At 41.3% G+C, this 72,089-nt stretch overlaps 1 protein-coding gene and 1 long non-coding RNA gene across 3 annotated transcripts; both read right to left on the reverse strand.

Moving 5' to 3' along the window:
* Window positions 1-31,309: 31,309 nt before the first annotated feature.
* Window positions 31,310-47,105, reverse strand: PABPC1 (poly(A) binding protein cytoplasmic 1). Of its 2 annotated transcripts, XM_040494131.1 has the most exons (16): window positions 46,740-47,105; window positions 46,398-46,626; window positions 43,145-43,338; window positions 42,829-42,944; window positions 40,557-40,696; window positions 38,910-39,004; window positions 38,458-38,595; window positions 38,163-38,258; window positions 35,717-35,989; window positions 35,414-35,504; window positions 34,682-34,792; window positions 34,445-34,599; window positions 33,825-33,909; window positions 33,242-33,372; window positions 32,603-32,696; window positions 31,310-31,766 (listed from the first exon to the last, which is right to left on the reverse strand). In XM_040494131.1, exons 2-15 carry the CDS (start codon window positions 46,588-46,590, stop codon window positions 32,604-32,606), a joined length of 1,911 nt encoding a protein of 636 aa, XP_040350065.1. In that variant the 5' UTR covers window positions 46,591-46,626; window positions 46,740-47,105; the 3' UTR covers window positions 31,310-31,766; window position 32,603. The 2 variants fall into 2 exon arrangements, with proteins under 2 accessions (XP_040350065.1, XP_040350064.1); XM_040494130.1 differs by having other exon boundaries at window positions 46,398-47,105.
* A 16,391-nt stretch (window positions 47,106-63,496) lies between these two features.
* LOC121042782 (uncharacterized) lies at window positions 63,497-71,507 on the reverse strand. Its single transcript, XR_005796437.1, has 3 exons — window positions 71,426-71,507; window positions 67,635-69,633; window positions 63,497-64,046 (listed from the first exon to the last, which is right to left on the reverse strand). It is a non-coding gene; the product is annotated as an uncharacterized LOC121042782 (long non-coding RNA).
* Between the last annotated feature and the right edge of the window lie 582 nt (window positions 71,508-72,089).

Below are 72,089 nucleotides of genomic sequence, written 5' to 3' on the forward strand. Positions count from 1 at the left end.
GGATCACACATGGCCTTAGATGTGTGTTTTAATTACAAGCCTGTCCCTCAGGTCACAGCTGTGAGTAGTCCTCTTTCACAACTGGCTCCTCAGTCTGATGCCTCATGGCTGCTCTGGTCTCCCTGCGGTGGTAGCAGGTTAAGAGCACGTTCTTCATTTTTTTACAGCCCTGTGGGACCTACGAGCATAAGCCCCACTGACCACCAGAGCCAGGTGGTATAGGTGTCCCTTTGATTGCAGCTGCAAAACCTGGGGTGTTCCTTGTATACTGGAGATACTGGTGACCTGGAAGGAGGCAGAGGAAGGGAACCCAAAGATGACATCCACTGTCCTCTGTCCCCAGAGAGCATCTCAGCAGGTCCCTACGTGGGTTGCGTAGTTTTAATACACGCTGACTTGTCCATGACCGCTACCATTGTACAGGGAGGGAAAGTTGTGCTTTCTTTTGTTTGAAATGTTACCAAGTACTGCTCACTGTTTCAGAAATCACCAATGGTTATGTCACTAATGGTATTGGAGGTTCCATACAGCTTACCTGCACACATCTCCATCTGTCACTATCACACTCAAAGTGATTCTACACGTTTGTGGCAAGCATCTGATTATCCTGTCTTCTAGGGTAGGCACACCCTTGAGCTTGCAGATTTATGCATTATTATTTTGTGATAAACTATTTTTATTTTATTCTATGAGCTATTTTTATTTCTCTTTGTATAACTCTTGTATCAGAGTTAGGGCATCGTTGACTTTTCTAAATGACATAGGCATTATCTGAATTTCCTTTTGGTATATTAAAAGGATAATAACAAAATAGTTGCTTCTAAAAAGAAGTATTGATTTTAACAACCACAGAGAAAGAGGAAGAGAGCAACCTGCTCCTTCCTAATGAGCACTGATTTGCCAACTGATAGTAAGGACCCTAATGGTCTAATATGGGTCAGGACCCATCCCTGAACTCGGGGCTCACTGTGACTAATGGAAGGAAGTGTTCTTCTGGGCTAGCCTCGTTAGGTGAGCGCCCTTGGGGGCAGGGACAAGGAGGGAGGCAGGGGAGCCAAGACTCCAAGTTACACAGCCCTACTAGGGCTAATGGAGTTGGGGGAGGGGTAGTCCCCTACAGTAAAAGTGGAGTGCTGTTACTAAATGAAAGTGGAAGGAAAGCTAGACCGGCTAAAGCAACACCTACCCACAAGAACATCACTTAAGCACATAAATACACAACTTAAAATGTAAGTGATGGAAAAATGTTGGTGAACCATTTTGTGCTACCAGGCTTACGAAACAAACCGCACTGCTGAGGATGGAGAGATACTGAAAGTTGTCATTACAACGCGAGAAAAACTGGAAGAAAGAACCACTATCCGCTGTAAACAACACTGATGATGCAATACTAACAAAGCTTCCACCTAAAATTGGCAGGAATTCCAGCAATGCTGTGTATACACACTGGGAAGGGGCAACACTTAAGAACACGGTTTGGCAGCCAGGCTCATCAGTTGAATGTCAAATGAGTCCCTAGGAAACACTAGCAAAGCCCTAATTTTGGTAACCCTTGACTGCATATAAGCAGCTGTATGTAATAATGGCACTCTAGGGAATTGTATCCACTCGTAAGAACCAAGGACTTACATTGTTCTTATCAACTGGTGGCCCATCTGGTGTTCCTTCTCATGGGCTGCTGACTAAATGTCTTATAAAACAAAGCCTTAAATCGCCATAAATGTCACATCTCCCAGTTGGGTTTTGCATGGAACTAGGGAGTGAAAATTGAGCCTAGAATCCTGATATTCTAGTTTGCTGATGGAGGGCAATACAGGGTTAATAATTAAGGTCTTCATTCAGTAAACATTTATAGAACATATTCCACGGCCTGGGACATACAGTAACATAAAGACTTGCAACTCATAGCCTAGTGAGAGATCACAGTCCGTAAACAGATGAGAGACCCAGTGTGCTGTTTCTCCCCCCTTAATCCATGCATGCATGTCAGCCCTTTTATTCTTCCCAGACCTATCCAGCAGTCTTCTGCCACAGGACCTTGTGTTTTTTTGCTGTTGTCTCAAACCCAGCTATTTGGCAAATCTGTCCCTCTCTTCATTCAGGTCTCTATACCAATGTCCCCTTCTTGGAGAGGCCTTTCCTGACTACCTCAACTGAAATGACAATCCTCTCTCTTCCTTCCCCGCCCTTTGTTCTCTCACTCCCACCTCTTCCATCCCCTAACCCAGTGGGATTTGTCTTCACAATATTATCAGTATCTGATGTTAAATAATTGCCAATTCTTATTGAATAGTTGCTCTTCATCTGAAACTGGTCTAAGCATTTTACGTGGATTAACTCTTTTTATTCTAACAACCTATGATTTGGTATTGAGTTTGCTATTATCACCCCTGTTTTATGTGGGAGTAAACTGAGGCGAGAGAGGTCAAGTAACTTGCCCAGAGTCCCACAGAGCGAGGATTTAGACTCTAGCCAGCTCAAGACCGCATTAACCACTATGTTATGTGGCTGCTCTCCACATTGTTGTTGATCTGTTTTGTTCTTTGACTATCAACTGTCTCTTTTTTGGAATGTAAGACCACTGACCACCACTGTACCTCCAGGGCCTAGAGGAATGATTTGCATAAGGTAAGCAGGCCAACAAACACTGGAGGAATGAATGATGCTGCTGAGCATTCCCACCCTGGTCCCTGAGCACTCCACGACTTTAAAGAGTTTTTGAATCATTACAAGATTAGAAGATTTGGGAAGTTGTGGCTAATACCACCCACCTTTGAGAAGTACCACACCTTCCAGCAACAGATCTCAATGCTGGCTGCACAGTGCTGTCACCTGGGAGCTATTAAAACTTGGTTGCCCGGGCCTCATGCCAGAGCAGTTAAATCGGGGTCTCTGCCTTGGACACTGGCCTCGGTGCTGATAAAGCTCTACAGTTGATTCGGCTGTGCAGCCAAGTTTGAGAACCACACCCATAGTTGAATCTGATCAAGTGGTGAAGAAACTAGGGTGGAGGTTCTAAGATTGTCTCATCAATCTGGAGATAAAATAGACGAGATTACAAAGGAATTTGGAATGAGTAACTTGAGTCTAGGGGATATGGGACATTAGACTCTCATCCTATCACAACCTAGCGGGAGGGCAAGGAGTCCTTCGGGCAAGGAGTCCTTCGATGTAAGCTAAACTTGCTCTTTCTTATTTTTAAACACTTACGCACACAACTCTCCCTGGATCTCTGCATCATCAGAACTTGTGTCCTGGCCAACACTATCTAATTGATTAGCAGTCTCAGCCCAGTCAGTGAAAAAGATATCCCCTCCCCAGTTCACTTGGGGTGATAACTGTTGCCTTACTTGGGTGTGCAACTTGATTCTTGGAAAGTCTGGGGCTTAATTTTGGAGATGATGAAGTGTTAAGTATATTGCATTAATATTTCTGTATTAAATTTAGAAATGGCTTATGTAATATATATCAATTGGTACCTACGACATTTGGAAGGTTTGAAAGGATTTGGTATTGTAAGGTGTCCAACATATTAGTCTTTTGAATTCTAACATAAAATGTCATAAATGAATAATCAGTTGTAGACTTTAGATTTTAAGTTGAAAAGTATAGTAGAATGTACCCAAGTTTATAAACAATACTGCAATGTTTAAGATAAGTGGCAAATCACTGCCATTACTCATTTAACTCATTAGATTTTCTATAGTTGTTTGCGTGTTAGAGAAGGTTATGCTCATTAGTCCAGCTTTTGAAATGCTTAAAATTGATTATATGAAACGTATGTGCAAAGCTTAAGGCATTTACAGGAATTAGAACTAAGTTGTAGAAGGGGCTGGTGTTTACTTTGGACATAGTCTCAATTCTCTCACATCCCATTTCTGATCCATTGACAAAGCCTGTTGGCTCTTCCTTTAAAATCTATCCAGAATCCTACCCCTTCTCACCTTCTCTACTACTTCTACCCTAGTCTAACCACCATCCCCTCTCACCTGGATTTAAAATATGTAGCCTCCGGGTGGGGGAGAGGGGCAAATCGGTGATGGGCATTGAGGAGGGCCCCTGTGGGGATGAGCACTGGGTGTTGTATGGAAACCAATTTGACAATAAATTATATAGGAAGGAAGGAAGGAAGGAAGGAAGGAAGGAAGGAAGGAAGGAAGTCTCCAAACTGGTCCCCCTGCTTCTACCTGCCCCTCTCCTGTAAGCCATGTCCTGTCACTCCTCCAAACTTCATTCAGCAGCTTCCTTTCTCAGCACCCTGACTCCCACCCACTGCTCTCTCCTTTTCTTACTCTGGGTTTGTGGCCGAGCCAAGTACCCCCTTCCTAGGCCTTCGCACTTGGCTGTTCCTTTTCCTGGAAGGGCTCTTTTCCAGGATGGCCACCTGGCTCATCCCTTGCTTTCTTCTGCTAAGGTGTCACCTTCTCAGAGATGTCTTTCCTGACCATCCTGTGCAAAACCCTCCATGCCCTCCTCCCACCCTTTCACTCACTGTCCTCCTTGCCCTGCTTCATTTTTCTTCATCGTGCTTCCCACCATCCAACAGATTAGATATTGAATATTACATTAAATAAATATATATATTTTTAATTTGGGGCACAAAAAGTACCTTCAAGGGCAGCAAGAAAAACAAAAACAAAAACAAAACTCAGATGTCAAAGGAAGATTATTTACATTTAGAATGGTTCTGGCTGTTGATTATTTTACATTTTTAACATTGATTATGCTTATGTTTAAAATAGCAGCACTATGTAAATAACAAACACTAAGTGCTTACTACCCACTAGGCATTATGCTAAGCTCTTTAACTCTTTAATTCTGACCATGTGAGTTAGTAACTGTTACTACCTTCATTTTTCGGATAAGAAGGTGACGCACAAAAAGGTTAAGGGTCTTCCCTAAGATCTTACGACCCAAGGTGGAGAGCAGGAAATCCAGGCCAGGCCAGCTGGCTCCAAGGCCCAGGCTCTTAACCACTTTGCTAGATTATTTTATAAACGCTTCTTTTCCCTGTGAGGCACGGAGAGAGGAAAGGTCTAGGCTTGACAGAGTGACCTTGAACAAACAGCTTACCTCCCATCTTATCTGCACAGGAGCTCATTTTCATCTCTAAGCCTTGATTAACTGACTGTTAGATAACAGAATTTTCTGCCTAGGAGGTATTGCAACACCAAACTAAATAGGAGGAAATTGGTTCAGAAGACATTAAGATCTGGCTCATGGGCCCACTTAGAATTGTGACCCTGTCTCCAGATAAATTAGCCTGTGCACACAATTTTGTAGACCAACTAGTCTGTATGAACCCCCACAGCCCCAGATGCCAAGTTAAGCTCCCCTGGTATAGACCAGAAATTTCAGGCCATTCTGAAGGAACATGAGTCCTCTTTCTTTTGAGGGGTTTTAAAAAATAAAGCTGGGGTTTTAGAAGTTTGAAATGGCCCAGATGTGGTTCAACTGGAAGAAAGGAGGAGAATCCTCAGTGCTTCCCAACCTTCTTGGCTGTGCTCGTTACCTCAGGCAGGGAGTTCTCAAGCTGGTCACTGTTGACCCTTTCAGTGGGATGATTCTTCCTTGTGGGGCTGCCCTGTACATTGTAGGATGTTTAGTAGCATCCCTGGCCTCTATCTAGTTGATGCCAGGAGCACGTATCCTCCAGATGTGACCACCAAAACAGTCTCCCCGCATTGCCAAATTTCCTCGGGGTGGCAGGAAGGGGGCAAAATCACCCCTGTTTGAGAACCACCGACCTGATTCAGTTTAAAAAAAAGTCTTGTCCACACGAACACATGAGTGTGCACAGCATTATTCATAACAGTGTAACACTGGAAACAAACCAAACATCCATCAAATGATGAAAGGATAAAGAAAATATGGTATAGCCATACAATGGAATATTATTTGGCCGTAAAAACAATTAGAATAATTGATCCAACATAGATGAACCCTGAAGACCGTATACTAAGTGAAAGAAACCAGTCATAAAGAATGTAAATTATATGATTCCATTTTTATAAAATGTCCAGAATAGGTAAATCCAGAGAGACAGAAAATAGCTTAGTGGTTGCCTAGGGCTGGGGTGATAGGAAGATGAGGGAGTGATGGCTGATGGGCACAGGTTTGTTTTTTTGGGGGGGGTGGGGGAGAGGGGAATGATGAAAATATTCTAAAATTGTGGATATTGTTGCATAACTCTGAATATACTCAAAACCATTGGGTTGTATACTTTAAATGGGTAAATTGTACAGTATGTGAATTATATCTTGACAAAGCTGTTAACAAAAAGAAAGGAAGTCTCTACCACCCCCTTTCTCTCCCCTCGTACCCCAGACCTATTGATTGAATCAGGTTCTCCAAGGGGCAGAGAACTGAGTGTGTCAAAGCTCCCCAGTGGGGGGCGCCTCAGTGGCTCAGTCAGTCACTTAAGCTTCTGACTCTTGATTTTGGCTCAGGTCATGATCTCATGGTTTGTAGGATTGAGCCCTGGGTTGGGCTCTACTCTGATAGCTTGGAGCCTGCTTGGGAGTCTCTCTCTGCCCCTCCCCCACCCGTGTGCATGAGCATGCTAGCTCTTTTAAAATAAACATTAAAAAAAAACTCCCCAGGTGATCTGGTGCAATTGGCCGGCTGCCCAGTGTTTGGGAATCTCCAGCAAACTCGTGGTTCTTTACAAAGCTCAGGTTGAGTGGCTTTTTTTCTTTTTTTTAAGTTAATAATATAGTTTTTATTGAGAGGCCGTTGGCATATGTCTTGTATTAGTTTCAGTTGTACAACATAATGATTCTATATTTGTATATAGTGTGAAACGATCACCACAGTAAGTCTAGTTAATATCCATCACCCTGTGTAGCTATATTTTTTTTTTTCCTGTGAGAGTACTTTTAAGATCTACCCTCTTGGCAACTTTGAAATACACAACACGGTATTACCTCTAGTCACCATGCTGTACATTATATCCCCAGGACGTATTTTATAGCTGGAAGTCTGCACCTTTTTAACCCCCTTTACCCATTTTTCCCAATCACCCCCTTCCCGCCCCCACCCCCCAATCCCCACCTTTGGCAACCACCAGTCTGTTCTCTGTGTGCATGGGCTCAGCTTTTTGTTTTGTTTTTCAGATTCCACAAAATCTGAGTTGTGATTGCCTACTGTGAATCTGATTGTGACTGGGACCTCACTGAAGTTTTGCTTTGCATGTCCTTGATGGTTAGCGAGGTTGAGCACTTTTTCATGTAGCTTTGTCTTCTTTGGAAAAAGGTCTATTCGGATCCTCTGCCCTTTTTTTTTTTTTAACTCGAAATGTTTGGGGTTTTCTTGCTATTGAGTTATTCTGTTTCTTTATGTATCTTGGCTATTAACCCCCTATCAGATATGATTTCAAATATTCCCATTTGGTAGGTTGCCTTTTTCATTTTGTTGGTTTCCTTTGTTGTGCAGAAACTTTTTACTTTGGTGGAGTCCCACTTGCTTGTTTTTGCTTTTGTTGCCTTTGACCCTTTAAAAAAAAAAAATCAACCCTTGCATTCCAATCAGAAGAGGAGTATGAATTCATAAAGACCAGAAAGGATCCCCATTAAGGTAATAACAAAATTGTCATTTGTGTGTAGGAGTTGTTTGTGTTCAAGTGTCTCGTGATGAAACGGGAAATCCCACAAATTGTGAATTGACATGTAGAGACCCCGGAGGACTATTGCAACAAAAAGTCTCCGTGTTTACAGTGCTTTTATATCTTTATCCAAACACCGCTGCGTTCTTGCCTGTCTGCATCATTTTCTCGTCCTTCTGCCTGTCTTAGAATATTAGATGCAGAGTACATCTTAGGCTTTGGAAAGTACAAGAAGAGAGAAAACGCCTTAAAAGTTGGTATTTGCAGAATCGGGGGAAGTTCAGGAACAAACTTCCTCAAGAAAAGTGAGATCTGATCACTCTTTCGCTTTTGGGTTTCCACCACGAAAGGATCTGGCTCCATCCACTCATTCATTTGCAGCGGCTATTTTGAGGTGGTGATAACCGATCTTGGTGAAGGATGGGGGAGAAAAGGGAATCCTTACCCACTCTTGATGGAACTGTAAACTGGTACAGCCATTATGGAAAACTACACGGATGTTCCTCAAAAAATTAAAAGTAGAGCCACTATATGAACCGATCATCTCACTCCTGCTGATACATCTGAAGGAAATGAAATCATTCGCGGGGACAATACGGCGTAGTCACGTTTACAGCATCCTTAACTGCTGCGGGTGATAGATGAACCTGAATACCTCCTCCTTTTGCTGCCCCCTCTTCTTACTAGATGGTCTGGGGCTCCAAGTGCTTCCTAACCACTTCCTCATCACTCAGGCCCGTGCTCTAATTATAGCTTGTCCATGCTCTGGGGCTTGCGCTTTTCCTGCATTATCATCATTATCAGAACAATCCTATGAGAGTGATACTGTTATTATTAGGGTCTTCGGATGAGGAAACTGAGCACCAAGGGCTTAGGTCAGTTGCCCGAGATCAGCTGGGCACGCAGCGCACGTGGCCACGGTGCCTGACGCGGAGCTAGATCATATTATCATTTGCCTTATTCTCCATGGCCTGTTCTGTCTTGCAGTCATTTAATCCCTCCTTGCTAAGTGTTCACATCTTCTAATGACTCTCTGTGTTGGCATTTTCAAGTAACATGTTTGCGTTTTAACGGGGATCTTCTAGCATAGCCCATAACCCATAACCCATAAACCCCAAACCCGAATCCCTAATGCCAGGAATTCGAGTGCTCTCGGCTGATGGGCGAGGGGATAATTTGGGGCAGGGGCACTTTGCAGGTGGCTCTCAACGTACCGTCTGGGCGCATAAAAACATCAACGCCAATTCTCTGGAAGCCTTCCTGCGTCGCACTTCATATATTTCATCTGTCTTCATTCCCTTCATAACCCGCAAGGGTGTTATTAGCCCCACGAACAGCAGAGGAAACTACCTAAGTCTCCGTGTCAGTGGGCAGAAGAGCCAACATTCACAGCCAGGCTTTTCTGGCTCTTAATGGCATGCTGCCCTCTCCCTCATGCAGCCTTCAGAAGTGAGCTACCTGAGAGCCATTCGGAGCACTTTCTATCTTGTTATTTGTGTCTATGCCACCCCCCCCCCCCAACAAACTGGAGGGTCAACTTCCCGCAGGGACTGGATCTTTATTCACTCGGTGTTCCCTGCGATGCACATCGTAGGTGCACGACACGTTTGTTGCAGGAACGGATAGCACTTAGCATGGTAGCTGCTTGCTGCTGCAGAGACGAACTCAGCCTTGAAACACTGGGACTTCTACCCCAAATGTTCGCCGGCAGGTTAGAGCCACTATTCGTATGGCAGATGGCGATGGGGACCTGTGTCCTCTCGTGGTAGTGGGGCAGAGCGTTGCTGCATCAAATACAATTCTAAGTTGCCTTTTGTTTTGTGAAAGCCCCGACCTGATGTCTCTCTAGTTCTGGATCTCTTGGCCCACACCACCCACTTAACCTGCCTTCGCCAAGGGTCTGTCTGTTGCGGGTGACAATACCACAGCTCAGACCACCTTACATAAACTGGGGGTTTACTGGCTTATGCAGCTGGGGACAGCTTGGGAGAACACAGAAGAACTGAGAGCAGAGCTCCTGAGCTCTGGGGCATGGGGGATGGAAGAGGGAGGCCACTCTGACAGGACCTTCTCTTCTTTCCACTTGCCAAGTCTCGTTTTGTAGACGCGTGAGCGCCTTAAGGCAGAGAAGACGGTCGTCTGCAATCCAGAGCCTGACCCCTGGTAGTTAATGAGCCCAAGGGAAAAGAAGGCGATTCTCCTCCACCTTTAACTTGGGAAATTCGGAGGCAAGGCTACAGTGGGCCTCACCTATTGGGTGCCTGCCACGTGGATCAATTCATTCGCTGTCAGTCACTCAACAGATATTGTGAGCAAAAAGACACCGTACTTAGGCTAATGGAGCTCATGATCAGTGGAGGAAATGAAACATCAATCCACCGACCAACAAGTACAAAATCGCGCTGTGTGGCAAGCGCACGGAGGAAAAGGTAGATGGTGCTATGAGGGTGTGCATGAGGATGTGACCTTGGAGGTCAGGGAAAGCATTCCTAAGTAAGAGACGTTTGAGCTAGGATCAAAAGGATGAGTAACGCAGGGGGGAAGAGTTAGGGCAAGGGCAGGCAGGCAGGGTGGAGAGAGCAGTGTGAGGAGAGCAGCCTGTTAACATCAGAGCCTGGGGCTACAAGAAGGCCGGGGCAGTTAGAATGAAAATACCCAGCAGAGAGCACTGCCTGTGAGACTAGAGAAGCGGGGAGGGAACCCTCCATGCAGTGCCTTGTGGGCCACGTTAAGGAATTTCATCTTTGTCCTAAGCCTGCACGAAGCCAGGAGAGACATGGGGAAGGTGTAGGGTGACACGGTCTTATCTGTCCTCTGAAAGAATGACTCCAGCTGCAGTAGGCGAGGCGGAGGCAGCCGGGGGCGGGCTCGAGAACATCGCTCAGGAGGCTGTGCAACTGTTCAGGTGAGAGATGCTCACAGCTGGGATGGGGGTGATAGGAGAGATGGACGGGAAAGAAATCCGGAAGGTATAATTGGCAGGCCTTGACAGCTTGAGCGGGGCAGGTAGAGGACAGATTGGTGTCGAGGATGTCCTCCAGCTCCCTAGCTTGCTCAACAACGTCCAGAGGGGTGCAGGGCTAAGCCTGGCCCGGTTCGATCATAATCTCACCCCTAGACAGGCTCGGCACTGTGGCTCGTCAAACCCGCTAGATTCGCCTGGTGGGGGGAGACGTTTCCTGAAGGAGAGGGGCTACTATTGCCAGGAAAAGAATAATGGAAAACTGCCCTACAGACCCCAGCCATAGCTACCACAGCCCCCTGCAGCGATCACAGGGAGGGGCCAGTCTCTGGCCTCCATGAACTACTGGCAGTTAAGTGCCACACTTAGTCACCATTAATCACCAGAGTGTCACCAGGCCAGATACCAAGGAACGCAATCCTGCGTCTTCAGGAGGACCCTGAGTGAGAATTCCGATGATCAAGTTCGCTGTCCTAGGCACACACCCGTAGGGGTACTATTACCCTTCTCACTTACTTTCCTGGTCCCTGAGGTGGCCAACCAGGTGTCCTTCTGATTCCAGCTCAAATCAGAGGTTAAAAGGGCAGAGGAATTAGTTCCAGCAGCTTCGACCAAACTGGGAAGTGGCAACAGGAGCTGAAGTATGTCTCCCAGGAAGGCTTAGTCCTGGTTTTACTTAAACACAAACAACGCCCACACACCCGCGTGTTCCTTCAGTCTTTTCCCATCATGTCCTGGAAACACGAATCTCTTTAAGAAGATAAAGAGCATTTTGTTTCCTTAGGTATTTCTTTCATTGGTACCAGGAAGCCATGGGCAAATATGTTAGCCTTATAAACCGAAGGGATAAGCCAGTGAGGAGGTTAAAATAACACTGGTCTTTTCAAGGTCTCCTAAGGGACTCCGCAAAACCGGTTGTGTTCATGACAAAGTAAAAGAAGCCAAAGTGCCCAGGATGTTTGTCTAAGAAAATGATAGTGTTGCTTTTGGTGTATCCAGTGAGGGAGGTGGATCAGCCAGCGTTTGCTCAGTCCTTGTAAAAGTGCAGTCGTGGCCGCAGGCTTTATTGTGGAAGGGCTGTGCGCAAAGTCAAACGTTGTGTCTAGTATGTTGGGTTGTCAGTTTTTGGGGGGGGGGGGGGGTTCCCTCTCTTTTTCTTTTCTTTCCTTTTCTTTCTCTCTTTCTCTCTCTCTCTCTTATTAAAAACTGTGTTGGAAGAAGTTCAAGTCGTCCAGAGAGGATAACCAAACTCAAGGAAAGAAAAGATGCTGTCCCATAAAATGACAACAAATGGGAAAGTCCTGGGTATTTGTCATAAGGATGTTAAATAGTAAACAGAGCTGGTGGCGGTCTTCTCTAAACTGGTAGGAATATTGGGCTGAAACTATCCAGTAACATCCAAGTTGGTGGTTTCTGTACTTCTCACGAGACAGGTCTTTGGGCACAAGCTGTCAGGGCTGGTAGCTGTTTCCAGGTTTTCTACATTGAAAATTGGTTGTTTCGTGTAGCTACCATAATAAAGTGTCTTAGATCTTCTGGAGAACTTGCTGCAGCTTCTACATCAACACTTGCTGCTTCACCTTGCACTTTTATTCTGCGGAGATGGCTTCTTTCCTTAAATCTCCCGAATCAACCTCTGCTAGCTTCACACTTTTCGTCAGCTTCCTCACCTCTGTCAGCCTTCATAGAATTGAAGAGAGTTGGGGGTGCTTGGGTGGCTCAGTTGGTTAAGCGTCCGAGTTTGGCTCAGGTCATGATCTCACGGTTTGTGGGTTTGAGCCCCACGTCGGGCTCTGTGCTGATAGCTCAGAGCCTGGAGCCTGCTTCGGACTCTGTGTCTCCTTCTCTCTCTGCCTCTCCCCCACTTGTGCTCTGTCTCTCAAAAATAAATAGATGTAAAAAAATTTTTTTAAAGAATTGAAGAGAATTAGGGCCTTACTTAAATTAAGCTTAAACTAATTTCACTTTGGCATAATGCCCTCAAGGTCCATCTATGTTGCCACAAATGGAAGGATTTCCTACTTTTTTATGGATGAATAATATTCCAGTGTGTGTGTGTGTGTGTGTGTGTGTGTGTGTGTGTGTGTGTGTGTGTGTCTCACATTTCCTTTCTCCATTCATCCACCAATGGACACTTAATTTGTTTCCACATCTTGGCTATTATAAATAATGCTGTAATAAACTTGAAGATGCAAATATCTCTTTGAGATGTTTCATTTTCTCATACCCAGAAGCGGTTGTGCTGGATTAGATGGTAGGTCTATTTTCAGTTTTCTGAGGAAATTCCATGCTGTTTTCCATAGTGGCTACACCAACTTCTACCCCCACCAACAGTGTGCAGGGGTTCCATTTTCTCCACATCCTCACCAGCATTTGCTTGTCATTTCTTATCTTTTTGATAATAGCCATTCTAACAGGCGGGAGGCGAAATCTCACCGTGGTTTTGATTTGCATTTCCCTGATGGTGATGTTGAACATCTTGTCATGTAGCTGTCAGCCATCATATGCCACCTTTGGGAAAATGTCTATTCAGGGAGTCTGCCCATTTTTGGGTTTGATTATTTGTGGGGGTTTTAGGTTTTGTTTTGTTTTGTTTTGTTTTTGCCATTGAGTTACATATTTTGGATATTAAGCCCTTATCAGATATGTGATTTGTAAATATTTTCTCCCATTTCATAGGTTGCCTTTTCATTTCATTGATGATTTTATTGGCTGAAAGAAGCTTTTCAGTTGGATGTAGTCCCAGTTTTTTGTTTTTGCTTTGCTGTTGGTGTCAAATCCAAAAAGTAATTGCCTAGACTGATGTCAAGGAACTGACTGCCTATGTTTTCTTTTATGAGTTTTATGGTTTCAAGTTTTGCATTCAAATCTTTAATCTATCTTGAGTTAATTTTAGTTTGTGATGTAAGATAGGGGTCCAGTTTCATTCTTTTGCATGTGGCTGTCCAGTTATAACACCTTTTATTAAAGAGACTATCCTTTCTCCACTATATAGTCTTAATTCCTTTGTCATAAATGAATCGATCATGTATGACTGGGTTTATTTCTATTTATTCTGTTTCACTGATCTATGAGTCATTTTTATGCTAAAACCATACTATTTTTATTACAGAGCTTTGTAATATATATAGCTGACTTTGGAACCACACAGGATTGAACTGCATGCATCTACTTAATTGGGGATTATCATCATTATTATTATTATTAATGTTTATTTATTTTTGAGAGAGAGAAAACATGAGTTGGGAGGGGCAGAGAGAGGAGGAGACACAGAATCCAAAGCAGTCTCCAAGCTCCGAGCTGTAAGCACAGAGCCCACTGCTGGGCTTGAACTCACGAACCATGAGATCATGACCTGAGCCAAAGTCGGACACTTACCTGACTGAGCCACCCAGGTGCCCCAATTGTGGATTTTTAAAAATAAATACAGGAGTATAAAAATATTTGCTCTTTTTTACGATTTTCTTAACATTTTTTAGCTTACTTTATTGTAAGAATACAGTATATAATACATATAACATTCAAAATATGTGTGAATCAACTGTTATTGAAATAAGACTTCCAGTTGATAGTACACTATTCATAATTACATTGGGGGGGTCAAAGTTATATGTAAATTTTTTACTACATGGGTGGCTCAGAGCCCCTAACTCCCATGCTATTCAGGGTCAACTGTGGTTTGAAATCAGAGTGTGATGCCTCTGGCTTTGTTCTTCTTTCTCAGGCTTGCCTTGGCTATTTGGGGTCATTTCTGGTTCCATACAAATTTTAGAATTGTTTGTTCTGTTGCTGTGAAAAATGCCATTGGAATTGTGATACAGTGACTGCTTTGAATTTGTAGATGGCTTGGGTAGTATGAATATTTTAATGATACAAAATCTCCCAATACAGGAGTTCAGAGTATCTTTCCATTTATTGTCTTCTCTTTCTTCCATCAATGTCTTATAATTTTCAGTGTGCAGGTCTTTTGCCTCCTTGGTTAAATTTACTCCTAGGTATTTTTTTCTTTTTACTAAATTTTTTTCAATTCTAGTATAGTTTACATACAGTGTTATATCGGTTTCAGGTGTATGATATAGTGTTTCAACAATTCTATACATTACTCCGTGCCCATCATGATAAGTGCACTCTTTAATCACTATTTTACCCATCCCCCCACCGACCTCCCCTCTGGTAACCATCAGTTTGTTACAGTTAAGAGCCTGTTTCTTGGTTTCTCTCTCTCTCTCTCTCTCTCTCTCTCTCTCTCTCTCTCTCTCACTCTCTCTCCCCCCATACTTCCCTCCCTCCCTCCCTCTCTCTCTTTTCCTTTGCTAGTTTGTTTTGTTTCTTAATTTCCACATATAAGTAAAATCGTACAGCATTTGTCAATCTCTGGTTTATTTTGCTTAGCATTATACTCTCTAGCTCCGGACATGTTGCAAATGGCAGGATTTCATTCTTTTTTATGGCTGAATAATATCCCATGGTATGTATGCTTCTCCTTTATCCGTTCATCTCTCAGTGGACACTTGGGCTGTTTCCATAGTTTGGCTATTATAAATAATGCTGCAATGAACATAGAGGGGCATGTATGCCCTTGAATTAATATTTTTGTACTTTTTGGGTAAACACCCAATGGTGCAATTACTAGATCGTAGAGTAGTTCCATTTTAACTTTTTGAGTAACCTCCACACTGTTTTTCACAGTGGCTACACTAGTTTGCACTCCCACCAACAGTGCAAGGGGGTTCCTAATCCTCTGTATCCTCTCCAACATTTGTTGTTTCTTGTGTTGTTGATTTTAGCCATTCTCACAGGTGTGAGGTGATATCTCATTGTAGTTTTGATTTGCATTTCCCTGATGATCACTGATATTGAGCACCTTTTCATGTGTGTATTGACCATCTGACTATCTTCTTTGGAGAGAGATTTAGGCCTTCTGCCCATTTTTTAATGGGATTATTTATTTTTTGGGTGTTGAGTTGTATCAATTCTTTATATATTTTGGGTACTAACCCTTTATTGGATATGCCATTTGTAAATATCTTTTCCCCTTGAGTAGGTTGCCTTTTAGTTTTATTGATTGTTTCCTTCACTGGGTAGAAGCTTTTTATTTTGATGTAGTACCAATAGTTTTTTGCTTTTTTTCCCCTTGTCTTAGGAGACATATCTAGAAAAAAAAAGTTGCTACAGTCAATGTCAGGGAAATTACTACCTGTGTTTTCTTCTGGGATTTTTATGTCACATTTAGGTCTTTAATCCATTCTGAGATTATTTTTGTGTATAGTGTAACATGGTGTCATTCTTTTGCATGCTGCTGTCCTGTTTTCCCAACATTTGTTGAAGAGACTATCTTTACCCCATTGCATATGCTTTCCTCCTGTGTCAAAGATTAATTGACCATATAAACATGGCTTTATTTCTGGGCTTTCTATTCTGTCCCATTGATCCGTGTGCCTGTTTTGGGGCCAAAGTCATACTGTTTTCATCACTACACCTTTGTAGTATAACTTGAAATCTGGAATTGTGATGTCTCCAGTTTTGCTCTTTTTCGAGATTGCTTTGGCTATTCAGGGTCCTCTGTGGTTCCATACAAATTTTGGGATTGTTCTAGTTCTATGAAAAACATTATTGGCATTTTGATGGGGATTGCACTAAATCTGTAGATTGCTTCAGGTAGTATGGGTATTTTAACAATATATTTTCTTCCAATCCATGAGCATGGGATATCCTTGTATTTGTTTATGAGGTCTTCAATGTCTTTCATCAGTGTTTTACAGTTTTCAGAGCACAGGTCTTTCATCTCCTTAGTTAAGTTTATTCCTGGGTATTTTATTATTTTTTGGTGCAATTGTAAATGGGACTGCTTTCTTAATGTCTCTTTTGTTGATTCATTATTAGTATATAAAAATGCAACAGATTTCTGAACATTCATTTTGTATCCTGCAACCTTACTGAATTCATTTATCAGTTCTAAATAATAGTTTGACAGAGTCTTTAGGGTTTTCTATATATAGTATCATGTCATCTGCAAATAGTGAAAGTCTCCCTTCTTCCTTACCAATTTGGATGGCTTTTATTCCTTCTTCTTGTCTGATTGTTGAGGTTAGGACTTCCGGTACTAGGTTAAATAATAGTGGTGAGAATAGATATCCCTGTCTTGTTCCTGACCTTAGGATCAAGAAAATTGAGAAACACTCTCAATTTTTCACCATTGAGTATGATGTTAGCTGTGGGGTTTTCATACAAGGTCTTCAGTGAGGTTGAGGTATGTTTCCTCTAATCCTACTTTCTTGAGGGTTTTTATCATGAATGGATGCTGTACCTTGTCAGATCCTTTTTCTGCATCTATTGAAATGATCATATGGTTCTTATTCTTTCTCTTCTTGATGTGATATATCACATGGATTGACTTGTGAATACCAAACCATCCTTGTATCTCAGGGATAAATCCCACTTGATCATGGTGAATGATATTTTTAATGTATTGTTGGATTCAGTTTGCTACTATTTTTGTTGAGGATTTTTGCATCTATGTTTCTCAGAGATATTGGTCTGTAGTTCTTTTTTGCGGTGATTTTGTCTGGTTTTGGCATCAGGGTACTGCTGAATGAATTAGAAAGTCTTCCTGCCTCTTCTATTTTTTTTTTTTTTTTGAAGAGTTTGAGAAAACAGGTATCAAGTCTCCTTTAAACATTATGTAGAATTTGCCTGTGAAATCATATGGCACTGGATTTTGGTTTGCTGGAGTTTTTTTGATTACTGATTCAATTTCATGCCTGATAATCAGTCTGTTCAAATTATATATTTCTTCCTGGTTCAGTTTTGGGAGGTTCTAGGTTTCCAGAAATTTATCTATTTTTTCTAGGTCATCTAATTTGTTGGCATGTAATATCTTATAATATTCTCTTACAATCTTTTGTATCTCTGTTGTCTGTTATTTCTTTCCTTTCATTTCTGATTTTATTTGAGTCCTCTCTCCCGCTCTCTCTGTTTTGATGATTCTGGCTAAAGGGTCATTGATTTTGTTGATCTTTTTAGAAAACCAGCTCCTGGTTTCATTGATGTATTCTATTGTTTTTTTAGTTTCTATTTTGTTTATTTCTGTCCTAATCTTTATTATTTCTTTCTTTCTGCTGGTTTGGGGTTTTGTTGTTCTTTTGCTAGTTGCTTTAGATTAAAGGTTAGGTTGTTTACTTGAGATTTTTTTCTTTTTTCTTTCTGTTCTTTTTTTCTTCTTTCTTTCTTTTTTTTCTTTCTTTCTTTCTTTCTTTCTTTCTTTCTTTCTTTCTTTCTTTCTTTCTCTTTCTTTTTCTCCCTCTTTCTTTCTTTCTTTCTTTCTTTCTTTCTTTCCTTTCTTTCTTTCCTTTCTCTCTTTCCTTTCTTTCTTTCCTTTCTTTCTTTCTTTCTTTTCTTCTTGAGGTAGGCTTGTATTGCTATAAATGTCCCTCACAAATACAGCTTTGCTGTATCCCAAATATTTTGGACGATTGTGTTTTCATTTTCATTTGTCTCCATGTATTTAAAAAAAATTTTTTTATGTTTATTTATTTTTTGACCAAGAAAGACAGAGCATGAGCAGGGGAGGGGCAGAGAGAGAGGGAGACACAGAATCTGAAACAGGCTCCAGGCTCTGAGCTGTCAGCATATAGCCCGATGCGGGGCTCGAACTCAAAGACTGCAAGATCATAACCTGATCCAAAGTTGGACCCTCAACCGACTGAACTACCCAGGCACCCCTCCGTGTATTTTTTTTAAATTTTGTCTTTGATTTCTTGGTTGACCCATTCATTGTTTAGTAGCATGTTATTTAACCTCCCTGTATTTGTGGACTTTTCAGGTTTTTTTCTTGTGGTTGATTTCTAGTTTCACAGCATTGTGCCAGAAAAGATGCATAGTATAGTTTCAGTCTTTTTGAATTTGTTGAGACTTGTTTTGTAGCCTAATATATGATCTATTGTGGAGAATGTTCCATGTACACTTGAAAAAGTATATTCTGCTGTTTTAGGATGGAATCTTCTGAATATATCTGTTAGATCCATCTGGTCCGATGTGTCATTCAAAGCCACTGTTTCCTTGTTGATTTTCTGCTTGGATGATTTATCCATTGATACCAGTGGGATATTAAAGTCTCCTACTACTATTATAGGTTATTTTCTTTATGTTTGTTATGGACTGCTTTATTTATTTGGATACTACCATATTGAGTGCATAAATATTTACAACTGTTTTATCTTCTCGTTGGATTGCCACCTTTATTATTACATAGTGTACTTTGAATCTTATTAGAGCCTTTGTTTTAACATCTATTTTGTCTATTATAAGTATTGCTACTCTTTCTTTTCACTTCAGTTTGCATGATAAATGTATCTCCATCCCTTCACTTTGGGTCTGCATGTGTCTTTCAGTCTCTTGTAGGCAGCATATAGCTGGATATTGTTTTTTATCCATTCCATTACCTAAATACCTAGTAGTGCAATTACTGGGTCATAGGGTAGTTCTATTTTTAATTTTTTGAGGAACCTCCATACTGTTTTCCAGAGTGACTGCACCAGCTTGCATTCCCACCAGCAGTGCAAAAGAGATCCTCTTTCTCCGCATCCTCGCCAACATCTGTTGTTGCCTGAGTTGTTAATGTTAGCCATTCTGACAGGTGTAAGGTGGTATCTCATGGTGGTTTTGATTTGTATTTCCCTGATGATGAGCGATGTTGAGCATTTTTTCATACGTCAGTTGGCCATCTGGATGTCTTCTTTGGAGAAGGGTCTATTCATGTCTTTTGCCCATTTCTTCACTGGATTATTTGTTTTTTGGGTGTTGAGTTTGGTAAGTTCTTTATAGATTTTGGATACTAACCCTTTATCTGATAGGTCGTTTGCAAACATCTTCTCCCATTCTGTTGGTTGCCTTTTAGTTTTGCTGATTGTTTCCTTCGCTGTGCAGAAGCTTTTTATTTTGATGAGGTCCCAGTAGTTCATATTTGCTTTTGTTTCCCTTGCCTCCAGAGACGTGTTGAGTAAGAAATTGCTGCGGCCAAGATCAAAGATGTTTTTTTTGCCTGCTTTCTCCTCGAGGATTTTGATGGCTTCCTGTCTTACATTTAGGTCTTGCATCCATTTTGAGTTTATTTTTGTGTATGGTGTAAGAAAGTGGTCCAGGTTCATTCTTCTGCATGTCGCTGTCCAGTTTTCCCAGCACCACTTGCTGAAGAGACTGTCTTTATTCCATTGGAGATTCTTTCCTGCTTTGTCAAAGATTAGTTGGCCATACGTTTGTGGGTCCATTTCTGGGTTCTCTATTCTATTCCATTGGTCTGAGTGTCTGTTCGTGTGCCAGTACCATACTGTCTTGATTATTACAGCTTTGTAGTAATATAATAACTTGAAGTCTGGGATTGTGATGTCTTCTGCTTTGTTTTTCTTTTTCAAGATTGCTTTGGCTATTCGGGGTCTTTTCTGGTTCCATACAAATTTTAGGATTATTTGTTCTAGCTCTGTGAAGAATGCCGGTATTATTTTGATAGGGATTGCATTGAATAGGTAGATTGCTTTGGGTAGTATTGACATTTTAACAATATTTGTTCTTTCTATCCAGGAGCATGGAATCTTTTCCCTTTGTGTGTGTGTGTGTGTGTGTGTGTGTGTGTCTTCTTCAATTTCTTTCATAAGCTTTCTATAGTTTTCAGTGTATAGATTTTTCACCTCTTTGGTTAGATTTATTCCTAGGTATTTTATGGTTTTTGGTGCAATTGTAAATGGGATCATTCCTTGATTTCGCTTTTGTTGCTTCATCATTGGTGTATAGGAACGCAACCGATTTCTGTGCGTTAATTTTATATCCTGCAACTTTGCTGAATTCATGAATAAGTTCTAGCAGTTTTTTGGTGGAATCTTTTGGGTTTTTCATGTAGAGTATCATGTCATCTGCGGAGAGTGAAAGTTTGACCTCCTCCTGGCTGATTTGGATGCCTTTTATTTCTTTGTGTTGTCTGATTGCAGAGGCTAAGACTTCCAACACTATGTTGAATAACAGTGGCAAGAGTGGACATCCCTGTCTTGTTCCTGACCTTAGGGAGAAAGCTCTCAGTTTTTCCCCATTGAGGATAATATTAACGTTGGGTCTTTCGTGTATGACTTTTATGATCTCGAGGTATGTTGATACCCAATTTTTATTTCCTTTGGGTATATACCCAGAAGTGTAGTTGCTGAATCAGGTAGATCTATTTTTAATCTTTTGAGGAAAGCCCATATTGTTTTCCATAGTGGCTAAAGTAATCTCATTCCCACCAACAGTGCACAATGGTTCCCTTTTCTCCACATACTCACCAACATTTGTTATCTCTTGTCTTCTTGATAATAGCCATTCTGTAAAGTGTCAGGTGATAATCTTATTGTGGTTTGTATTTCCATTTCCCTGATAACTAGTGATGTTGAGCATCTTTTCATGTACCTGTTGGCCATCTGGATGTCTTCTTTGGAAAAATGTCTATTTAGTTCCTCTGCCCATTTTTAATTGGATTGTTTGTTTTGTTTTTATGAGTTCCTTATATAGTTTGGATATTAATTCCTGATATATAGTTTGCAAATATTTTCTCATATTTTGTAGGTGGCCTTTTCATTTTTTGATTGTTTCTTTTGCTGTGAAGAAGATTTTAAGATTCATGTAGTCACATTGGTTGATTTTTGCTTTTGGGGTCCTATCCAAAAGTTATTGCCAAGATCATTGTTGAAGAGTTCTTCCTTAGGTTTTCTTCTAGGGGTTTTATATTATCAAGACTTATGTTTGGGGCACCTGGGTGGCTCAGTCGGTTAAGTTTCCAAATTCAACTCAGGTCATGATCTTGCTGTTCATGAGTTCAAGCCATACATTGGATCATCGGACTCTGTGCCGACAGCTTGGAGCCTGGAGCCTGCTTCAAATTCTGTGTCTCCCTCTCTCTCTGCCCCTCCCCTGGTTGTGCTCTGTCTCTGTCTCTGAAAATACATAAGTCTCTTTTAAGTTTTTTAAATGTCTGTTTAATTTGATCTATTTCAAGTTATTTTTTCTATTTTTTTAATGTTTATTTATTTTTGAGAGCCAGAGACAGAGTGCAAGTGGGAGAGGGGCAGAGAGCGAGAGGGAGACACAGAATCCAAAGCAGGCTCCAGACTCTGAGCTGTCAGCACAGAGCCCAACGCGGGGCCTGAACTCATGAACTGTGAGATCATGACCTGAGCTGAAGTCGGATGCTCAACTGACTGAGCCACCCAGGTGCCCCATTTTTCAAGTTAATTTTTGTGCGTGGTGTAAGATAAGCCCGATTTCACTTTTCTTCATATATTATCCAGTTTTCCCAGCACCATTTGTTGAAGACACTATACTTTCTCTATTGGCTCCCTTGTCAAACATTAGTTGACTGTTTATGCAGGAGTTAATCCTACACTTGCTATTTTGTTCCATTGGCCTGTATATCTAGTTTTATACCAATACCATTTGATTATAATAGGTTTGTAGTATAGTTCAAAATCAGGAAGTATTGGCATATAGCTTTGTTCTTCTTTCTCAAGACTGCTTTGGCTGGTTAAGGTTTTTTGTGGTTCCATACAAATCTTAGGGTTGTTTGTTCTATTTCTGTGAAATATGCCATTGGAATTTTGATAGGAATCGTGATGACTCTATAGATGGCTTTGGGTAGTATGGACATTTTAACGATATTAATTCTTCGGATCCATAAACACAGGATATCTATGTGTCTTTCTGGTTTCTTTTAAAAAGTCTAGTAGTTGCTGTACAGATCTTTCACTCCCTTGGTTAAGTTTATTCCTATAGGTATTTTGTTGTTTTTGATTCTATTGTGAATGGGACAGTTTTATTTTTTCAAATATTTCATGATTAGTATATAGAAATGCAACTGATTTCTGTAGGTTGATTTTATATCTGCAACTTTACTGAATTCATTGATTAGTTCCACCAATTTTTTAGTTGAGTCTTTTGGATTTTCTATACATGAAATCGTATCATCCAAAACAATGATCATTTTACCTCTTCCTTTTCTTTTTCTTTTTTTAAATTTTATTTATTTAAAAGTAATCTCTACATCCAACATGGGGCTCTAACCCCATGCCTAATTGATCCAGCTAGGACTTCTAGTATTTTATCAAATGAGAGTGGTGAGAGTGGGCATATTCGTCTTATTTCCAATCTTAGAGGATGTTTTCAATCTTTCCCTGTTGAATATGATGTTAGCTGTGAGCTTTTCATACATGGCCTTCATTATGTTGAGATATGCTCCTTCTATACTCAATCTGTTGAGGGTTTTTGTCATGAAGGGATGTTGTATTTTGTTGTTGAGGGTTTTTATCATGAAGGGATGTTGTATTTTGTTAAGTGCTTGTGTGCATCTACTTTGATAACCATGTGATTTTTATCTTTCATTCTGTTAATGTAATGTGTGCCATTTATTGGCATATATTGCACCATCCTTTCAATCCCCATTTGTTTTAAAAGAATTTATTTCCTGGGGTGCCTGGGTGGCTCAGTTGGTTAAGTGTCTGGACTCCTGGTTTTGGCTCAGGTCATGATCTCACGGTTCATGGGTTCTAGTCCTGCATCAGGCTCTGTGCTGACAGTGTGGAGCCTGCTTGGGATTCTCTCTCTCTGCCCCTCCCCTGCTCATGCTCTCTCTCAAAATAAATAACTTTTTTAAGTTTATTTCCCTTTGTATTTTATCTTTGACCCACTGGTTGTTGAGAAATGTGTTGTTTAGTTTCCAGGTTTGTTCATTTTCCAGCTTTGTTCCTATTTATCTCTAGTTCCATACCATTGTGGTCCCAAAAGATAGTTGGTATGATTTCCATCTTCTTAAATTTGCTAAGACTGGTTTTGTGTCCTATCATATGATCTATCCTGGAGAATGTACCATGTGTACTTGAGAAGAATGTATATTCTGCTGTTGGATGGAATGTTCCACCTGTCCATTAAGTCAATTGGTCCAAAGTATGGTTAGATGCCAATATTTCCCTGTTAATTTTTTGTGTGGATGATCAATTGCTAAGTCCCCAACATTAAAGTCCCCTGTTATCGTACGTCTCTTTCTTCCTTCAGATCTGTTAATATCTGCTTAATATATTTGGGTGCCCCAATGTTGAGTTCATATACACTTGTGATTGTTATATCTTATTGTATTGACCCCTTTATCATTATATGACCTTCTTTGTCTTGTTACCATTTTTGGCTTCAAGCCTACTTGTCTGATATGAATAGATCTGTCCTACCTTGTTTTCGTTTCCACTTGCCTGGAATATTTTCTTTCCCTTCAGTTTGAACCTACGTGTGTCTTTAGGGCCAAGAGGACTCTCCTTTACCCAGCATACGTTTGAGGCTTCTTGTTTTATCTATCCAACCATTGTGCATTCACACTGAGTGACTTCTGATATGTAAAGATCATGAAGGCCAACTAACGACTTCTGGTTGTTTTGAATCTCCACTGTTTCTTTTTCCTTCTGTTTCTGTTTCTTTGTAAATTGGTGGTTTCTCCATGGTGGTATGCTCTTTTCCCCAATGCTTCCGTTTTTTGTCTTTTGTTTTTTTTTTTGTTTTTTGGTTTCATAAATCTCTTGACTTGTGCTTTGTGGTTACCTTGTGAGGTTTACATATAACATGTCATAGATAAAATGGTTTATTTTATGCTGATAGTAACTTACCTTCATTTGCCTAGAAGGCTCCACACTTTTACTCCTCCCCTTTTATATTTTTGGTGTCACACTTTTTTTTATGCTGTGTATACATTAACAAATCATACTAGTTATACTTATTTTTAATGCTTTTTCCTTTAATTTTTATCCTATAGTTAAGTGGCTAACTCACTATTCTAAGATAGAGTTAAGTTTTCTAATTCTATTTTTCACCTTTCCCAGACTGTTGTGTACGTTCAGAGGTTTTCAGGTCTTTGATTAGCATAGTTTCATCTCAGCTTTAGGAATTTTATTTTTTTTTAACGTTTATTTATTTATTTTTGAGACAGAGAGAGTCAGAGCATGAACAGGGGAGGGTCAGAAAGAGGGGGACACAGAATCTGAAACAGGCTCCAGGCTCTGAGCTGTCAGCACAGAGCCCAACGCGGGGCTCGAACTCACGGACCGCGAAATCATGACCTGAGCGGAAGTCGGCCGCTTAACCGACTGAGCCACCCAGGCACCCCTCAGCTTTAGGAATTTCTTTCAGCATTTCTTACCAGGCAGGTCTAGTGGTGGTGAACCCTCTCAACTTTTGTGTGGGAAAGTCGTTATTTCTTCTTCATCAGGCAAACTTATTCTTCAGATATAAGGTATTCTTGGATTGCATTTTTTATCTTTTAACCCTTGGAATATGTCCTTCCACTCTCCCCTGGCTTGTAGCGTTTCTGCGGGGAAATCTGATAGCCTAATGTGGTTGCTTTGTAGATCACGTTCTTTTTCTCCCTGCCTGCATTTAAGATTCTTTATCATTGATTTTTGAGTTTCGTTATACTGTGTCTTGGGGAAAGTTTTTTGCATTGAAATAATAGGGTGTTGTTAGCTTTGCAGATGTTTATGTCCAAGCCCTTCCCTGGGTTTGGGAAGTTCTCAGCTGTTCTTTTTTTCTTTCTTTTTTTAATTTAATGTTTATTTATTTATTTTGAGAGAGAGACAGAGAGAGAGAGAGAGAGAGAGAGAGTGTGTGTGTGTGTGTGTGTGTGTGTGTGTGTGTAGGTGTGTGTGTGTAAGCAGGGGACGGGGCAGGAGAGGGAGAGAGAGAATCCACACTGTCAGTGCAGAGCCCGATGTGGGGCTTGATCCCACAAACTGTGAGATCATGACCTGAGCCAAAATCAAGAGTTGGACACTTAATCAACTGAGCCACCCAGGTACCGCCTCAGCTGTTATTTCTTTAAATAATCTCTTTGCCCTCTTTTCTCTCTCTCCTTCTGTTACACCAGTTTTTCTGATGTTTGCCTTCTTGACTGAATCCAATGGCTCCAGTAGTGTTTCTTCATTCCTTTTAGATCCTAGCTCTCCTCTTGAATAATTTCCATATTCCCGTTCAAGTCACTTATTCTCTTTTCCATCTGGTCTGCCTTGTTACTGATGCTGACCAGTACGTTCTTCCATTCACACATTGAATTCTTCAGCTCTAGAATGTAGTGTTCTTAAAATTTTAATCTCTTTGGAAAAGAACTCCTGTTCGTTAATTTTATTCCTGAGTTCATTGAATTGTCTGAGTTTTTTTTTTTTTTTTTTTTTTTTTTTGGAGCTTGTTGATTTCCTCATAAAAGCTATCGTGAATTCTTTATCAGTTAGATCATACTATTCTGTGTCTTGGCATTCATTCAGCTGATGGAGAATTCTTTTTGTGCTACCATATTCCCTCGATGGAATTTGTAGGTATGCATTTCTGCTTTCGCATTTGAAGTAGCAAGTGCTTTCTTAACTAGAGTATCATCTCCTCTTCGGTTCTTACGTTTCAACAGGCTGGCTATTAGCAACCTTTCTTTCATCTTCCAGATTGTGGTTCTGTTAGCTCACGTTTGTGGTTTTTCCCTCACCCTCTGAGCTTGGCCTATTATCCGGACACCCTCTGTGTTCACTGGAGCTGGCTCTTGGGATGCACTTGAAAGTGCACACAAGGAGCCGGCAGCAAAGTTGGAGGAGGTATGGGTTTGGTACTTGGGGCACTGAAGGTGCCCACGCCGGGTGGAGGACGACCCGGGAGCAGGGTATTCCCAGAGGTCGGTGGGCAGACTTCCTGCCGAAGTCCTGACAAAACACCAGATAATGTTAATGCCCTTTGATATTCTTATCTGCCTCCTTCCCTTTTCACTTCCTCCCAGCCACCCACCCAAGTTGTGGAAGTCCTTCCTCAGAAATCTGGGTGCCGCTGGGAGAGAAACTGGGTTTTCTCGCACAACGGAGGTAGCCAGGCATTCACTCACCACTTTGACTTTCCATCTCCTCTGCCGTAGAGGTTGCTGAAAGCCCAGCCCCTTGCGGTGTCACCCCGTGGAGGCGGGGGCTGCCCTGGTGAGTTCCTCCCTCTTCTCTGTATCCAAACTTTGTCCCGTTCAGGTTCAGATGGCATGCTGACATTTCCCCTCCGGCAGACTGGACTTCCCAGGAGTTGGGTCAGTTGGGATCTGCTCAGTTTTGCATTCTCCAGGCTTTTTATGCCTCATCGTGGAAGATGGAGGAGGTTCACCAAATCGCTTGCATCTGTAGCCCTTACTAAGGACCTGTTTATTTTTGGGTGCACAGGTGGGCTTGCGTGTCCCTTAAGGAAACCTGCGGAGACACTTTTGCTAAGTTATGGATGTCTAGTTGTCCTAAAAGGGGAGAGAAAAGAGTAGTGACTTAACATTGCCATGATTCTGATGTCACTTTGCTCACCCCTGAGACAAGACAAAAGCTAAGTTTAAATGACAAGAGGAAAAAAATTCTGTCTTTAAAAAGTTATTATCTATTAATATATTGATAAGGAAAATACACAGAATTCCTATGTGTTGAACTTTTTCCGGATATAGGATTAGCAAGAGAAATAAAAGCCAAATTAAAGTAAAAGCTAATTGCACAGACTCAGCTCCTAGAGTTCGAGATTTGGCTTTGCCACTTACTAGCGGTATGTGTTACTTAAAACATACCTAATTTGCTGGAAATTTCTTCTTTAGCAGCAGCACTTGGCATTATATCAAATGCATTTCTTAGTAACTGTTGAGAAAATGTTGATACCTTCCTAATTGGCACAGAAATGCAATACAGGAGTCAGAAGGTTAATTTCACACGTTTTATAAAAACTCATGATAATTAAAAGGTTTTGATTAAATCCATTTACCAATTCCAAGAGAACCTAGAATGAACATATGAACAAGCTCAGAAAAACGATCACAGGGTTGCTAAAGGGAATGTTTGATATTCCCAGGCAGTTCAAGATGCTCAGAAGGAAAATATTCTGATTTAGAATTTTAAGCTCAGCCTTGTTTTAAAGACCTTTTTCTTCTAAATAATGACTCTTTCCTTAGTTTTGCTTTTTTGGTTTTTTTTTTTCTGCCCTAAAATGGCAAGAGAAAAGCAGTTTCTATGCTTTGGCTTCTTAGCATGTGCTTTGATAGACCTGTGTCACCCCACCTCTCACCCCCTAGGCTGAAGGTAGTAACCCCAAGTACCTGATTTTTTGGAACTTCACTTTTTGTGTAGTTTATAGGCAGCATGAACTATGTAGAGCCTGTGGGTCTGGATTCAAATTCCAGCTTCACCACCACTTACTATGTACTTCTGGGCAAGTCATTAAACTTGTTGAAGCTTCAGTTTCCTCTACTGTAAGATGGGAATATATTACTGAACCAATCCCACAGGGTGGTTATAAGAATCGATAGCGCGCGTAAAGAATTCACTTGATAAACACGCTGTACATGTTCAATATTAGCAGTTATAATTACTGATTCAAAGGCAGGCATCTTTCATTGTTAAAAAAAAAAAAAATTCTCTGATTTCTCATGCCCCTGCCTTTAAGAATCACACTACTATACCTCTTAGTGCATGAATGCCATTCCTCAGTATTAGTTCACCATTTTCATTGTCAAGCATAATTATGGCATCACCGAATTATCAGGGCAACACGGTTGGTAATGTAAATAAGTCACCAACTTTAATTACTTCTAAAAAATATGACTCTCAAGTTTAAAAATTGAAAGGACATGTGTTTTAGCATACAATTTATCTTCAACTCATTCTATATTATATACTTATCCAATTACTTTTTACTTGGCGGGGGGGGGGGGGGCCCACAACCAAAAAAAAAAAAACAAACAACCCATTATCAACCATAAACCCATCTGCTCATATATACCTATCAACAGTCATTACGTAATTTGTGGGATTGTCCCCCAAAATACAAAATCTGGCTTTCTAATGCAAAGACCTTTTTGTCTCTAGAAAGAATGTTAGTTTAGGCTAATAAATATACCATGTTGTTTCAAGTTTTCTGGGAATAATGCCCGTAACAAAGTTAATTGTGTTTTTCTACCTTTGTGGATAAGACAATCTCCCCACCCCACAAATTTGCCATGATTGTGATGGATAAAAAGCTAACACCTAAAATGTGAAATTGGGCTACTCTATTTCTGCCACGTATATACTTAACACTTGCAACTAGGCGGATGTAAAGACTCAGCGACATCGGAAATTTATCAAAATGGTAACTAAGAACCCTTAAATCTAACCAATTAGATTGTCTAACTGAAGATAGGTTATATTTACAGAAGAGTCTGTATGAAGGCTAGGAAAAGAGAAATTCGGTATGGCTTTGGCATTGTCCAAAGGTGTGGCTATCCTGAACAAGAAACTCCAGGATGTCCTCGTGACCCTTTGGTCTCCTAGAACAGCAGTGGGCCCTCGACTATTCTGGCTTGATTGTACTGGCCAGGGTATTCATCTAGCTCTACCCGTTTTGCTTCAACTTGAACCAAACTTCTGATTCACCTTGTTGGACGAGAACTGTTCAATAGGGAGAATGTACTCATTAAACCCAAGTAGCCAGGTCTTCTTCAAAGTCATTGGCTCACAGCAAACAAATAATCTGGGACCATGGTTTTCTATCAAAAGACTAAGAAAATGTCAAAGTAGTCTCCACGTCACTCCCTTGGGCTCCATCAGTTTGGTGGGAAGGAAGGAGTTACAATCACAGATGATGAACTGTAAAAACAAGATCCATCACTCTAGCTTATTTACCCATGCAAGTCTTAGCATACAATTCGTTACCTCATTCTAGATCATAAACATATAATTCATGGGGAGATGGAGAAAAGGAAAGGATTGCAGGCTAAAAAGTTTTCAAAGAAGCCTAAATTGTACATCGAAGTATCCACAGAAAAATGTCACGTTATCAATTTGTCTTAAAATTTCCAAAGCAGCAGCCACACGTCTTAGAAAGCCATACAGCAGTCAGCCATCTTCTTCTGCTTCACTTCAAATCCTACATGAAAGCAGGTCCTTTAAAATAGACTATTGTCAATTATGAGCTATACCTTTGTCAGATGCAACTAACCTTCGTTAATTGTGGCAGTTAGGAGGTTCTATAAAGTGTCACTAACAGGGTATTAGCAAATACTGAATCAGTGCTCCTAGGGGAGATAGGCACCTGTAAGCCAGCCGCATTTTCAACGATCAACAGATCCTTGTTATGTGTTCCTGCTTTAAGACACTTCATTCACTATATAGTTGACCTTGAACTCACAGCGAATGGCTCTGTAACTCATAAAGCTTACCTACCTTCCTGTACTTAAGGACACCAGACAGCACCTCACCACTATGCTTAGGGGCCATTTAAATAGCAAAATCACCAATGAGCACAAAAGTGTCAGTAACCGGGCACTAAATAGACCTCAAAAAGCTGACCTGTCTATGGTATGAAAGTTGATAAAAAGTTAGAAGGCTTATTCAACCTCAGCTGGGAATATGTTTCAGATAACTCAAAGAATTTTCATGGCCATGTCGGCAAATGACTGAAAGCACAGGAGTTGATTTTTTGGGCTACAAGTAACCGTTAGTACATATTTGCAAATAAATACCTAACAGAATAATCAACTATTATTTTTTCCTAATTCCTACAAGCAGATCAAAAATGTCTACACTTTTGTTGGTTTCTGTCTCCAGTCAGGACATCTGAGACCTTTCAAAAACAGACGGGGATATCTTATCACACAAGAAATTCCAACTACGCAATATACAAAGAAAGCTACGGTCTATGCAAATATCTGCTACTTTAGATTTTGGAATGGGAAGTGTGGGATTTTTATAGATATAACTTCTAAGGTGTCTCTAAAGTCTGCTCTTTTAAATCTCAAAACTTGACCATTCCGTATTCAAATTTAACAAAGGTATGTATTTCTCTCTTCCTAAAGCTTTGAGAACAGCTTTCGTGGCAACTCGGAATCTAAATGAACTATCCAGCCTCTTAGAGGTAAGCGTATGGTCAGGCAAAATAGAATAAGGAGAATGCCTACTGGGTGTATGTATTTAAGCCATGGGAGTAGGCAGGGGTTAACGTGTGTATCGAGTTTCAAAAGCAGCTGAGGTGAAAAGCCTTCAAAGCTTCATCATGCAAAAGACACTGTCGTAACCATGGTTTTTATTTGGATTCATTTATTTGCTCCTAAAGAGCTGGTGTTGAGATTCAGATCGTCAGATGTGCAACTTAGAAAGCGAACTCTGGCAGAAGTATGTGTAGAGAACGGAACGGAGATTAAAACTAGACCATTCTCAAAAGTGTATTTAAACTGCCAGGGTCTTTTTTTTTATGCAGGTTGACCGGGGGTCCTGGCCCCCATCTTCTAAACCCATCCCCCAGAGGTAGAACCCCCAAATACTGATTTTCCACAAGTACTTTAGGTGACAAGAGTCTAAGGCATGAAGTCACCATCAGCAACTTAACAAAGTTACCCTCACTTTGTCACTGCTGTTGCTGTTTTACACCATATAAATGAGGGTTTAAGCTAATTATCTTTCCAGCTTAGACACCTTACTAGTCATAAACTGGCATCATCTCAAAAAACGTTCGTCATTTAATGACAGACATACGTTGGCTCAAGAATTCACATGGAAACGTAAAAACACATCAGGGATATTCTTCTGGCTCTTTCTCGTAAAACTAGGATACCCTTGAACTTAACAGCATGGGTTAAGAGGTTCACGGAAGAGGTTCTTCTGCCAATCCCAGCTTATCACCTATTTGCGCAAGCCAATTACAAAGAAATAAAATAGCATAACACCACTGTGCATTGTTTAAGGAATTTTTATTAAAGCAAGAATTTTATAATCCAAATTACGTTTCCTTGCTCAGTTATCAATTCTGTTATTTAAAACAGAAGTGACATTCTGAGCTATTCCACAGTAAAGAATTACAAAATTAAAGAAAGGAATGCTTTAAATTTTTGTACTTTGCTGAAAATTCTTTTTCCCAGGGTCTATAAAACATTAATTTGTTTTTATATTTTACTATTTTTTTGTGTTTTTTTTTTTTTGTTGTTGTTTTTAAATCAATAAGTAATCTAGGACTAGCATTATGTTTGCTAGACCTGGCATTTGCTCGGTACATAAGGTTCAAAGTTTCCTTTCCTTTTTTTTATTTATTTTCTATTTTGCAATGTTTTTTTTCCATAATGTTTAAGTTTTTCGATGTTTAGATATTTTTCTTCGGTGAAGCACGAGTTTCTTTTCGTGGTCCCTGATCAATCTGTGAATGCAGGGAAAAAAAAATTATGATCATCAGACTTGCCAAGCTAGTATTTAATGATTCCAGTTGCTAAAATAAAAGTAAACAATCCTTATAAAGTGATAATAGCTGCTAGTTATTGCGATTATATTCCAGTATGCAAATGTACCAAATGTAGCGCTGTGCAAATTTCAAGTACACAGCATGCTAATGGCAAATACCAGCAACAAAAGAAGATAACCAATACTGGTACCTGTCAACAGCAAATTGAAAGCCCATGGCCAACTTCAGTGTGCAGCCTGTTTCTGTAAAGTCTTATTGGAACACAGCTGCAACTATCTGTTTACATCAGGTCTAGGAGCTCTTTCACATTAACACTGTAACAGAGTAACTGCAACAGACAACACGGCCCACAAGGCCTAAAATATTTCCTTTCTGGTCCTTTACAGGAAAACGGCCTGTCAATCTCCGGTCTGGGCTACACAGCTACATCACCCTGTTTCTTAAAGTAAAGAAGGGCACTAGTAGAGGCCGGGGGCAACTGTCCTTGCTGCAACTCAAGAAAAGGTGTAAGCTATGAAAAGTCCTCTGCGAGTAAGTACACAGAAAGCCCGCCCAGCCCATTCAATCAGTAGTTCAAATACACAATGTCTGACAGTGTTTGAAAAAATTCAAGTCAATACCAGGCTAACAAGTAAACTAAAATCTCCTTTAGTTTCTACTTCTACTTCTCTTTAAAAAGTCAGCAATAGGTTTGGAATACTGGTAAAAACAAATTTTTGCGACGTTTCAAAACCTACTCAAACTGGTAAGAGAGAAGGAAATCAGTATGAAACTCCCCAGGGAGTAATGCTCACTTTAAACAGTTGGAACACCAGTGGCACTGTTAACTGCTTTCTGGGCAGCCTCTTTCGCTTGGTGGGCTTGTAGTACGGCTACAGCTTCATCAACCTAAAGAACAAATTGGCTCTGTGAAGGAGTCACTGGAAGAAGTTCCAATGCACAACATGGAAATGTCCAAAGGCAAACCAAACTCTTCCTCAGAGGAAAGTGGAAGGAACTGCTTTCCAGAACACATTTCAACTGTATCCGTATCCTGTGGGGTTACAATCCACCACCGCCCTGGAATCATGAACCCTCTTGCGCTTCTCACGCTCTCCTCACCAAAACTCCCCCAAAGTTGAGAAACATTGGCAAACATGTCTTTCTTCACTAAGAAAACAGCACAGCCAAGAGAGCATGGATGCTGGATGTGAAACCAAGCTCTGCCACGGACTAGCTGTGTGAACAAAGGGCAGTTTCCAAACTGTTTCCCCACGTACAGTAAAAATGGGGATGACGGAACCACAGGTGGTTGTCAGGATTTACATTTGTAATAAAACTTAGAACTATGCGTGGCTTGTACAAAGCACTTATTATTAATGTTCAAGTTTCTATAAAAAGCCCTAGAATACACTGTATAAGAAGCTGCTAGATAAATGATGAATTTAAATTACTTTAGAACGGAGAGACTCTGGAGACTCAAGCATATGAAGAAGTTCTGAATTATCAATCTCCAACAACATGCCAGTGATTTTACCAGCAAGAGTAGGGTGCATGGCTTGAATTAGAGGAAAGAGCCGCTCACCTAGGAACAAAAACATAAATTCCTTTCATCAGAAGAATAAAGCCATCCGCCAATATTAAAACTGGGTTGAAGAACCCTACTTTTGGATGCAGCAAATAAATGCTAACCCCAAATCCACCATTTTGATACTGTTATCAAACAGATCAAGCTCTACCCCAAGGCAATTAAGTTGTTAAATGTGTGCTCAGTTTTTTTTCCATTTAGTTCAAATTCCCTGTTCCCAAAATGTCATGGGATCCATGGCAAGTAGCACCCTATTATCCTATTCATCAAAAGCAAAATACTTAATTAAAAGCCTGGAAAGCTATCAAGAAGTTTGGTAGACACACCAAGTCAAACCAATCCCACCACCTTCACTGCCATTTTTAGGTGCAAAGCAGGGCTCGGAGTATCTCTCTCCTCTTTTCTGGCCAGTCTTTCTGTCACTGACTAAGTGGGACAAAGGCACTTACCCAACATTTGCTTTTGCTCTTGAGGAGGGGCAGATGCCAACATGGAAGCAGTCAAAGGCTCCTGACCTTGTACATGGACAGCAGGCTAGAAAAACAGGAAAATTCCGAACTTTAAAGTACAGAAGTGATGGCACATAAAAACACTGATCACCAGAAACTCCCAAAATGATGAAGACTGCATTCTAAACATGAATAGGAGAGGCTGAGTGAATCAGCAATACAGCCCAAGTATTATAACCACACAGGATACTTCCTTCTCTCCCTGGAATATTCTTTTGAGCTCTGTTTCTGTTACACTCAATGACAGTTGACAATTTTTGTCTCAGGGTCGCAAAAAGGGGGTGAGCCAAATCTCACAGACCAATCTTTATTTCGCCTTTTCTCCCTTAGGACTATGCCTAACAAAGCTCTCAAACCACACAAGCGGGTCAGGATAAGGGATGCTGAATGCTTGTCTAACTCCCACAGTATAGGGCAAATAAGACGTTTTTTCACACGGCCAATTAACGGGACACCAATTAACAAGACATTCTGGACACCTCAACCTCTCATGATCCAGCTGTCATATTTCTTGAACTGCAACCAAGGCCCGTCCTCTCGGGAAGAACTCGAAGACCCACCTGCTGCATGGTAACTTGCGGCTGTGCATTCAGATGCTGCTGTGGATTGCGGACCCCGGCGGCGTACTTATACTGTGGAACGGTGCGGACCGCAGGAGTGGCTGCAGCGGCAGCAGCTGCAGGACGTGGACCCATCGTCTGTGTTGACGTGTTAGCTAAAAAATGAACATGCGGGTCTGCACTTTGACCGTGCTTTCAAAGCGGAAATCCATTTTTACAGGAAGTGTTCCGACTTACCAACACGCTGTGTGGACATGACTCGTGGAACCTGTGAAGAAGCTGGTCTCATAGTACTAAATGGTGGTCTAGGAGCGGCTGGGCGGATAGCACCGGGCATATTTTGGAATGCTGCATTTGAAGATACAGACACACGTTAACTGGGAAAAAACTCACCGAAAGCATTAAAAAACTCACGCTTTTTTAGAGTTGAGGTTTGAACAAAAGGATAAAAATGACTAAACAGAGCTACCATGTTTTAAAACTTAGTCTCTCACCTGCCACTTGCCCGGAGAATTGAGTCCATAAAAAAATTCATTCGTGTAAGAATAAGTACTTATTACTACCTGAACACGATACACAAACCTGGTTCCAAGTGCTCCTGCGATGCAGCCCTGGTCCACAGGGCAAGGCTCAAAATGCCAGGACGCTGATCCTCGCACATTGGAACAAGGTCTTTTAAAATTACTGCCTAACCAAATGTGAAATTAAGAGTTGGATCCATTCCCAAACTTGTCATAAAGGAAAATCAAATCAGCACAGAATTTACTGCCTCCGTAAGACAGGAAGGGGGAGGCATTTTAGGATTTTGCTTAAAAAAACAAGAAACAAAAAACGCTAGGATCCCCAAAATGAACACCCATAACCCTAAATTATGAAAAAAGTCAACATACCATTGAAACAGAACAGCTTATTTGTCTCACATTTTTAGTCCAAACAATTCACAACCATACTTAAAAACAAAAGGCTTACGATGAGGTCTGGCACCCTGAGCAGTCCAGCGAGGACTTGGTCTGAGTTGAGCAATCTGGCTAGGAGGGTAGTACGCAGCACGGTTCTGAGTCTGCAGAAAGCAAACACACGCGTCCGGTAAAGAAGCGAGCAAGTGACGCAGCGAGCTCGACACTCTATAATAAACAGTCAGCAAGTCCTTACGCTCTAAGCATTTTTTTTCAAACGTAATCGTAATTCACATGCCTTTATTTAGGGCAAAGACACTAAACGTGACCAAATATGAAAACCTGCATTAGGTTTTTGTTCTCTTCTGAAACTTACCTGTGGGATAGCTGCCATGAAGTAACCTGAAGGAGGTGCTGGCTGGTAGGGGTTGATTACAGGATTGGGCACAGCTCGGACACTTGCCATTCTCTGCATATACTGGTTAGTGAGGTGAGCCTGGCGCTCTTCTTTGCGCTGAGCTAAAGCTACATACAATGGCTTGGTGGCCACAATTCTACCATTCATTTCTGTAACTGCTTTTGTGGCTTCTTCTGGGGAGGAGAAACATACAAAACCAAACCCTTTGCTGCGACCACCCTCCATCATGACCTATTAGAAGACAAAAAGATTTAAGAAAAAGTTAATTCAAGGATAGAACACGACGCTAAGAAAAAAGCATTATTACTATCTTGTCAATTACAGCTACTGACTCAAGTGAACACTGTTAATGCTTTGTTTTCTACAATGTTTCCTTAATACCTAAATATTCAGGGCAAGCTACACACGTGGCACACCTCAGCCAAACAAAACAGGAAATAAAGAGGTGGAGGTAGGACAGCAAATGCGGTAGGATTTTAGATAGTCAATTAAGTATTAGACACCTTAAATATTAACGTTTAAATATCTGAGTAATACATTCAGGGCCTGCTAAATTTAACTCTAGCATCATTAACATTTGACTCAGCAATTCAAGTGGACAACATGCTTTACTATTCTTTGGGTGGGGTGGAGAAGCAGCTGAATCTTAGAAATAGCCACAATTCACAATTTCAAATAAAAATTTCACATTCAAGACCAAAAGGGCCACAAATATTGGCTAGAAGGAAGCTTCCAAACACTGCAAAGATCATTTAAAGGAGCAACGAGGAGACGCAAAGAACTCCTCCTTAGCCCAGCAATAAACACGTTCTACAACTACATTGAGCAGTATGGGGTACCGTAGGAACACAGTCCAAGGATCTCACACGTAAAGGGAATAAAAGCAAAACGCCAAGAAACAAACAAAAAAACTGAGCTCATGGCTGCTAGAAGCAGAGAGGTGGGGGTAGAGGAAATGAAACGAAGAGGTTTTAAAAAGTATAAACTCCCAGCTATAAAATAAGTCCGGGGGATGCAATTAATGTACAGCATGGGGGACTATAGTCAATAGTTCTATGTTACCCATTTGAAAGTTCCTGAGAGTAGATCTCAAAAGTTCTCATCATGAGAGGAAAAAGAATTATGTATAGTGACAAATATTAACTAGATTTATTATGACCGTTTCACAACATACACAAACATGGTCATTATGTTGTATACTTAATATATGTCAATTCTACCTAAAACAAGATCCTGAAACCTACCCATGCAATTATGGGAATTTAGTGTGTTAAGGTTAACATTTTAAAATAATGAAAAAATGGACCTTGCGTTATTCAATACATGGTACATTGAGAGAAATGAGAAGAGTTAAGTCACAACTCTTAATTCATGTCACACTGAAAAATCAAATTGCCAGATTCTGAACATAAAATGTAAACTATAGGGAAAACCAGATGACAAAAAACCCAAGGTCCTAAGTGAAAGACTGGAGAGAATATTTGCACTATAAAACAAAATTGACATAAAATTCTCTCTAAATCAAAAGACAACCAATCTAAGTTTTTGACACTCCTCCTATATCCCAAAATACAGATGCACAGAACTTTACACACGGAGGAATTCTTAGATCACTGACATCAGAAAAAAAACACCTGGAGCAGAGGTTCTTAAAATCCCGGAATTTAGATTAAAACCACATATTACATATTGCTGTAATTCTTAATTTCTGAGTTCAAGTACATCAATCTTTACTGCTTGGGGGCTTGAAACTGGACTCCCCAGAATGAAGTGTTAATGAATACATATTTCCCCTGTAACAATTATAGTTTCCTGATAAATTGCTTTTAAAAAGATATTTAGAGACTGAGAAGGCGTGTGTGCAGAGGAAGGGAGAGAGAGTCCTAGGCAGGCTCCGTGCTGTCAGTGTGGAGCGTGGTGAGTGGGCTCAACCCCGTGAACCATGAAATCACAACCTGAGCAGAAATCAAGACTCAGGCGCTTAACCGACTGAGCCACAAAGGTCCCGGTGCCCCTAAACTGCCTTCTTTAACCAGGAAAATAACGAGTTGAACAGAGTATATAGAACTACATGTATTAATTATGTGAGGATCAATCATGAACTATGGTCAACAAATGTAGCCTTCCCCAGGAAGCATTCAGAACTCACCACCTGCAAAAAATAAACCATCAAGGCTACATCTACTTCAAATTTGAATATATTTTTGAAGCAATGAGACAGAAACCTGATTTCCAGAAAAATGAAAGCCTGTTTTTTTTTTTGGAAGAAAAAAACCCCCTATTTGACTATTCATTTACAAAGTAAGACAAAAATTCCAGTAGGTGTATTAATGTGAAATTTATACATACATATCCACATGCATGGATTTTCCCTAAATGGTAAAAAAGTATCCCTATGCTTTACCTTTGCACTAGTGATTGTACCAAAAGGAGAAAACTCTTTCCGGAGACGTTCATCATCAATACCATCATCAAGATTTTTCACATAAAGGTTAACACCCTAAAAAAAAGAAAAGAGAACTGAAGGAAAAGAAAAAAGAAAACCACAGTGGTACTGAAGCACACTTCCTAGTATTTTATCCCACGTTTCTTCTCCCTTCCCCCCTCTCAAACCCTCCAGTTACCTGGCAGTAACTGACATGAACGTAAACTAGGTTTGCTCATCCCTGTCTTATTTTGCTTGTCAATTAAAAATGAACCTGGTATCTGGTGATCCTATCTTGCTTCATCTGTTCAAATTTGCGCTTAAGTTCCGTCTGCCGTTCCACTTTTTTCTGAGCTCGACCAACGTAAATTTGTTTTCCATTGAGCTCCTTCCCGTTCATCTCATCCACAGCCTTACAGAAATCACAAAAACTTTAATTACTAACTTGCGACGGAGAAAGAAGTTGTTTAACAATACGGAAAATGTCAGGTTATGAAAGCTAAAGGTGGATCTGTCACAAAAACTAAGTTTTGTTTGGGGAAATATCAGTTCCCAATTTATACCCTCAAAACGAATCAAATACAAGTAACTGAAAACAATACATGTAAAATAGCCACCAGAACGCATGTAAATTTCAGCAGCAGAGCAAGGAAATGTGTCATCTCCCTTCTTACTACAAAATACGGGAAACCCACACTGTCTTTAGTTAGTATATTTGAGTCTTACTTTCTGTGCATCTTCATGCCTTTCGAAGCTTACAAATCCAAAACCTTTGGATTTTCCACTTTCATCAGTCATTACTTTCACACTTAAGGCAGGTCCTAAAAAAAGTTTTTAGATGATTCAAAGGTATTTCACACATTTATACATTTCAAATTTCAACACACAAAAACAAAGCCATGAAAAAAATAAAAATTAAAAAAAAAAGTCTCTTCAAAGACCTTTTATTTGTACTAAGAAGCTAAGTACTCTATTCCCTGAAACACTCATTCCTCCTTCCATTTAAGGAGGTTATGTTTTAGGCAATTGTAAATGAGAGAGATTTTATTTTGTACAAAACAGATTTGCTTTTTTTTTTTTAAGCCAACAACTGGTTTTTCTCAACCCTTGGCCCACTTGACTTTCAACTGGGAGTGGAGGGAATACAGGAACCTTTGGAAAGATAGAAATCACTTGGGAGAAGGTGGCACATTTTTGATGACACATGGCCCCCGTCCGCCCAAGTGAAAGACACTTAACTGAGGTGGGTGTTATCTCAGCCTGGGAGATGGGGCCAAAAAAAGGTTTAAAATCACCTCTGATTACAGAGAATATGGAACAGCTACGGGCACAGGTAGATTGTTTCCTTTAAGGTACCTCTGGTCCTAATGCTGTACTTCCAATCTCTGCTTTGAGAAATAGCCAAGAAAATTATTTGACAAATTTACGTATTGGTGGTCACCTCACACTAATTTGGCATAACTGGTTAATAATATCCAACTTAAGAAACAGCTTCTAATTAAAAAAGACAGATGAAACATACAAAACCATTCACTAAAGAGAATTTAAAGATGCAAGACACAATTTACCTTTGTGCAAAAGGACAAGTTTTTTGCTCAAAGGAGCAGTGGGTTCAATGTGGTATGCTAGATCGGCAATAAAAAATTACATTTCCTAATTCTGTATCATTTGAGGTGCTCAAAAAAAAAAGCCACCTATTTAATAAGTTCAACAAATGATAAGGAAAAGCAAATCACCTGCAAAAGCATTCAATTTAAAGTCCATCCTCTGATCAGTCACACAACTATCTAAAGTGAGGCTGGTTACACTTCGTTGACTTAAAATTTAATGAAGTTAATTTTGAAATGCAAGGAACAAATAGTTTAAGATCCCATGGATTCAGAAGGCCATCCCAAGGAGATATCACGGGAAAATCAGGATCTCTGGCTTTGTCTTTGAATGTCATGGTTTCAAATTGCTCAAACACGAGGCTTTTAAGACTGGCCAAATACCCTAAAGCTGGCCAGCTTTCCTGTCCCCTAACTAAGGACTGCATTCTGACCTAAGTTGGCTGTGTCGTGTGCATGCCTCTGATGAGATGGGATCTGTACGTGCATAAATCCAGCACAACTTCTTACTGTAGCATAACCTTTTAAACTGTTCCAATTATGCAGTCACACCTTACTGTGCTAATAACAACACTATTAACCTTTATTTATATATACTACTTTGTAGTATAATGGACTATCAGTAGTTTGATCCACATAATGACAGTTATTTTTAAGTACCATATTAAGTTTCATTTCATTTACTTTAGTATAAAGTATTAGCCAAAACTAATGTTGAGCAATTACTCAGAACTTTGAGTGTAAAAATTTAATTCAGACACATTACCAAACTTGCCAAAGAGATCCTTAAGGCGCTCATCATCCATATCTTCTCCAAAATTCTTGATGTAAACATTGGTGAACTCTTTTGCCCTAGCTCCGAGTTCTGCTTCTCGTTCTTTACGAGACTTAAATCGTCCAACAAATCTAATAAAATATGTAAGGACTATAAAATTAGGTTCTATTTTATTAAGTTCAGATTAATTAAGCCTGATGGTTGATTTTGTAATTGTTACTGATAATTTCAGAATCTCTAATAAAGAGCACACGATAAAACAAGAAGTGCCTTAAGTGAAAAAAAAATGGAAGCATAAAAGAACAAACCTCTTAACTACAATAAAAAAGGAAGCATTTTTCTTCATACACACTCCTCTCCCTTCCTTCTAGCTAACCCAGGGTTAAAGAGATCATGCCTAGCAATATAAAGGAGTGGGGGGTAACACATGCACCACACCAAGGAAAAGACCTAAAACCTTTCGTCAATGCTATTTCCAAGTGGCCCCTGCGCATTTTTTGTAATCTCCTAAAATGGAAAATTTATACTTCTGAATTTTGTACTCTTAACACCTAACACCTTCGCAAATTTTCTTTGCAGCATTATCGACTGAATGTTTTAAAATTTTAGTTTTCCCTAAAAGTAGGGCATGTCCTTAAAGAATATTGTAATAGACACCGAAGTAAAAAGCCATCTCCCATTAATACCACCCAAATCATGACTGACTTAGTCCCTAAGTCCTTTTGTTTAAATGGACATACCTGTGACTTTGTTCCTTAACCTTCCCCACCCCACTCATTCGGCAGTGCTTCTCCCTGCTATCAGTTTTACAAACACTCCCAACAGGAGCATAATACTCCACTGCGGACATCACAACTTTCTGCTTTTGTAAATAATGCTGGAACTTAATGAGCCTTACTGTTATTTCTTAGGATAGATTTGCAGCAATCGCAGTAGTTCAAAAAGCCTATAAGTGACCTTAAGTTTACATACACAAACGGTTTTCCAAAAGGATTACTTCACACTCAAAAGAGCAATAAATTATTGAATCTAGACCCCCACCGATGCTGGACATTCTTCTTCCCACCCCCCCCCCAAGCATGTGGACAAACTGTAAGATTTTTATCTTCCAATACTAATGATGCTAAATAAATATTTCTCTCATTTAAAGATGTTCTACTTCAAAAATAAATAATGATGCACTACTTCTAAGAATTAGCCTTTGTAAATTGTTCATATCGAGCAACTGCTGGTTTCTTAGACTTATATGGGTTCTTTACACCTTACAAAGTCTTTCCTTAATCATGCAGGGACACAAAATTCAAATAGGTAACACCATGTGCATCACGTGCATGATCCCTTCATGTACAGACTGACCATACCACTTGACGAGGTGACCACATTTTAAGAGTGATGCAGTTTAAGGTGTTCTAAGAACAACCAGACCCAATATGCATGCTATCACTGCAGTTTACACAGCAATGTGAACTCAGATCATTTACAGTATGGCCTTACAGTTGAATTTGCCTGGATAATTAAACAAAATCGACTGGCGTTGAAGATAAAAAATTTAAGATGTAATTTCTTTGGGCTCACAAAATCTGCAATTTTAACCTGCAGCAAAAATAGTCTCAGAGGTTTTATCAGTGCCATTGTATAAAAAGTTAGCAACTTTTAAAAAGTTTATTTTCAGGAATGATTAGTTATGAAGATTTCTGGTTTAATTCCACTTTATCTTTAGATGGGTGTGGGGGGGGTCACAAGGTTAAAAAAAACAAACCAAAAAGCCCCCCAAAACCCAAACCTTTAAACTTCATCAATACATTGTAGTAGTAAGGCCAAGTAAAGAGCCAACTTAAGCTCTGAATTTAGACCACTGGGTTTGTATCCCAGCTCATCTGTCAAACCAGGAGGTTAACACAGGCAAATTATTTCAGCCTCAGTTTCCTCAAATGTAAAATGGGTCAATGATCACCTCAGGAATTATGATTAAGTTTCTGTTTGGATTCCTAGTTTTTTCACTATGCACTTATTCTGAAAAAGTTTCTTATCTCAGTGTACCTATCTTCATTTTCTTTTTGGCTTGAATGCTGACCAATCACATTAATTCACCGTTATTTGTATGTTACAACAAATCAGAAAAGACAATTACAAAACCTACCAAGATGTGGTTTATTAACTTTCACTCCAGCTCTAGCTCTTTAAGAACACAAATATACTAACTTGTAAGATGAACTGAACTATTAAAAACAGATTTGAAATATGATTAACTATTTATACTTACACTTTGCGATCATTTAGAAGCATCCCATTCATTTTTTCAATAGCTCTTTCAGCTGCTTCCTGTGTCTCAAAATGTACAAATCCATAACCTTTGGAACCATTTTCATCACAAACCACCTAGGGAAAAACGGACACCAATTTTTCATTACTTGCTATTGATTTAGCATTTTTTCCCCCAGTGTTCAGAGAGAACTTGTCAGCCTCCTAGCCTGGGTTATTTGGGAAATAAAGCTACCTATGTAGTATGGTTGCTCTTTTAAGGAATAAACTATGAGAAGCTAAAACACTGTAAATGTTTACCTGTCAGTTTGGCTTACCTTACATGAAAGGATGTTACCAAAAGCAGAAAATGTATCATACAGTGCTTTATTATCAATGGATTTGTCCAAATTTTTAATGAATATGTTGCCCACTCCACTTTTGCGAAGTGATGGATCACGCTGAGACCACATGATGCGTACTGGCTTGCCCTTTATAACATCAAAATTCATGGTGTCCAAAGCACGCTCCGCTGCAGGAAAGACATGTTCAGAGTGAATATTACTTCGAAACATTTTCAGGCTACTAAAAATTATATAAATCATTGTGGGGGGGGGGGCAGTGCCTCTACTTCTTTAAACTTCAAGATGGCTAGACCTTACCTCACACTGGTCTAGATTTAAATTGTATAAGGCAAAAAAAAGAATTATCAGAAATTTCCCATCTCCCATGTTACTAGATGACCTATCACTAATAAGGGATTTCTGAAACAATTTTTAACTGTCATAATTTAAAATCACCTTTTTGTTCCTACTCAATATAAAACCACGATACCTCCGCATACAATCTACTTAATAAGCAATATAAAAGATATTAGGCAATTATAAATTATCCAGACTCAACAGTTTTTAGATTTTCAAGCATTTCAATGCCTTCCCTTATTGTCAAAATCAATCTTTTCGTTGCTTACCACAGCCAATATTATATAAAAATTAGTCCATCAAAAAAAAAAAAAATTCCTGGATGGGGGGTAGGTGTGATTTCAGGAAATCATGGCCCAACCTCCTATTGGCATATTAAAAAAAAAAAAAAAGGCGACATCCATTCAGATCCAGATTTGAATCCATCTTTCAAAAACTAATCCAATGTTGGGCATACTTAGCTCTATACTGAATACAGAATTTTTGGAATACCAGGTCTACAATATTCACAATTCACTAACACTTTGACACATAAAACCAATTCTTTCTTTAGTCACCAATTTATTAATCATTTAATCCATTATTCCTAGATAGTGCTAGAATATTTCAAAATCTACCCTATGATCTCAGGGTCTTTGAAGGACTGAATTATGTCCACCTCTACCATGAAGCATTTATCGAGACTTTCCATGGAAAAATGTATTCTAAGTAAAAAAAAAAAATTAATCCTAAAAGAAAAAACATAGCCCATCTGAAGTCCTGAAACACCAGTTTCTACAAATTCCATGCCAATGTAACTGTAAAATTATTGAGAGGACAAATTTTCCGGCCACTTCTTTTTATAAATGAAAGCTCCAGTTTCTAGAAGATAGTGACAATCAGCTGTCAGCTCATTATCAATTGACCACACCTACTCAGCTCCCCTAGTTTTTTAGCTGACTTTGCTTGAGCGTCTTTCGAATGAGTCACCTCTTCCTGTCAAATTGGAAACTGGTCACTTTTGGAAGCTATTCTACAAGTTCATCAGTGTTGCAGTAAATAGGAAAAGAAAGAGAAAACCACTGGAATAACTGGAAAGATGGTAATCTGTACTGAAACCAAGTAAATGGAAGATGAAAAAATGCTATTTTCTTTTGAGCAGTTACGGTACTGGTCTATGGAATAGACTGAGAATACAGGCAGTGTACTGTAACCATGGTAACCTGAAGTTGAACTTTTCAAATCACAAGAAATTCTAAAAAGTGGGGTTTTTTGTTTTAAAATTGTTAAACTGAGACCAAGTAACAGCCATTTCCAAAACTTACATTTTATGGTCTTTAGGGTTTGTTCAAGTTTTCTCTATGGACTCTAAATTGTGATTACCTGCCCCAAAGTTATTTCCCCTAATTTTTATCTTTCATTCAGTGGCAAACCTTGTCCAGGGTCGGGAAGAATTGTTATGGAGGGGTATTTGGAGCTCCTGCTTACAGAGCCAAAGGGCAGGAAAGCTACAGTGCAGTTTTACAACTTCTGGCTCTGGGTCACTCCATAATATGCCTACCTCAAATCTCGCTATTACCTTCACTTGGTAAACAGCTGATCATTAAGTAACTTCAGTTCTGAGTGAATAAAATAAAAATTTAAAAGCCAACTCCCTGTAATTTGTATTACTTAACATGTATCCAAGCAGCTTGGGGAAAAAAAAAACAAATTGGGCCATAAAGTCAACTGAAGCTGACTTTTAGAAGTCAACTTTTAGAAGTCATACATCCAGATATGAAAGAAAATCCTGGTAACTCATCACCACGCCACATTATCTTATCGGTCTGCCAAAATGTTTCTGTGAATGGTTTAACTTCAAAATAAAAATACAAGGTTAGCCACATTTCTCTCCATGAATTTCAATCTTATTCTCATCTGTTACTTTGTGCAATTTCCCATAATGTACGGATATTCTGGACCACTTTAAAAAACAAACCTTTACTACCTGAATGCTACTAAGTATAATGGTCCAGTCCACACTACACTTGTAAGTAAACAGTTCACAGCCAAAATTGGTGAATACGTTTTAAGGAAAACCTCTCAAAAGCACAGGAAGAAAAAAAACATTCTGAACAAATTACCAGTATTATGAAACCAATTTGGATAAAACATTCAAAATGACCCACACTGCTTGAGCAAACAGTTGATTTCAAAAGGGCCATACTCCGCAACCTCTGCTTCTACCATTCTGCTGTTCGTATTAGAGTGAGAAATGCTTGAACTCGGGGAAACCCCCAAACGCGTGTCTCATCTGGTAATTTACATCTCTAGAGCCACCGGTCACTGACAAGTGACTAAGAACGGATTCAGAAACCCAAGGACCACCACATCACCAAATTAACTTTATTCTAAGGCCCTGTGGCTCCCCCAGGCGATTGGGCCAGTAGCAGAAACAGGCCTCGGGCCTGTGAGGTTACAGGGTTCAACACGTGGTATTTTTCGAGCACCGAATCGCACTTCCTGCGGGTCCTGGGGCGCCGGCAAGAGCCCGGGTGGTGGGAGCGCCTTCACCTATTACCGGAGAAGGGGACTCGACTCCCGACGCCCCAGAATCCCGCAGCTACTGGCGGGAGCGCGGTGGAAGAACCCAATCTCACCCAACCTCCCGGCGCGTCATCACCCTAAAGTTTGAGAGCGGCTGAGGCCGAGAAAATGGTCGCAAAGGAGGAAGTGGCCAGGCGTGCGGCTGCCGGCAGCGCGGGTCCCCGCGGGCACCGGGAGCGGGGGTCCCGGCGCCCGAGCGTCTCCCCGCCGGCCGTGGGGGGCTGACATGCCCTCCCGCCCCCCTCCCCCGGGCCCGTCGGCCTAGCCAGCCCGCCGCCGCCTGCGCCTCATGGCCGCCCGCCCGCCCGCCGGGCCCGGCTCTCACCGTCCGCCGGCTGCTGGAAGTTCACATACGCGTAGCCCAAGGAGCGGCGGGTGATCATGTCCCTGCAGACCCGGATGGAGAGGATGGGCCCGGCCGGGCTGAACTTCTCGTAGAGCATCGCCTCGGTCACGTCGGGGTGTAGGTCCCCCACGTAGAGCGAGGCCATGGGGTAGCTGGGGGCGCTGGGGTTCATCTCGGCACGGCTGCCCGCAGGGCCACAGGCCGCGACCTTTCCGTGAGAGGAGGAGAGCGAGTGCTGGGGCCGGGGGCCGGAGCCGGGGGGAGGGGAGCGGGGGCAAGCGCAGAGGGACAAAAATCAACCGGAATCGAAAACTACTCAACGGCCGCAGAACGGGGTCGATCGGCTGCCGCTGGCTGCTGGCTGCCGGCTGAGGAGCGAGGGTGGCGGTGTCGGGTCCAGGCAGCGGGAAGGCCTCGGTCTCTTGGTTCCTTCTTGGAGCTGCTGCGGGGCCGCGGGCGGGCGGGCGGGTCGGTCTCGGCTGCTTCACCGGGTTATTTTATAAAAGAGGAAGAAAAAAAAATAAAAGTCTCCGGCGGGGGAGACGCGGATTTTTTGTTAATTTTTTTTGGGTTTTTTAAAAGATTTTTTTAGATTTTTTTTGGGTTTTTTTAATAATAAATGTGTGTTCCGAGCCCGGAGCACACACTCCGCACTCTCAGCACTAACCGCCGGGGAGAAGGGGAAGCACCGCCTCCTGCACCCTCTACTTATACCCCCCGCCGCACTCGCCCCGCCCCCGCGCGTCTGACGCCAGGGCCCTACGCGAGCGTCAGCGCCGGAGGAGGAGGAGAAAAGGAGGCGAGGGGGAGGAGGGAAAAGAAAACAGGAGGAGGAAAGAGCAGAGAGGAAGGGAGAGGTGGCGGCGGCGGCTGCTGCGGGTGTGGGGGTGGGGCTGGGGCGGAGGGGCGGGGCTTCTGCGCACGCGCCGCGACCGAGGGGCGGGGCCTGTGCTGCGTAGGGTTCGCGGGGGAGGGGAGGGCTGGCTCGCGAGCGGCTCTCAGAGGAGTCGGGTTGGGACGGCCTCTCTTTCCACACACCCCGCCCCCACCTCCACCCCGGAGAAGCGTTAACCCGTCACTGCGGCGGTGGGCGGTGCGCGGGGCTTCCGGGTTCCTAGGCGCTAACCACCCCCCACGTGCACGGCCGTCAGGGCCTTTCCCGCCGTGGCCCGCCCTGTTCCGCTCGCCCCCGCCGCGGAGGGACGCCGGGCGCAGGTGGGCCGGCGTGGTCCCTTCCAGACCCAGCTTCTGAAACGTGCGTGAAGGGAGCCGGGGCTGGCTCCCCTTTCTCCTACCCGGACCGCACTACGAGTCCCAGCGGGCAGCGCCGCCACGCGCGTCGGCCGCGGAAGCGGTGCCTGCTGGGAGCTGGAGTCCCCAACGGCCGAGGCGCTCGCCGACTCCAACTGGCCGCGGGTCCTGGCCGCCCGCTCGGGGACCCCCAACCGTCCTGGCGCTGGATCCCGGTCGCCGCCCCGCGGTGCTTCCAGTAGAGGCGGCGGGGGGGGGGGGGGGGGCGGGGAGGGGTCTTTGGGCTTCTCGTCCCCTGGTTTCCGAGTCCTGGACTCACCTCGGTCTCCACCGGACGCTGCCGTTAGTCAAAGTGGCTTTAATCTGGGAAAACTGTTTCGGTGTCTTTGTCCGCTTCCCTTTTTAAAGAATCGTGATCACTATTAACTTGAGTTGCTGGGTTGGAGTCATTGATTCGTGCTATTTCTAGTTGAAATTTCTTTGGGGTAGAATACAGGACTCAAGAAAAATTAATGTTTTTCCGTAAAGTAGGAGTCTCACATTCGTACATAGCACAGACCCTCAAGCAGGCAACATTAGGAATAGTTTCAACGCAGTATTGCAAATGTTTAAAACAATTTTATACATTAGTTTTGGACTTTAATAGAAATGCCGAATTTAATAAATTGATGGCCATAAAAAAATACCAGTTTATAGGAATGACATTAGGTCAACATTCAAATTCCCACTTTAAAGTAGTAACGTACTTTACAGTTTTTAAAGCACTTGCATAAACATCCTATCATTTGTTCCCTACAGCAATCTTGTGTGGGTGGTGGAGCACGTAGTAATAATTTTATTTTACTGTTAAGGGAACAATCTCAAGTTAAATGATTGCCCAATTTATTCTTTAATTCAATAAACTCTAATGCATGCCAGATACATTGCCAGGTGTGGACTGGGTGCTTTATTTTCATTCAATTAAAATTTAAACCAGCAGAATCCCACATGAGTGGTATTTTGCCCCTATCTTGGTAGGAAGATAATATTTTTGAAAAACACGCTGCCTCATGTGCCTTATTAGGCAAAAGAGCAAAACTCTGGATTGTGCGTTAGGGAGACACATCTATTACCATTCAATCTATTAGAACTCTGGTTAAATCAATCCATCAATATATTTATTGAACGCCTACTGAGTGGAGAGTACTGTATCTGTAAATAAGGAAGATACATGACAGATAAAGACAAATTCCTGTCCTCAAGAAGCTTATGAAGAGCTCTCCAGTAATTGTAAATATCAGTGTTAAAATCAGTACAATAAACATCCAATCCCAGCATTTTGTCTGCCTGTGACAATTCTCTATTAGATTCTAAATTTGTTTTTTTTTAATGAGAGTGGAAATTCCATTATTGTGCTTTGAAAGAAAACATAACTTCATTTTAATATTTCTATTAAATTATTAAAACAGATAATAGAAAACGGATAAAAGAAGTGTACTCAATAAAGGAGGGTGAAGGGAGGTCACCTCCAAAAACTTGGAAATTGGTCTACAGCAAGAATTAAAACTACCCAAAACCATATACAATTATTAAGATTATCTGGGGGCTTTTACATATATTTCTGGTAAAGGAAGATGAGGGTACAGCATGGTGGACCTCAACTAAAAGATGATTGTAAATAACAAGGATGAAAAAAAAGGTCTGCTTAGAGTAGAAAATTTTTTCAGAGAGCAAGAGTTTGACAAGAGTGAAGTTTGTACTTCAGTCATTGGAAAGAGCTCACTCTCAGGTTTCACTAGAACCTGGATTAAATCTCAAAAGATGGGCCCTTGAGTGGCTAAATTGGTTAAGTGGGTAAGCGTCCGACTCTTGGTTTTGGCTCAGGTCATGATCTTGTGGTTTGTGAGAGTGAGCCCCGTCATGGGCTCTACACTGATAGCGTGGAACCTGCTTGGGATTCTCTCTCCCCCCTTCGCTCTGCTCCTCCCTCTCCGCTCCTCACATGCGCTCTCTCTTAAATAACTCTCAAAAGACTTCTCTGTTACAAAGCCATTTTGAATAAGCAACTTACTAATTGATAAGTCCAATTAACAGTTGAGCCTCCAGGGCACCTTGACACAGGAAATGGATCCCCTACATGGTAGACAAAAGTATTGTAATCACTGGAAGAATATATCAATTCTTTGTGGATTAATAAGCACTTTGGGAAGGAAGCTGGTCAGTCAGGACTTCTGTGCAGCTGTCGTTCGTGACAACCAGTGGATGTCGTCCTATTTTAGGGAGGTAGAGTTGAGTGTTTGCCAGGGAGATTACAAGCAAAGTCCACCCCTGAGGGGAGGGAACGACTAGAATCGAGAGAGGGAGTCAGATCCTATTTCAAGAGGAAACAGGAGTGGGATCTGGAATTGGAACCAAGAACCTGTTCCATTGATCCACCGATCACCTATTTCTCTTTATTTCCAACGAGCTCCTCTCTCTCAGATTAGAAACCCGTCTTTCTGATCAAAAAATCAAACTAGGGGCACCTGGGTGGCTCAGTTGGTGAGCATCCAACTTCGGCTCAGGTCATGATCTCGTGGTCTGTGAGTTCGAGCCCCCCGCGTCAGGCTCTGTGCTGACAGCTCTGAGCCTGGAGCCTGCTTCACATTCTGTGTCTCCCTCTCTCTCTGCCCCTCCCCCACTCATGCTCCATCTCTCTCTCTCTCTCTTTCTCTCTCTCAAAAATAAACATAAAAAATTTTTTTAAATCAAACTTTCCCTTAATGACATATTCCTCTCTAAGAAGGCAAGCTTCCTATTTCCACGTCTTGTTTCTCCTTAATTCATCAACCAACTGTGATAGGTCTCTCACCTCGATGTCCACACTCACTCAATCTGCCCTGCCAACGATCCCTCCTCTCTTTGGCAAATCCAGTGGATTCTCTTGAGGTCCATTTGCTCGACATTTGTAGGATCTGACCCTGTTTGGCTGCTTCTCTTTTTTGAAACCTACTCTCTTGGCTTCTGAGCCACAACTCTCCTGGTTCTGTCCAGCTCTCAGACTATCCCTCATCTCAGCCCCCTTCCCTGACCACGAGATTGGGCTGGGTACCCTTCCTTTGGGCTTTAGCCTGACCACCTCTCTGCCACTACATTTACCCTCTTATATTAAGAGAGTCTATTTATGAGCTATCTCCCCAGGTAGTGGTAAACTCCAAAGTAAGTTGTAAGGTCTAAAAGACGGCCAATGTCCTATTTATGTAGATTCCTACCAGGGAGCGTGAAGCCAGGCACGTTGGAGGTGACTATTTTTTTATATTCTAACTTCAGGGACAAGACCAGATGGGCTTGTGGACGGAGCACATAGGGGTGAATAGGGAGATCTCAACCTGAAGTCCACATGGGATGGGCACCTAGGGCTTGTTCCACTCCAGATCTTTTGGCCTGCTGTACCACTTTCAAACGCCATAGGCTACTGAAGGGAGTATTTCCTAACATACTGGCTGAGCTTAAAGGTAGTAGACTTTGAGTATCCAGAGTCAAGCAAGCAGGGACAATGACTGCTGGGGGAAAGAACTTTCTGGACCTCCGAAGCTGAGGACATTATACAGCATGACTGACTTTTCACGGTACGATCACTTCTGTTAGAGGAAGTCAAGGCTACGAATAAAAGGCAGAAAACAGGATATTTGTCAATTGCCTTCGACTTTTTGATTCGCTACTCTTTTTTCTCTCCCATCATTTCTTTTTGGTCTTAAAAAAATGTGCTGTGTTTATCTGGCTTGCCTGTGTATATCTAATTTTAGATTGCAAGCTGTGGGGCAGAATAATGTCTTTATATGTGCAGCATCTCACTGTGGATGCCTGAGAATGTCTAATGACATCAACATCATTCAATTAACCTATAAAAATAAAATAAAATGTAAAGTACTCCAGAGAACTTGTTCACTGGAACTTCACCAGAGATTTATAAATGATTTTCAGCCATATCCAGATATATTCAGAATATATCTAGAATAATTTATACTATTTCATGTAATGTATGACAAATAAAAGTTGACTGACCTTATAAGACCTTTAGGTATCACCGTGAGATTTCGTTGGGATGAATAATAATGAAATATAGCAGCCCTCTCCCACCGGAAGAGAGAAACTTTCTGTAGATCCTTGAAATAGAACAATATTAAATCATGTCCATAACAATACCCAAGTATAGAATGTTTAAGAAGATTAGCTATCTGCTTCCTTGGTTTGCTCGGTTGGTGAGGAACACAACACCTACTCAAATTTGTAAATGGTCATGCCCATGGTGAGAATTCCTACGACCAGGGTCCTGTTCAGATTTTGTCTTTTCTTCCACACGCATGACATATTTTCCTCACATCAAGAACAAAGAAAAAGATTTATAAAAGCCTTTGAAATTGTCTCTAACATTGTGTGTCCAATGATGTAACATGACATGACATTTGTTGTGAGGAAATGGCTGCCAAGAAAGGAGATCCCGAAACAGGACCATAAGGGTCATAAACACAGCCTCATAAACACAAACAATATTGGGAGAGAAAAACAATTAATGGCTTTGTTGTAGAGAAACGCAGAGAAGCCTCAGAATATTTAGGTTTCCTTACAAAGTGCTCTTCAACGGCATTGCCACCTGTGTCAGGCCAGTGTTCTTGTTACAGTGCTAACGACAGGCTTCGTACTGCAACAGCAAAGCCACTACCTACCCAGCAGGATTATGATGAGACCTGAGTAAGATATTATTTATAAGTCTAAATTACATAATGTATAGGGCTGCCATTTTTGAGCAACTCCTATTTCTATAAATATAACTTTTCAAAGTGTTTACTTGTTTTGAGAGAGAGAGAGAGAGAGAGAGAGAGAAATCACGAGTGGGGGAGGAGTAGAGAGCGAGGGACATCAGGCTCCATGCTGACAGCATGGCTCATTGTAGGGCTTGATCTCGCAACCCAGAGATCGTGACCTGAGCCTAAATCAAGAGTCTGATACTTAACTGACTGAGCCACCCAGGCACTCCTGTAAGTATAGCTATTAAACAGAGACAGACACATGTAGACCTACAAAAGATACAACGGTCACTGTCCTAAACTAATGTAGAGAACAGAAAAATGCAATGGCTACATTGAGACCATGATAAGTATTAGACGAGCAACCAAAAAATCCTAAATTAAGTCAATTGCCTCTCTAGGTTGTGGATTAAGTGGGGAGGGTCAATGTGAGAACTTTGAATGGCTTACATTCTAGGACAATGGTTCCTAAGGTCCAAATAGCCTAATTACATAAGTTCAAGTATAAACTATGAGACAAATACATTTCAGGAAAATAGAGAAATTATGTTAATACTAAGCACTAATATTTACTGAGGATTTACATGCCCCCTCACAATAACCCTATCAGGTATGAAGCTGCAATACTGCCAATGAGGAAATCAAGGCTTAAAGAACAACTTTGATTCAAACACAGGCAGTGGGATTTAAGAAGGCCAGCACAGGGGCCGCCTGGGTGGCTCAGTCAGTTAAGTGTCCGACTTTGGCTCAGGTCATGATCTCATGGTCTGTGAGTTCGAACCCCGCGTCGGGCTCTGTGCTGACAGCTCGGAGCCTTGATTCTGTGTCTCCTTCTCTCTCTCTGCCCCTCCCCACTTGTGCTCTCTCAGAAATAACTAAATGTAAAAAAAAAAATTAAAAAAAAAATTAAAAAAAAAAAAAAAAAGAAAGAGGAGAGACAAAGGAAGATCAATTAAGATATTCTTGGAAGTGTTCTGGATTAATCTTCCTGGAAGTGAAGTCAAAGAAAACACATTCTTACTGTCTAACAAAAAGAAGCACACCAGTTTATTCAGGAAGGCAAACTTTTTTACTGTAGCAAACCTGAAAAAAAGCTTTATTGTATAACTCTTTATATAAAAGCCATCAAATTATAGAATTCATGCATTCATTCCTTCATTCACTACAAACCAAATATTTGTTTAGGCCTATAGCAGGTGTTATTTAAAGTACTGCATATAACATATTAAAACCAGTAAAGTCTCTGCCTTCACAGAGCTTACTTTCTAGAAAATTGGGCAACTGTCTTAGTGACTTTACAAAACTGCGGGAACAATTTTCATGTGGATGTTTTTCTTTTGTCAACTCTTAATAATGGCTAATTACAATCCGGCAAAGTTATTTCTGTTGAGAGCCAAATTTGACATAAAGCTTACCAAATCTCTAGAAACTGAGGGTCAGGTAGCCTTGAGGCAACATAGTTCTTATATCAATAGGCTTTTTAAGAAGGTAGATTGAAGTCACTTTCAAACTGAGGTCTCTGGTCAGTGACTAAAGGACAAGTACTCTGGATTGGTGATTAAAAAGGTATATATATATATTTACATATATGAACTTTACTCATTCAGTATATATTTACTGAGTGATATGTTAAGAACCTTGAAACACTGCAGGTATAGAAATGGGCAAGAAAAGAGGCTCCTGGGTGGCTCAGTCGGTTCAGTGTCTGACTCCTGACCTCAGCTCAGATCTTAATCTCAGCTCAGGTCTTGATCTTGGGGTCATGAATTCAAGCCCTGCATTGGGCTCTACTTTGGGCAAGGAGTCTACTGAAAGAAAGAGAGAAAGAAATAGAGAAAGAAAGAAAGAAAGAAGAAAGAAAGAAAGAAAGAAAGAAGAAAGAAAGAAAGAAAGGTGGGAGGGAAGGAAGGAAGAAGAAAGAAAGAAAAATGGCAAGACAATCTCTGCGTTAAAGAATATGTGATGACTTTAATATCATTGACTTCATCTGTGTGTGGGGATATATTTTTAACCTTAGTGAATGGATTGTGAGTTTCTCTAGAAAACTTGACTATTTGAACTTTCTTAGAGATTTATAAATAACTTCAAGGTACTGTTCTCTAGGATATACCTAGAATAACTTATATCTCACTATATAAGACAAATCAGAGTTCATGAGGCTTTTAAGTCTAATATTAAGAGGCCTATTTGTTGTGACTAATGAGAGACCAAAGCAACCTCCAATTGAACAAGTATACTTTCTGGAGACCTCTATAATTGTCAAGTATTACATGAAAGATGCAGATAGTCTAATGGGGGTGACAGACATGATTGCCAACAATTACAATGCAACATGATACATGGTATATAGTCGTCGGCTGAGCATAGGGTATTCTGGATACACAGGCAGGTGCATTGAATTCAACTTTGGGTGCTTGGGGCTAGAGGTGAAAGGAGCAATCAGGCTGGGTTTCCCTAATTTAATATCAGCCACCATTTATCAAGCCCATTTACTCAACACACGGCTCAAGGGAAGAACAAAGTGAAGCCCAGAGGACACAGCTAAACCCAGGTCCAGGCCTACAAGAGATGCACTTGGTGATGGTGACAGTTTCTCGGGGGTAGGCCCTGATAGCCCTGTGGCAGCTCTCCCGAGTCATAAGTCACCTACCTGTCAGATTAAATGAAGAAACCCAACTCTGGTTTTGTATTGTTAATTATTAGGCATATAGGTTATTAGGTTATTATTAATTATTAGGCATATCCTATAACTGTGGTTCACTGGTTTATTTTGCTTCTTTAAGGATATCAATCAGGTATGAACAACTCCTTTCTAGAAGAAAATATACTTGAGCTAAATGATGGTGGGTAACTGCTCATGTCCTTACAAGTGTACTTTGAATGATTGTAGTTAAAGAATCATGAGTGTAATCACCTGTCCAATGTGTCTCTGACTGGGAAACCTGTAGTTGTAGAGTCTGGATTTTAAGCCTTTTTTAAAAATCTAACTTTATTTTAGAGAGAGAGTGAGAGAGCAAGTAGGGGAGAGGGCCAGAGGGAGAGAGAGAGAGAGAGAGAGAGAGAGAAAGAAACTCAAGTAGGATCCATGCTCAGTGCTTAGCACAACACAGGGCTTGATCCCACGAACCTGGGATCATGACCTGAGCAGAAATCAAGAGTCCGACGCTCAGCGGACGGAGCCACCCAATCACCCCATGCCTACTTTTATTTATCTTTTTTATTTACATTGATTTATTTTTGAGAGGCAGAATGAGATAGAACATGAGTGGAGGAGGGGCAGAGAGAGGAGACACAGAATCTGAAGCAGGCTCCAGGCTCCGAGCAGGCATTCAGCACAGAGCCCGATGCAGGGCTCGAACCCATGAACCGTGCGCGAGATCATGACCTGAGCCGAACTCAGACACTCCACGGACTGAGCCACCCAGGCGCCTCACCCCAAGCCTACTTTTAATCAGTTAGAATTACTTTAGGTTTACCAGGGGATACCATTTCCTTTTCACTAATAGTTTTGGAACACTGTCCATTCCTTTCCATACAAAAACTAATTTTTAAAAGATCAGATGAAGATAGCCTATCTGCCATTTAACTATTGATAAACTCATTTGCATTTCAAAGCAAAATCCTCAGGAAGAAAACTTAAGAAGCTGGAAGCCACTCTATCCCAGAACTCAGAAGGGTTAGTTGTCTGCCTGTCTGTGGGTGCAGACAAGAGGACAGAACCAAAAATTCCTACGTATCATCTGAGCATGCGGAATGAAGTCTCGCTGAGTGGCAAACTAATTGATCTGGATAGTGATTGACCTGGATTAGTGAGATGCATTCGAAGAGAAAAGCAGAGAAAAAATTGAATGTTGTGTGGTAGTTTCACTGTTAGTGCTAATATTTATATTACTATTCGATCCTTTTATCATCAGGCAAAAGAAATGACTGATTATGCTAACTGTGTCAAGAATCCAACATTTTTATTTACAGTGATAATTGTTCATTGAATTGTAAAAAAGGGAAATATAATTTGAATGAAGATTTTAAAAAATTGAAATAGGCATATTGGAATGTGAGAACTCAGTTGGAAATATTAATATAAACTAATAACATATCATAAAATAGGTCCTTTCTAGCTCTGTTCAGTGAAATGGGCAAGGAATAATATTACTCCCCCACATGAGCCTGAGGATATACACTTCTAATGCCGACAGTTTTGGGTCTGATATTATTTTTCAATTGAAGGAAACACAATATGTCTCAGAAAAATGGCTGATTCGCGTCTGGGTCTGGGAAGATACAGGTAAGTCTTGGAATATTTTATTGGGGCGGAAAGCAATATCTGTGCTTGAAAAAAAGCAATGGTGCCCCACAGAAGAACACAGAGGCTGATTTAAAGGACCACTCACTGGCTTTATTCTGTCAATTTGAGTATAAAAAGCAAAATGATAACGGTGGTTAGTTCAAATGTGTTAATTTGTGAAAAGCTGGGTTCATAATGACAGCACAAATGATAAAAGTTGACAAATTGTACTAAAGAAGTTGAACATAATTGAATCTCATTACTCAGCCTTACCGTGTTAGCACTATTGACTCATTTATTGAATCAGTGCAGAATATCGAATTCAGTAAGTTATCAACTATGTTAGTTTTACTTAATCTAACCCGCTTACTTAATCTAGTCTGCTATACTAGTGCAGACTGATTTTTTGTAATGACAAAATTATATACCAACCTGCCTTAGAAATCTAATGCTGGGAGTTCCGACTGCACCTCTAAATGCTGTTCTAGTGAGTCATCTTGGAGAAACCAGTGTTGGAATATATTTGTATTATTGTACTCCTGAGTCTCTTTGGATTGATCAGCTAAGTTTTAAGAGCTAGTTCATAGCCCTGGTGGTATTTTGCATAACTCTACAGCAGTCTGGCTGATAGAACTTTCCATGATGTGAAAACGTTTTATGTCCGTGCTATCCAAATGACAGCCATTAGTCACCTGCAGCGAATGGCTACTGAGCACTTGAATTGTGGCTCGTGTAACCAAGGAACGGAATGCGAAAGTTGATTTTATTTAAATTAATTTAAATTTAAAATTAAATAGGCCCGTGACTACTGCACTGGACAGCATAGGTCTAGATTTTAAATCTCCTCGTAGTTATCATGGAGAATAACTTTAGGTTTAACCAACAACATACATTCTTTCTCACCAATCCTGGAACATTGCCCATTTTCTTTAAGGTAAGTCTCTATATGGAAAAAAATGTAGGATTTCTTATGCATCCTACAGACACCTTACGTATACACAAGTAATGATAGCACACCCTTAATGTATACAAGGCTTTTCCTTCTTAACATATTTTAGGGGTCACTCTGTATCAGTGCAACAACAGTCTCCTTTATCCTTACGACTACATAGTCCTAACAATCTATTTGAAAGGGTCCCAGAAGGTGGCCTGTCTACTATCCTGACAACTGATGAGATACCTTGCATGTAGCATGTGAAGAATCTTAATGTCACAACAACACAGGTGAGGATAGCAGCAGGTGGAATCTATGGCACCCCTACCCAGCGGACCCCCCCCCATATAGAGGAGGCCCCAACTTTAAAATACCTAGTCCTGTTCTTTTAAACTTGTATTTTGAACCAAATCATGCTAACTTTTGTGAAATGACCCAAGGTGTCATATTATGGTAACACGGACTGTGATTTTTTAAAAAAATAGTATGATCACAATTTTAACAATATGTAAGCTTCTCTAGTGGCTCTCCATTGCACGTAGAATAAAATCCAAACTCCTCACCAAGACCCACCAGGCTTTGTGTGATTGGGCTCCAGACTTCTTAATCACTAGGCTCCAACCACCTAGGCCTCTTAACAGAGCCAGCCCTTTCCTGCCTCAGGGCCTTGGTACCCACTCTTCCCTCAGTCTACTTTGCTCTTTCCTGGGCTCTTTCTGTCACTCTCTACTTCATTCTTCAACCTCAGCTTAAATGTCACTGACTTCCTGATGTCTTTTCTCCATGTGCCATCCATCCATAGCACTCCACCCCCACCCCAACATTACTTTCTTCAGAGCGCTTATTATAATCTATAATTATTTTGTTTATTTACATTTTATCTCTCTACTATTAGAAGGTAAGATCCCTGAGAGCAGGAACTTGAACCGTCTTCACTGATATTTCTCCAGGGCCTACAACAGTATAGGGCCATACAGTTGGCATACAATTAATATTTGCCAAGACAAAAAAATGTTGAGTGAGCAAATACTGAATGCATTTCACACATAGTGCCCGGAACTTGAGGGCCTTTGGACAAGTTCCATGCCTTTCAAATAGTCCCTCATAATTGAATAATCATAGTAAATTACTCTAAAAGAAATGTGGTTTTTATATGCTTTTGCTTCCACTAACATCTATCTGTAGTCCTATTCATTTCTTTTGTAAGTCAGAGGTGTTTACTATGTTTGAATCACAAAAGCTACTTGCAATCTGCTGTGATATGTCATCTATGAAGTGTGGCTGCTGAGGCCATAATGGTATGTGCTTCTCATCTTGCAATCTTTTAGAGTCATTATGTCAACATGTGTTGGTCATTATGTCAACATTTGTTAGTCAAGTGCTTATCTCGCCATTCCTGAAAAATATACATTCATGTGGTGCTTTAAAGTTTGCAAAGAGTTGGGGCGCCTGGGTGGTGCAGTCGGTTAAGCGTCCGACTTCAGCCAGGTCACGATCTCGCAGTCTGTGAGTTCGAGCCCCGCATCAGGCTCTGGGCTGATGGCTCAGGGCCTGGAGCCTGTTTCCGATTCTGTGTCTCCCGCTCTCTCTGCCCCTCCCCCGTTCATGCTCTGTCTCTCTCTGTCCCAAAAATAAATAAAAAAAAAAAAAGTTGAAAAAAAAAATTAAAAAAAAAAGTTTGCAAAAAGTTTTTTATTGCTGTCAACTCATTTGATCTTTCACAAATACCTCTACCCTGTAAGGCATCATATGGCTATTTTACTGGTGAGGTTACTGGAACTCAGGAAAGATTAAATTTTGCTTAAAACAACGTAACTGGTAAAAGATAGAGCTCATAAGTGAACTCAACGCTCCCAAGCCAAACTCCTAAGTTCAAATCTTTGGCTTTTTTGGCCACACCACAGCTATTCTAACACTACTGTTTGATAAAACTTGGTAGTTTACAAAGTACTTCCACATAAGCCATCTCATTTCATCCTCTGTGGTTGACAAGGCTGGTAAAATTCCTTCCCTGAAGAACTTATATAGTCTCTTTAAGAAAATGGTATACAGGTGCGCCCAAGTGGCTCAATCGGTTGAGCGTCCGACTTCGGCTCAGGTCATGATCTCACGGATCACAGTTCAAGCTCCGGGTCGGACTCTACGCTGACATCTCAGAGCCTGGAGCCTGCTTCGGATTTTGTGTCTCCTTCTCTCTCTGCCCCTCCCCTGCTCATGCTCTGTCTCTCAAAAACAAAACAAACATTTAAAAAAATTTTTAAAAAGAAAAGAAAATGATATAATGCAAAACTGAAGAATTTTTAGAGGGTAATGTAGAGACATGGAAATTAGTTATGGAAATGTATACAGATGCCAAGGAGATTATGAATCGTATTTGGGTGGGCGCTAACAGGATTTGGAGGAAGAGGAAGAAATCAGGTTCACAGGGCCAGAAACAAGAGGGATCTGAGCCTTCCATTCAGAGGCAAGGAGCTATGTATGCAAAGACGTGCATGTAGACACAGTGTTGTGTGGACAACACAACAAGCAAATTAGCTTGACAAAAATAAGGGGCTCCATCAAGAAATCATGAAAGCTGAGGATGCCAAGATGTGGAGTACCCCTAGTTGTTCGAAGACGTTAGATGTCAAGGAGAACTTGGGTTTTATTTGACAGATATTGAGAAGCTGGCACAAGCTCATGCAAATAAAATATCCGAGATGAAAATAAATCTTGATGACTTCCGGCAGCTTGGTGTAGAATGAATTGCGGCAGGGGAAACTGACCGAAGGCCAGGGCAGTAATCCTGATGCAAGGTGACACAGCCAGAGACTGCAGTGGTGACTGAGGAAACGGGAAGGAAGGTGGACCTTGCAGAGAAAGGCTCATGGAGAATGGTGGATTAGAGGAGCGGGGAAGGGGAGGGAAGAGTGAGAAACCACTACAGGGTTTCCAGCCTGCTGAGCTGGGCTGATAGGTGCAATAAACACGTTATTTCTGCAGGGAAGCCCTTCAGCTGAGGCCAAGAGCAGACAAGTGAGGATAAAGAAGGGATGAACTAAGTTTGTGAAATGCAAGTCTGAGATAATGCAAGGATATTTAGCTGAAGGCCTGCAAGCAAACCGAGAAACCAGTCTGGCAAGAGGGTGAGAAGTCAGGATGTATGTTGTGTCATTTTTGCTAAATGCACCCAGGCTGCCTACCCACACGGCCTCAAGTGCCCTTTTCTTGGCAATTCGCTGTTGAGAAGAGTTCACTTTTATAGGTTGGAAAATTTCCTTGTGAACTTTCTCTATGGTATCATAAGAAAAGGAAAAGGAGCAATCCCTACCAAAATAACACCAGCATTCTTCACAGAGCTGGAACAAACCATCCTAAAATTTGTATGGAACCAGAAAAGACCCAAATAGCCAGAGCAGTCTTGAAAAAGAAAACCAAAGCTATAGGCATCACAATCCCAGACTTCAAACTGTATTACAAAGCTGTAATCATCAAGACAGTATGGTACTGGCACAGGAACACACACTCAGATCAATGGAACAGAATAGAGAACCCAGAAATGGACCCACAAGCATATGGCCAACTAATCTTTGACAAAGCAGGAAAGAATATCCAATGGAATGAAGACAGTCGCTTCAGCAAGTGGTGCTGGGAAAACTTGAACAGCGACATGCAGAAGAATGAACATGGACCACTTTCTTACACCATACACAAAAATAACTCAAAATGGATGAAAGACCTAAATGTAAGACAGGAAGCCATCAAAATCCTAGAGGAGAAAACAGGCAAAACCTCTTTGACCTCGGCCACAGCAACTTCTTACTTAGCACATCTCCAGAGGCAAGGGAAACAAAAGCAAAAATGAACAAGCTACTGGGACCTCATCAAAATAAAAAGCTTTTGCACGGCGAAGGAAACAATCAGCAAAACTACAAGGCAACCGATAGAATGGGAGAAGATATTTGCAAGTGACATATCAGATAAAGGATTAGTATCCACAATCTATAAAGAACTGATCAAACTCAACATCCAAAAAACAAATACTCCAGTGAAGAAATGGGCAAAAGTCATGAATAGACACTTCTCCAAAGAAGACATCCAAATGGCCAACCGACACATGAAAAAATGCTCAACATCACTCATCATCAGGGAAATACAAATCAAAACCACAATGAGATACCACTTTATACCTGTCAGAATGGCTAACATTAACAACTCAGGCAACAACAGATGTTGGCGAGGATGCGGAGACAGAAGATCGCTTTTGCACCGCTGGTGGCAATGCAAGCTGGTGCAGCTATTCTGGAAAACTGCATGGAGCTTCCTCAAAAAATTAAAAATAGAACTACCCTATGACCCAGGAGTTGCACTAGTAGGTGTTTATCCAAGGGATACGGGTGTGCTGTTTTGAAGGGGCACATGCATCTCAATGTTAATAGCAGCACTATCAACAATAGCCAAAGTATGGAAAGAGCCCAAATGTCCATTGATGGGTGAATGGAGAAAGAAGGTGTGGTATATATATATATATACAATGGAATATTACCAGGCAATCAAAAAGAATGAAATTTTGCCATTTACAACTACATGGATGGAACTAGAGGGTATTATGCTAAGCGAAACTAGTCAGTCAGAGAAAGGCAAATATCATAGGACTTCATTCATAGGAGGACTTTAAGATACAAAACAGATGAACATAAGGGAAGGGAAGCAAAAATAATATAAAAACAGGGAGGGGGACAAAACATAACAGACTCTTAATTATAGAGAACAAACAGAGGGTTACTGGAGGGGTTGTGGGAGGGGGGATGGGCTAAATGGGGAAGGGGCATTAAGGAATCTACTCCTGAAATCATTGTTGTACTATATGCTAACTAACTTGGTGGCAAATTAAAAAATAAATAAAAATAAATTTAAAAATTTTTTTTAATAAAATCTTTTTTTTTTAATGAAAAAAAAAAAGGAAAAGGAAAGGATTTTAAAAATGCAGTAAGACTTTTTACCCTGAAATGATTATTTAGAAGTTACTTTGGGGGTGCCTGGGTGGCTCAGTCGGTTAAGCATCCGACTTTGGCTCATGTCATGATCTCATGGATCGTGGGTTCAAGCTTCTGGTTGGGCTCTATGCTGACAGCCCAGAGACTGGAGCCTGTTTCCGATTCTATGTCTGCCTCTCTCTCTGCCCCTCCCCTGCTCATGCTCTGTCTCTCTCTGTCTCTGACAAATGAATAAACATTTAAAAATGTATATATATGTTAAAAGTTACTTTGGTTTTTTAATATTTGTTACCTTCAAATTAAAAATTTGTGGTGAAGCTTTTACATTAAATATATCTATTTTATTATTCAATTTATAAATCTAGTAAATTGATGTCTGCTTCACTTGGCTAATCGTTTTAAACTGCGTTCATTAATTTAATAATTTGAATAGTTTTTCAAACACATCAATTTTCTGACTAACAAACTCTCGCAAGTTCTTAAGTCATTCTCATAAAACTGATAAACACATATGGTGTTTTCTTAAAAATTCCAATATAGTGTATACGCTTTTAAAAGATTTTTAACTTAAAATCAAAAGCCTTAATAATTAGTTATTACACACTTTATTATTTTTATTTTTTTATTTTCAACTTTTTTTTTTTTAATTTTTTTTTTCAACGTTTATTTATTTTTGGGACAGAGAGAGACAGAGCATGAACGGGCGAGGGGCAGAGAGAGAGGGAGACACAGAATCGGAAACAGGCTCCAGGCTCTGAGCCATCAGCCCAGAGCCTGACGCGGGGCTCGAACTCCCGGACCGCGAGATCGTGACCTGGCTGAAGCCGGACGCTTAACCGACTGCGCCACCCAGGCGCCCCTAAAATTAAAATATTTCTATTAAATATGAGTATTTAAAACCTTAAACATTAGAGGCATTTAAAATACCAACTAGGTAGATTCTTTACTATAAAAATATAACACCATGAGGTGTGATTTCCTTCACGGTAGCTCTCTTTAATTCTAAATCTTCCCAGGACTGAGGGATGCATATTTACTAAGACAACAATTATGTCAGCTGAAGCAAATTTAGGAACACCTTCCCAAGAAATGGCTGGGTTTACCTTCTTAGCTAGGAGGTTTCTGCATGATTAGAGTGTCTCTTGGCCTCTGGGTCTTCCATTCTTGCCTTCTCTCTAGTGGTTCTCTCTCTCTTGCTTCTCTCTAAAGGCAGGGGTCAGCTTTCCCTCTAGAAGGGATTCCAGTTCTGTACTTTCTTCTTGTCACCTGCTTAAAAGCTGGTGCCTTCCCTCTCTCAGGATCCCACTGTACTCAGGGAGCCTCTGGAGGCCTAAGCTGCTGCCTACATAGGCCTGGACCAGGTCGAGTCTCCTTGATAACCCACTGTAGTCTGAACCTCTTTGATCCTTCATCACCCTGTAGTGGGAAGAAAAAATACACAGCTAAGATTAAAAGCAGTCAACAGAATTCCCTTTAGGAGAAAAAACTGCCTCTAGCTAAAGAACTTGACTTAGCACAACACCTTCTCAGGCCTTTTGATTGTCAAAAGGTAGTCCTAAGGGGATAAGTTACGAGTCAAAGGGCTTGGCATGATGAAGAATAAACTTTTGAGTTCCAGACAGCAGAATGAGAGAGAAGAGGAGAAAAATTAGAGCAAATGAGGAGACAGAGGAGCTGAGCTCAAGGGTGTAAGGACAAGGTGGGTGGATGGACCCTGCCAGGAGGGGCCTATGAAAATTCCCTGTTGATGGGAATGGTGCCTGGACCATTAGGACAGGGAGACGTGATGTTCTTGGGGAACAGTCGGTGTTCCCTTCTCTGTCAGGACCGTAGTGCTGTCCTAGGAAAATTAACCTGACAGTGCTGAGGTGTGGTTGGATCAGAGCTGAGAGACTGGAGGTAGAGAAGAGTTGGGGGTCAATCACAACTGTCTAGGAATTGAGACTTTAAATACTAATGAGTATTTAGTTGACTGGTAAAGGAGCGGAAGCCCCAGATGGAAGAGAGAGTATCAATAGGAGTGGGAGCCAAATTGAGAGAGGCCAGTGAGACCATTCACAGAAGGAACGAAGTCAGACAATTGGGGGTGGGCTGGGCAGGAAGGAATGAAGAGGGTAGAGGGCAGGGGGTAGCCATGTTGAGTATGAGGCGTTGGACCCTTCCAGTTCTATGGCTGGAGGCAATGGCAGAGCAGTGGTGTCTGAAACAGTGTAAATGCTTCCGAGGGATTGAACTTAGGGAGGAAAGAACAGACTGTGCATCACAGGACTTCAAGAGCTCTGCCCATTTGAATTAGGGAGATGTGGACGGGAGAAGGAACCTCTGAGGGAAATGGAAAGAAATGGCATGAAAGAGAGGAAAGACAATGGCTGGAGTGAAACGAGCAAGGGGAAGAGGTTGGAGAGATGGCTCTAGCCAGGGTGAAGAGTCTGGATTTTACTCTAAGGGCAATGGGGAGCCATTGAAGGTTCTAGGCAGAAGATAGACCTGACCCTATTTATGGGTCAATAGCTCTCTTTGGCTACAATGTGGAGAAGAGATTGTAGAGGGCAGAGAATGGAATCAGAGATATCAGGAGGTTACCACAGTATCAGTCAGGTGCCGGGCAAGAGGCGGAAGGGGAGAAATGGTGAGATTCTGGAAACAGAGTTAACACAGTTTGCTGATAAGGAAAGTGCAGGTTGTAAAAGGGGAAGGAATCAGGGATCATTTTGAGGTTTAGAACTGGGCAATGTGGACTTTTCTTTATTTGCTTCTGCTATTATATACTTTAAGAAAACTTAAAATCTGGGGTACCTGGGTGGCTCAGTCGGTTAAGCGTCCAACTTCGGCTCAGGTCATGATCTCACAGTTCGTGGTTCAAGCCCTGCATCGGGCTCTGTGCTGACAGCTCAGAGTCTGGAGCCTGTTTCAGATTCTGTGTCTCCCTCTCTCTCTGCCCTCCCCTGTCATGCTCTGTGTCTCTCTCTTAAAACTAAATAAACATTAAAAAAAATTTTTTTTTAAGAAAACTTAAAATTTTAAATTACAAATGCAGTATGTATTCATGTTGAACATCATGAACATACACAAAGTAAAATTAAGGGGCACCTGAGTGGCTCAGTCGGTTAAGTGTCCAACTCTTGATTTCAGTTCAGGTCATGATTTTACCATTCATGAGATCGAGCCCCATGTCAGGCTCTGTGCTGACAGCACAGAGGCTACTTGGAATTCTCTCTCCCTCTCTCTCTGCTCCTCCCCCACCCCCCAAACAAATAAACATTTAAAATTTTTCTTAATTAATTTTTTTTACATTTTATTTTATTTTCTTAATTTTATTTTTTTTTAAATTTACATCCAAGTTAGTTAGCATATAGTGCAACAATAATTTCAGGAGGAGATTCCTTAGTGCCTCTTACCCATTTAGCCCATCCCCCCTCCCCAACCCCCTGCAGTAACCCTGTTTGTTCTCCATATTTCAAAGTCTCTTATGCTTTGTCCCCCTCCCTGTTTTTATATTATTTTTGCTTCCCTTCCCTTGTGTTCATCTGTTCTGTGTCTTAAAGTCCTCACATGAGTGAAGTCATATGATATTTGTCTTTCTCTCACTGACTAATTTCACTTAGCATAATACCCTCCAGTTCCATCCACGTGGATGCAAGTGGCAAACATTTTTTAAAAGTAAAATTAAGAAATATCAGCTATTCATGACTCCATAATTCACAATTACTATTAATCTTTTGGTTTGTTCATTTATTTCTAAACTTAAACAAATTATTCTTAAAGTTACTTATTTTTGAGAGAGAGAGAGAGAGAGAGAGAGAGAGAGAGAATCCCAAGCAGTCTTCGTGCTGTCAGTGTAGAGAGCCAAGGTGGGGCTTGAACTCATGAACTGTGAGATCATGACCTGAGCCAAAATGAAGAGTTGGATGCTTAACCAGCTGAGCCACTCAGGTGCCCCTAAATTTTTTTCTGAGGAAAACATTTTCCCACGGAATAAAATAATACATGTTAGGAAAAATACAGAAAAAGTAAAACATGAAAATTAAAATCACCCACGTAGAACCAGAATTAATACTTCTGTGAATGATACATACATACATAGTCCACTTACTTTGAACATTCTTAATACATGGCTTGCTTTGTATTTTGGTTTCTTACAATTTTTCTTTGCCACGAACTCAACCTCATTATCGCCGAAATTATTTTTACAATATTATTTTATTGGTGTGTAGGCATTCATTCTCGATCTACATCAAACTGTCACACACTAGCCACCCCTTGCTAAAGGTCCCCGGGTTGCTGGCTTTTAGGAACTTGGCCTCCACGTTAACGTTCTTCCCCTCCCATCCCTACTTAGAAATAACTGGCTGGAATCCCACACTTGCCCAGAGACACCTAAGGATTACACAGAGGCTTCTCATCCCAGCCCCCTTGTGCCACCACCCTGCCTGCCATCACTACCACCGACCCACCCCTACCAAAAAGCAGGGCGGGCCTGGGAGAGCTCTTGGCTCCCATCATCATCTGCAACACAAAAGGAAAACATACCCGAACGGGTTTCAGATGAATCGCAGCAGGAGCTCGCAAGTGTAACTTTTTTCCAGGAAGGAATTCCATCCAAGTGACTAGTTTTCAGGCACGTGCCCTCCCAACCCTCCTGGGAACCTCTGCTAATGGCACAGGCAGGGTGGTGCCTGTGGCTGTCAAGCCACTTGGAATACCCCCACCTCATGGCCCAGGCCCCTCCCGAAGAGAGACGTGGGTGTTTTCCTCTTGGTCTCCAGCCTCGTTCTGAACTGCTCTCACATCTACCCTCTGACCTCGCCTTCCCCCGTCAGCCTCCCCACCTCCAAACAGGCATAAGGCTGATTGACATCACTTGCTCATTTCAGGGAGGCAGATAAGAAAGCCCAGCTGCCACTTGGGGAGAGGCACCTGCTTCACGATTAACTGATTGGTCGACTGATTGATTGGTGAAAGATACACCCTTTTCATTTACATCATTCTAATGACTTTGCTTACCATGGGCAGAGACTGCCACCCTTGTTAGCCTGGAGAGAATGTGGTTTATTTTGAAATCATAGATGAATCTGAGTTTTTATAATCATCAGAGCCCGAGCGAATGCCACAACCAACATGCTTCAGCTACAGGGGTCTGAACTGCTGCAGAGTAGAAAGCTGATTGATAATAACACTTTATGTTTGTACCGTACGATCCGTTTCCACGCTCTCTCTCCCAAATTACGGCGTTTGCTCACGACAACAACTCGTCGAGGCAGGCAGCACTGATGTTCTGATTTCCAATTTACAGGCTTAGTTCATCAAACATTGATTGATCCTTTTTTTATGTACCTGGTCCAACGCAGGGCACGGATGACATTGAAAGGAAGGCTGTGTAGTGTCTACCCCCAAACCGCTCGCAGTCTCGTGGGAGACATGGAGACAGCAGCTAACTAAAGCATGGTGCGGGGAGCCATGTGCAAGTGGTATGAGAAAACGTCAAAGGCACCAAGAGGGAGGAGCAGAGACGGGCGGGGAGAGGTAAATGCCACCGCGTGCCTCGAAGTGCCAGGAACTAGGCGAGGGCCGTGCTACTACAAGCGTGGTCCACGGACCACCAGCACCTGCCTTCCTTCCCTGGAAACTTGGTAGAAATACAGAATCTCGGGCCCCACCCCCAGTCCGACGGATTCAGAATCTGCATTCGAACCAGATAGGAAGGAGTTTTAGGCTCGGGACAGGTACCAGTATCAAATGCTGCAGCAGCGAGCGACACATAGGACGGACACTCAGGAGTGATCTTTGGTGACACAGGAGAAAAACCGAAATTCGACTTAAGGGATGTGCCCTGGGTTCCACAGCTGGAGGCACAGCCAGGACAAGCTGTGTGTTCTGTTTCTAATCTTCTCATTAGAAGGTGCCCCGTCAGCCACGGTTGCTCTCCTCTAAGACCATGCCTACACAGAAAGGCTCAGCATTCTCCCCGACACCGGACCGGGCTATAAAAATTGTCCTCTGGATGACGGCCCTCTGTCCGTCGGTAGCACGGATTTCCAAAATGATCGAGGTCCTTTCTGCCTCCCGTTTGCTTGAGCCGACCCACCCGGAGTCTAATCAGGACACAGCAGGTTGGCTTCCAGGCTTTCTTCTTCTTCCCGAACATTCCACCGTCATGTTGCCTGTTGTCTTTATGGTGTGCTGTGCCTGCGTCCCAACTTCAGAGCAAAGCGAAGTCACTGTCGCACGCCTCCACCCACCATGCTCCGCTGGAAAGAGGAGCCTCGTGACGAGCAGGCCTGACTCAAGTTCAAGTCCGTGGCACGGCTGATGCTACTTTCCACAGATTTTTAAAGCACGGGCAGCTTGATTTGCTGGAGGCACCAGACACCTGAATCAAGGACAAGGTCCACCAATGTGACTTTGTCCTCTAGGCTGCCCATGGGTCTTGAGGTTGAGCGTGGAGTTAGCACCAAAGTTGCTTACCTCCAAAGCGCTCAATTTGACTTTTCTTTTATATTCCTAAATCTTTGACAATCATGCATCAGGGTGGCTTTCAAGTTAGTGGAATACTATGGCAGCTTCCAGCATCCTGCTCCTGGTAGTTTTTGGTTGTCGGCAGGCCTCTGAGGCTACAGGCAGACGCCTACCATCTACCAACGGACTCAATGTCACTCCTAAATCGTGTGCTGACGGTAAAGTGGCCCCGGGTGTTTGCATATCTTGTGAGATCACCATGGGAACACGGTCATTATGATACAGCAGTTCCCGTGTTGAGTCCTATCGGTAGTTTTATTTTTTATGATTTCATTTCCTATTGACAGGAAATAGACTCTTGATAACCCAAACCAAACACGATCATAAATCCCGCATCCCTTGTTTCATGTAAGACCATAGCTTTATGATCCAGATTGAATAAACCCGGATCTGTGATGCAGCTGCACACTCTCGTAACAGGTGAAACAGACAGGACTCTGTCAACTTTGACACGTGGGATGACCTTGATTGAGAATTTAGTGATTTCCTATGACATAGAACAAAGGTTAGTAGCTGTCAGCAGAAACCAGGCATGAATGCTACCAGTAAATGCTCCTTACTGGTTCTAAAATATATACTGAATCAGCTCACATTTAACTTTGTGCTGCTATCACCAAAGTCCAAGCCATCATGACACTGTCACTGACCTGGGCTATTAGCCAGTCTCCCTGCTTTTATTTTGACCCCCTCCAACAATTGTCTACGCTGAACCTGGAGTCATCTCAGAAGTAAATTGGATCATGTCATTTATCTGCTTAAAACTTACCTGGGTTCCTTCTCATCTCAGAATAAAATCCAAGCTCATTACCATGGTCTATGCGGGCCCTATGTGATCCGGCCCCTGCCTGACTGTTCCATCTCATGTTATACCACTCTCCTCCCCCTTGTAATAGTCTGTCTACACTGCCTCTCCTCCACCTCACAGTGATCTATCCACACTGAGTTTTCCATTTCTCAAACACAAGGCTACCACGTACAGATGCGGAGGTTGTGCACTGTGTAACTCCAGGAGGGCTCTTCAGCGGGCTGCAGGGTGGATGATGCCCCTGGCAGCCCAGCTTACACACGCTGAGCTCTTTCCCACTGCAAGGGCTTGCTACTTGCCGGACCTTCTGCCTGGCGCATCCATCTGCACGGCTGGCTCCTTGTCATCCCCTGAGCAAATATTCCACAAAGCGCTAGTCTATATCAAGCGGAACTGGCTACATAACTCGCGGAGCCCCGTGCAAAATGAAAATAAGCTCCGTCTCAGCTTAAGTGTCATTTTTCCAGACCCACCCAAGCCACCCAAGCCAAATGAACCACCCAAGCCAAAGGAACCTTCTGATCAGTGTGTAAAGGCAAGCTAAGGACCCCCTTTCCTTTCCAGGTAAAAACACAGCATTTTAAATTACACTTGACACAAGGATCCTTGGTTCCACAAGCACTGTGATTTTAGGCTGAATATCCAATCAACATAAAAGGTTTTGTGTTTCTCTTTAATGAGGTTTTGGGCAGGTTCTCATTTTTCTATAAATTGGCCCTGAAGGCAATGACAGGCCTCGTAAGCTGAGGAGAATTTTGGCGTTCAAAGATCAAAAAGGCCCCATTACAACATTATAAATTGAAAAAGGATACTACGGTAGGATTTTTTTTTCTAAAAAAAAAAAAACAATGCACATCTTATGGAAATGAGTTCACATGAAATAATGAACTCAATTATATTTTATATTAAAAAATTTTTTAAGTTTACTTATTTATTTTGAGAGCAACAGCACAAGTAGGGGAGGGACAGAGGGAGAGAGGGAGAGAAAGAATCCCAAGCAGGCTCTGCACTGTCAGCACAGGGCCAGATGCAGGGCTTGAACTCACAAAACCACGAGATCATGATTTGAGCCAAAACCAAGAGTTGGATGCTTAACCGACTGAGTCACCCAGGCACACCAAACTCAATTGTATTTTAAAGTTTAGTAGACATTGCATGGTTCCTCATTGGCTAGTATATATCTCCCTCTGCCTTTGGAAGTTCAAGTTTTTGCTTTGATAAACTAAAACAAGATTATTTAAGTATGATTTCATCATCCTTGAAAAGTCAAAGTTTTGTTGTTTGCAGCACTATGAACTTTCTTATTTAAGAAACTATGAACTTTCTTATTTAAGATACAGGTAGTTCAAAATATATTTACTGCTTTCATTCACAAGACATTTATTAATGTTGGATGACAAAGTTCCAAATATGGTATGTGACTCAGAAAAAAAGGATGCAGAGAATTGTTTCTTTAAATATAAGATCTTCTCACCTTGTTATGAGTTTTTCTCCTACTCCCAGGAACCCCATACGCTCTGCCGAAATAACAGGAGAAATAAAAATTTTAGGATCTGTGACAGTGAGATAAGGCAAGAACATGCAATTTTCAGAGAGACTGCCATTCCCACCATCATCCTCTGGCTAGGCAATGCCATCTGGGGCTTCAGATACGGTTTTCTAAAGTGAATTACCCTTGGGTTACCGCCAGAAGCAAAGTAGTAAAAATGTAACTTCCTAAAAGCACTCATAACCAAGGGAGAAATAAGTTTCTGCCCCCAATTTTGCTACTTTTGTAAGCAACTATTAAAAAAAAAAAAAGAAAGAAAGAAAAGAAACAGGCTTAAGAATGATGAATTTATACTTGGGTAATATAATGAATGAAAACAAAACCAAAACATGCATAAAGTGCCTCACTCAAGATGCCTAGTCCTAGATTAAATTATGAAGGAAGCAAACCCCGACTTCCTGCCTTCTTCCTCTACTTGCTTTCAGAAAAGTATCTGATAAGCTCATTTATACTAAAGTATAAATGACTAACAATGATTCATGGATTACCTTCTATAGGGGTATTTGCTTTCTTTCTTTTTAATTTTTTAGAATATTTATTTTTGAGAGAGAGAGAGAGAGAGAAAGAGCATGAGTGGGGGAGGGGAGAG

Source organism: Herpailurus yagouaroundi, unplaced genomic scaffold, assembly GCF_014898765.1.
Source record: "Herpailurus yagouaroundi ecotype Mexico unplaced genomic scaffold, PumYag 186, whole genome shotgun sequence".
Lineage (NCBI taxonomy): Eukaryota > Metazoa > Chordata > Mammalia > Carnivora > Felidae > Herpailurus > Herpailurus yagouaroundi.

Bases quoted from the DNA above. Each gene is read 5' to 3' on its own strand.
- PABPC1 (XM_040494131.1), bottom strand. From the start codon at position 46,590: ATGAACCCCAGCGCCCCCAGCTACCCCATGGCCTCGCTCTACGTGGGG. The intron at 43,339-46,397 runs GTGAGAGCCGGG...TCTTTCCTGCAG, and splicing joins CTTCCAGCAGCCGGCGGACG to CGGAGCGTGCTTTGGACACC. The intron at 32,697-33,241 runs GTAATTTAAATT...TTTGTTCTTTAG, and splicing joins CAGAGTCTCTCCGTTCTAAA to GTTGATGAAGCTGTAGCCGT.